The 55,566-nt window shown below is 34.6% G+C and overlaps 2 protein-coding genes across 3 annotated transcripts; both read right to left on the reverse strand.

Annotated features, from left to right (window-relative positions):
• Positions 1 to 649: 649 nt before the first annotated feature.
• On the reverse strand, positions 650 to 2,523 carry LOC141845286 (glyceraldehyde-3-phosphate dehydrogenase A, chloroplastic). Its single transcript, XM_074733347.1, has 5 exons — positions 2,377 to 2,523; positions 2,160 to 2,270; positions 1,755 to 2,059; positions 1,421 to 1,665; positions 650 to 1,345 (listed from the first exon to the last, which is right to left on the reverse strand). Exons 1-5 carry the CDS (start codon positions 2,416 to 2,418, stop codon positions 843 to 845), a joined length of 1,206 nt encoding a protein of 401 aa, XP_074589448.1. The 5' UTR covers positions 2,419 to 2,523; the 3' UTR covers positions 650 to 842.
• An 11,637-nt stretch (positions 2,524 to 14,160) lies between these two features.
• Positions 14,161 to 47,368, reverse strand: LOC141845308 (uncharacterized). 2 transcript variants are annotated; one of them, XM_074733376.1, is made up of 8 exons: positions 47,041 to 47,367; positions 40,976 to 41,089; positions 40,802 to 40,870; positions 40,672 to 40,691; positions 40,542 to 40,594; positions 40,386 to 40,416; positions 40,221 to 40,302; positions 14,161 to 14,557 (listed from the first exon to the last, which is right to left on the reverse strand). In XM_074733376.1, exons 1-8 carry the CDS (start codon positions 47,222 to 47,224, stop codon positions 14,373 to 14,375), a joined length of 738 nt encoding a protein of 245 aa, XP_074589477.1. In that variant the 5' UTR covers positions 47,225 to 47,367; the 3' UTR covers positions 14,161 to 14,372. The 2 variants fall into 2 exon arrangements, with proteins under 2 accessions (XP_074589477.1, XP_074589478.1); XM_074733377.1 differs by lacking the exon at positions 40,386 to 40,416 and having other exon boundaries at positions 40,672 to 40,719; positions 47,041 to 47,368.
• Positions 47,369 to 55,566: the final 8,198 nt, after the last annotated feature.

Below are 55,566 nucleotides of genomic sequence, written 5' to 3' on the forward strand. Positions count from 1 at the left end.
TTGAGTGCCCCATAGCCTTCCCATCTTTTGATGGGCCCCACCTCTAACAAGGTTCATATTGTATTCCCTTTCATGACTCGAAAGGTCAGCCCATGATGGAGTAGAACCTCTAATGGATGCAACTGTCGTATGACATGGTCGGAGCATGCAAGCCATAGCTAGGAAAGGTTGCAGCGGAGAAGGCCATAACAGCATATAGCCTACCTTAGTCGGTGTCATCATTAGATATGTCCCTTCAACTAAGGTTTGTACTATGGGATTTCATTGCCAATGTGGCCTCCAAGAGTCTTATAAAAGAGGTAAACTAGGTAAGAGTAAGGGATTTGGATATTTGAACTAGGAATCTTCTTTTTTTTTTTTTTCCCTCCATTCTTTTCATTATCGGAAACCTACATGCCCTCTAATGCGTCGTGTTAATTGGCAGATCCGCCCCCGTCAATCGGAAGTTATGTCGTAGCATCCACGTAGGAAGTCAATATCTCTTCATCATCCCGCAAAGAAGCTGTTTCTCGAGGCATGAGTAAATAGTGAAAACATTTTTTTTAAAAAAAAATCATATAACGAAAACGCCCTTTAGATAATAGATCCAATCATCTGCTTTGCTTGGGAAACAATATTCTCCACGGGGATTTTTGGCAGGATGCTCACAGATAAAAATACATAGTCCCATTTGAATGATATTTGATATGATACAAATTAAGCTTATAATATGTGGAATTACAGAGTTATGCAGAGAGCAAAAATTAAAGTGATCGATTTCTCATCACAGTATTTAGGATTAGGAATAGAAAGCTTAAAATAATGGCGAAGTCACGACGTACTCATTTTGCATTCAGTGCAGCTCATTTCCACTGGTTGGCTACGATGTCAGCCAAATCCACCACCCGCTGCGAGTAGCCCCACTCATTGTCGTACCAAGCTACCACCTTCACCATGTCGTCGCCCATCACCATGGTCAACGACGAGTCCACCGTCGACGATACATCGGTGCATCGGAAGTCAACGGACACCAGCGGCTCGTCGCAGACGGAGAGGATGCCATCGAGCTCGTTGGCCGCCGCCTCTCGGAAAGCCGCGTTGACCTCCTCGGCCAAGGTCTTTTTCGACACCTGCACCACGAGGTCGACGACGGAGACGTTCGGGGTCGGCACGCGCAGGGCGATGCCGTTGAGCTTGCCCTTGAGGGACGGCAGTACGAGCGCGACGGCCTTGGCGGCGCCGGTGGAAGTAGGCACGATGTTGAGGGCAGCGGCGCGCGCGCGGCGGAGGTCACGGTGGCTCGCATCCAGAAGCCTCTGGTCGCCGGTGTAGGAGTGGGTGGTCGTCATGGTTCCCTTGATGATTCCTATATATATATATTTTTCATAAATTAGTTAATTACATAAAGTAGTAATAATTTGAGATCGACGAATTCACTCACCAAACTTTTGATCGAGGACCTTGACGAACGGTGCGAGGCAGTTGGTGGTGCAGGAGGCGTTGCTGATAATTGCCTCATCGGGGCTGTAAGCGTCAGCATTGACGCCGACGACGTAGGTTGGGATGTCGCCCTTCCCCGGGGCGGTGATCAGCACCTTCTTGGCTCCGGCTTGGATGTGCTTCCCTGCTCCATCCCTGTCCACGAACACTCCCGTCCCCTCGATCACCAAATCTATGCCCATGCTCCTGCCACGGAAATAGAGATCACAAACCATTATGCTCATTCTTCGGAGTTTAATTAATTGAGAGAGGGAGTGATGGACCGGAGGACGCACTTCCACGGGAGGTTGGCGGGGTTCCGGTCGGAGACGACCTTGATGACCTTGCCGTCGACGGAGATGGCGGAGTCGCCCTCGGGTTTGACGTAGGCATCGAAAATTCCGAGAGTGGAGTCGTATTTGAGGAGGTGGGAGGCCTGCTTGACGCCGCCGGTGTCGTTGATGGCGATGACGTCGAGGGGCGAGTCCTTGCGGCCGTGCCAGCACCGCAGGAAGTTGCGCCCGATGCGGCCAAATCCGTTGATGGCCACCTTCAACTTCGCTTCCGTTGCGCCCTTCCGGTATCCGCCGCTGCTGTTCACCTGATTCCCCGCTCCATAACGCCGACAAACAAATCATTCTTTGGTTTCACAACGAATCACTGAAATAATAAAAAAAAAAGCAGCAAAACGGGGAGCTGACCGAAGCGGTTCTAAAGGCGACGACAGAGAGGAAGTCATCGGAGGTGTTGATCTTTCTCAGGGGAAACGAAGAGGAGCTCCGCAGTCCTGAGAATTCCGAGAACCCCTTGCCCTGTGCTCGCGCAGAAACAAAGCAAGAAGAAGAAGAAAATAAAAGAGTCAAATTAACTCTTTCTCAGCACCGTTTGAGAACTTCCTGCTGCTAGTAAAGATTTAACCTGGAGAGCGCTGTTGGCCGCCCAGAGAGTCGCGGAGGCCATGAACAGGTAGACTCAGATCTGTAGGGAAGGGAAGAAGAAATGGGAGACGGCAGCAGCACAAGAGAGACAAGGGAGCTTATAAACGCGGGAACGTGAGAAGGAAAGGAAGATAAGAGAAGGGAGTGAAGGATGTGGTCAGCGGAGGCGTTTGGGAATCGAGAGGAGGGGAAGGGATGAGATTTTGGATAGCCCGGGAGCCAACTTATGGCTGCAAACCAAGCAAATTAAATAATTCCACAATCATTGCTGGTGTTCGTAGTTTGTGCAGTTCTTTTTTTTTTCATTTTTTATTTTTAAAATGTTAAAAAAAAATAAAGTGCTCCCTTTTTCAAAAAATTAGAAAACAATACAACAAAATATATTTAAAAAATTCAAAAGAAAAAAACTAATTAACTAATTCAATAATAAGTGATAAATATTTTAAAAAGAATATGAAAATAGATAAAATTATAAAATGTATCTAGCACCGACCGACTGAGACTCATTTGACATGTGATCAATTTTGATATACCTTAGTATAGTTGGTCGGGACATCAAGCACATGGGAAGTATGCCATCCCAAAAATGAGCTACACGGGCTGCACATGAGGTGCACAATCTAACTGCCTGCACAGGTATATGTTGAAAGGAGGGGGCTCGATAGCATATCACATAGGATCTCAATCATATATTCACTTTGAGAATATCCCTTCTCAAGAACATCTCCGAAAAGATCACACACTCAATTGTGCACTCACTTTAAGAATATCTCTATTCGAGAACATCCTCAAAAAGATCATATACGACCTCAGTCATGCATTCGCTTTCGCAACATTCTTGCTTGAGAAATATCATCGAAAAGATCATATAAGACCTTATTTGTGCACTTATTTTGAGAACATATCCGCTCGGGAATATCCTCAAAAAGATCACACAGGACTTTAGTCGTGCATTCATTTTGAGAACATCCCCGCTCGAAAATATCCCCAAAAAGATCACGCGGGAATTCAGTAGTGCACTAACTTTGGAAATAGATTTGATTGGGAGCATCCCCATAATAGGTTACACTATAGGAGCATCTCCGTCCAGAAATATCTTTAACATAGTTCGTTCAAGTCACGTGAACATCCTTAACCAGGAATATCCCTATTTAGTTGGACCCCTCTGATACGTGCTAACTGTAAGTGCATGGTTGCCGTCAAGTAATAAAAATATTATCCTCTAGGATTGTGTTGTTGACTACTAGTATATATACGAAGTAGACTATCTAGATGAAATCGAAGTGAGGAATTAGCTGTTGGTGCAGGGAGTACCAAATGATCGAACCTGAGTTTTGAAAATAACAAAGAGTTCAAGTTAAGTTTGAGAAGTGATCTAATGAGCTAAATTAAGTGTGAAGGTAGCATAGGGAAATCCTAGTTGTGACTAGGTAAAGGAAGCCCTAGTTGTAGCTAGGCAAAAGAAATTCTGATCTGGAGGATTAAGCGGAAGACTTAGTTTGGAGGACAGGACAAGGAAGTCCTAGTTAGGATGGCTGGGCAAAAAGTCTTGGTAAATCAAAACACCAGGCGGGATATCTAGGTGGATTTGGAGGACCAGATATCTAGCAGTAGAAGACCTGGGGGCCAAGGATCAAGACTGAACAAAAGTCTAACAAGTTTGGAGGATCTGATTGGCAAAAGTTAAATTCTCTCGAGTGGAGTGGATGAGGATGCATTCTCGGTAAGGGGAACAATAGGTGTCGGTCTGACCTAAGATTTCATTGGAAACCTAAAGTCAAAACTAAGCAGTTTGCAAAATTGTTATCCTTCTTGTTATCTTTTGGTTTTAGACTAACTTGTAATGCAGGAAAGGAAGGCCTAGAACTTTATATTTCGGGCGCCCTTATGGGCCAAGCGCCCAGACGGTCCATGCGCCTGGATGGTATTCAGGCGATCGGACATCAGCTGAATGGGCCAGCGAGGTAGATGAGGTGGCAGAGTCCCAGTGATCGAGGCACCTCAGCTTCCAGGTGCCCCAGAGAGGTTCAAAGTGCCAGATCTGGATAAGGGATTGCGGAGTCAAAGTTGATTCAGCAACCTCCATGTCAGCATACAGGCGCCCTGAAGATGCCGAGTCAACGTCGAAAGTGGATCGACGGGATGACGTGGAGGCACCCGGATCAAGCCTTATAAGCAGCTGTGATGGTAAACCCCTAGCATCAATTCAAGACGCTTCTATGACAATCTCCTTCACGTAATCATCGATCCAGAACACCTTCTAACGTTGAGAAGCTGCACCGACTACTACAAGCTATTACTACTCTCGGTCGATAAATTCTGTCTAGTTTTGTACTTAAATTCTTAGGACAGTATAAGTTTATCGATCCTAATTTATTTGTAAAAGCGATAAACTCCTTCTCGTAAGAGGAGAGTTATTATAGTGAATTGCCTGTTGAAAATGATCACTGATGGTGGACCTTGGAGTAGCAATCTGTGCCTGTGAATCAAGTAAAAACAAACATGTTCACATTTATTCTTTTCCGCTGTATTTTCTGATATCGCATAGTCATGTTTTACGCATGCAAGATTTATTAAAAGAGTGAAAATGCAAAACAACGCTATTCACTCTCCTCTAGTGCTCTTACTTGATTCTACAATTGGTATCAGAGCGAAGGGTGCTTGATTTTAGTGTCACCACTAATCGAGCATTTTTTTTAATTTGTTTTGCTCTAATTTTTTGGTTTCTTAATTTTTTTCTGCACTACTAATCCAAGATTAAGTCTTAATATATTTTTTTTATTTTTGTGTGTGCAAGATAAATAGTCTATCAAGAAGGCTACAGCACCACTAGACCTCCACTGTTTTCAGGGGAAGACTTCATCTACTAGAAGGGTAGAATGAAGTACCACCTCAAAACGTAGGTGAAAAATATGAATTATGATCCAGACGAGGTTCACAATTTCTAGAGACAACGACGGCATTTCGCAGTCATGTGATAAATGGGATGTAGCCACAAAGCGAGATATTGAGGCTAATGCTAAGGCAACCCAAACGCTCCAATGTGGCTTAACCAAGGAAAAGCTCAACCGGATTGGTCCATTCATAAGCACGAAAGACTAATGGGACAAACTCATAGAGCTTCATGAAGGGACGCCAGATACTAAAGTGAGCAAACGCGACCTTCTACTCAACAAATTGTACAACATCAAGATGCAAGAAGGCAAATTTGCAAGTGGGTTACATGCACAGAATTAGGACCTGCTCAATGGACTCCATGCCATAGGACAACCGCGGAGAACCAAAACATAATAAGGTACGCACTGAACTCATCTATTATACAATTTCACTCCTCTGAGTAGCAATTTTACTTTTCCTCAGGAACACCTTGTGGACATCAATGGTTGATGTGTATAAGGTCTCCAAAGACCTTTCAAAAATTAAATTAGATAAATTCTTTTCTGAATTCGAGCTGCACAAACAAACTAAGGCCAATCCAATCGAGAAAATGATTGCTCTTATTACAGGACAAATAAAGGAAAGAAAAACTAGATGACAAGATGAAGAAGAATATGAAGATTCATCAGGTTCAAAAAGCAACGATGAAGTTGCTACCGAACTAGTTAATCTAGTTCGGAAGATGCTAAAAAAGAAGTGTGGAGTTCAGAGATTAAAAATGAAGAAGATTGTACAAAAGGCAAGTTCAACTAAAATGCCAATCAACAAGACTGAACTCACCTGCTACGGTTGTAAGGAGAAGGGGCATTTCAAGGTCGATTTCCTGAATCAAAAGAAGGAGCATAAATCAAAGAAGAAAGTACTCAAGGCCACCTGGAATAAGTCTTCCTAAAAAGACTCAGAGGAGGAAGCAAACACAAGCTTCCTAGCTCTCCTAGCAAGAGAAGAAATCACGGAGATCGAGACCAAACTAGACACAGAGTTAGAAGAGGAATCAAATTCAAGCCGTAAATCTGTATCTAGTTCAGAAGGTTCTAATAGCTCTGTAAGTACTAACCTAATAGAAAAATTGTATTCTCAAATTTTTTGCTTGATTAAGAAACTGGTAAAGTCCAGTGCCCAAGTTAACTCTTTTCAAAAGGAGGTAGCACGTCTCAAGGAGACAGTTAACATCAGCTCACCAACTGAAAATGTTCAGGTTGGAATTTCAACTCAAGTCAAACTTGAGGAAGAAAATTCCAATTTGAAACTTCAACAAGTTGGAAAGGTCTTTGGAAAAGTTCACTTCGGGCTCAAAATATCTTGATATGATGCTTGAAACACAAAAGGTTGTATACAATAGATCTGAACTTGCACATAAAGCCAGACATAGGTCTTACTTGTCTTTACTTAATCAACCTAAAAAATTTTAAGTCAAAGCATAAGTTCCTAAGTCCAACCTGTTAGGAAGTATACTAAAAAGACTAGCTCTTTTGTATATAAAAATTTATGAAATAAAGTATCATGTTTTGGTCAAATGATTGCAATAGTATATTTTGTAATAAAGTCCTCTTAATTTATATTGTAGATAACTTGGTGTCTGTGAGACACAGAAGACCATGATTATCGGTCCTTTATGAATTATAAAATAAGGCACACAACCAAGATGACTTTGGATGAATCATCGAGAACGGTTGTAGTGTAATTCGGTGACTGTCTGTCTTGACTGTAGAATTACACTAGTGCACTTTGTGTGTATTTAGGACCGGATTACACTATCCAAATTGAACTCCTTTGTTATTAAAAGCACTCATAGAACCTATACCACAAAGGATCTTTCCGTCAGAAAAATTTTATCCCGCCTATCCGCTCCGGATCAATTGACAAAGTCTACAAAAGACTAAGTCAATCGATCCTTCAGGATCGCCGATTCCTAAATTACTAACTACGGTTTCTAAGACTAGTTCTAAGTAAAATTAAAACTGCGGAAAATAAATTTTACTCGAACCTTGTTGATGACCTCGGAGCCTTCCGCTGTATTCCTATCTTCTTCCTGGACGTTGGGTGGACAACGATCTTCCAGAACTTAAAGGAGTTGCAACCTCCGGATGATAAAGCCTTGGATCGTCTTGCTTCTTCTCGCAGCAGCTTCGCTTCTTCTTATCTCCCACCTTGGATCCGGCCACTTCACCTTGGATGAGGTTCGGCCACCACAATAGAGAAAAGAGAGGAAGCAAAGGAAGAAGAAGAAAAGGAAAAGGAAGGAGGGGAGAAGGCAAGGGGCGGCGGCACTAAGGAGAAAGGAGAGGAGAGTTTTGTTTTCGGAAACCTTTCTCTCTTCTCTTGTCTTGTATCTTTGTGCCGCCCAACCCTCTCCCTTTTATAGCCACCACGCCAACACCAAGTCTTGGCCGCCCCTTCAAAAGATTTATTCCAATTTGGATTGATTCAATGAACCAATTCCAAATTATAGAAACATCTTAAATCTTGGCCCTTGGATTAGCTTGCTTGGTTTCTAGCCGTCGGATCTTTTTGATTTGGTTTTTCCTTTTAAAAAAAAATGAAATCAACCTTATCCTCATCTAGATGTGGCCGGCCACCCTTGGTTCATCCATTGAACCAACTTTATATAAAAAGAGAAAATAAAACCGAACCGAAGAGATCTCATCCGTCGGATGCAACTTAATCTCATCTAACGGTTACGATATAATCTCCTTTAATATAACTTGATCTCTTCGATCCAATGGCCATGATGAACTCCCTTGGGCGTGTGGTTCAATGAACCATGCCTGGTTCACCTCGTGAACCGGTTCTTCCTTCCAAAGAGAATTAAAACCGAACCGGAGAGATCTCGTCCATCGGACGCGACTTAATCTCATCCAACGGTTCTAATCTATTCTCTTTCAATCTTCTTTATTTATTTCGATCCAATGGATGCAACTTGATCTAATCCCACGGATACAAGCTGATCTCATCCATTAACTCATCCTACGGTCGAGAACTAATCTCATCCAACGGTTGAGATTAAATCTCATCCGACGGCTGAGAACTAATCTCATCCGTTTGATTGCATCCTTTTGAAGATGTCTTTAGGCTACAGTGGGGACCTCGAGGAGGTATTGGATCTGGCCTTCTGATGGGTTTCGGATCCCGTATTCAACCCCGAATACACACCTACATCCATCAACAACGATCCATTCCACTAGAGGATCATTGTTGCACTACCAATCCAATCCCCAAATTACGTTATGGGTTCCTTCTTATTATTTTATGCATTGCTCCCCGTGTTTAAGATATCGTATGTCCGTCAATTATCTGAGTTCACTGACAACTCAATAATCGACATCTAAGACCTTGAATAGTACCACTCAACCTTATTGTCAGCCGGACCAAGTCCACTTGCAAGATTTGACTTGACAATCCTTATGAGCTCTCCAAGGGGACATCATCAGCCCTACTGGGACACGGATTCCTTCTATAATTAATGGCACACCGTATAAATAGTAACATCACCCAACTTACCGAGAATATTTGATCTGACGAAAAGATCTCACCCTTTGGTAAATCAAAGCAATAATTACTAAGTATAGGTGCCCATTTATTACATCGGGATTAAGAGTGCATAATTATAATAACAGAGGTCTTGTTCAATTTGCGAGTCAGTGTAAATCGTAATTAATAATTTAAAAACAAATTAATAATAATTTAAATAAACATAATTAAAATCCATGAACTTAAGAAAATACTTATAATAATAAAACTAATTTAAAATATTATCAAATAAAATAAAATTTAATAAAATTTAAAATGTGTCAAAATGGATTGACACATTCGCGGGTCCATACGAAATACATCAAATCAAGAATTTGATACATTATTAGAAATTAAAAATTATGTGATTTGATATACTCTAGGATTGTGTTTACCAAGACAACTACACTGAGTTGACAAAGGAAAGAAAGAGCGGAAATGTCGATAACAGCCTTTGGGGGTATCTTGCACTTGGAAGTAGAAGTAGAAAAAGGAATAAATGCATAACTGTCATGTACATGCATATGTTTTAATTTTTTTTTTTCACATAAATGACATGTCATCATGTTTATTTACTACTTAATCTAAAATGACTAATTAAGGACACATGATTGATTGACACTTATCTAATATAATACCAAGGTGGGACGAGATGAAAATACGTTAAAGAAGTTTGGTCTAGGTAGTCAAGCGGGATAAGGAGTACCTTACTTGGTTTGCTTAGCTAAGTAGAATTAACTGAAACTACCTCGCCATATCCTAGACTAGTTAGACTAGGATTTTTTAAAAAGTTGATTAAGATCATAATTTTTTAAAAATACTTTATAGTCATTGTTATGATATCTAAGAAGACTCCTACCTCACTACAACCTAGAAGTCAATTTTTGAAATGTGAACTTAACTAGTTGAAGGTTAAATCTAAATCTAACACAAGATAAAACACTCATTAGAACTTAACATAAATTAATGAAGATAAAATTGATAAAACATCTTACAAAATCCATAAGGCAACCATTGTATATCATATACTAAGACACTTAGAATAGGTGAGATGTAAAGGACTATTAAATCACAAAGTTTTGAAAAACTTTTTCAAAAACTATTAAAATTATTTTTTTAAAATTATTTTTAAAAATTTAATAATTACTTAAGATTCATATTACTTATATACTAAAGTTTTCAAAACTCTATATCTTTGAAAAATAGTTGACCAACACATAGACACAACTTTTAGGTCAACACTAGGTTTAAAACCCTAAAACACATAGGCAAAAAATCCTTGTGGTTAATAAGAATCTTCTAAAAGAGTGTCTAGTTAAGGGGGAGGTTAGTCTTGAAGATCCAATTTTCAAAAGATCTTTTAAAACTTATTTGAAAAACATTTTTAAAATATCTTTTAAAAACTCATATTTTACAAAATATTTTCAAAATTATTCTTTTGAATTGGAACAACTCCTAAGACACATGGGAAGATTGTCTTATAGTCAATAATGAGCCTTAAAGGAGTATCAGATTTAAGAGGAAGTCCAAATTAAAAGTTCAATCAAAATTCATAGTTTGAAAAATAATTTTAAAAAGCATAAGTTATGTGCTCTGTTACACATAAGGAGGTTCCTTTGTGGTTAACAAAGAGCCTTAAGAACGTGTCAAGTAAAGGAGGAGATTCTGATTTAAAAGAATAATGAATAATTTTTCAAAACCATCTATTTTGAAAATATCTTTTTGAAAAACTATGTTGAAAATCTTATCAAAACTTATTTTAAAAACTTTTCGTGAAAAAACTATTTTAAATCATTATTTGAAATTTATTATGGTCTTTCAAGAATTGTCTAGATTAAGTTGTGACCATAAAAAATACATTAATTGTTGATGCAAAATAAATCTTTTTGATGTATACAAAGGGGGAGAAGGACACTTAAGTTAAAATTTAAAATTCTCCTAGATTGTTAAATCCTGATCGAAATTTAATTTAAGAAATTATCAAACATCAAAAGGGGAAGATTATTGGTGCAAGGAGCACTAGTCTGTCCCTAGAGTTTCGATGTTTGACAATATACCTAGGTCTGGTCAGTTTGACCAAGAGTTAATTTAAACAGGACCTAATGTTTGGATGTGAGTGAAGTCTAGTCAGGTCAAGATTGATCAAAAGACTAGCAAGAAGTCCTAGTTGGTTAGACCGGACAAGGAGAAGTCATAGTTGAGGCTAACTAGGGAAAGTCATAGCTGGAGACTAGGCATAGGAAATCCTAATTAGAAGCTAGATAGTCCAAGTTAGAGGCTAGGAGAAGTCCTGGTGAGTGAATCTGGATAGAAAGTCATAACTGAAGGTTAGGCAAAGAAAAATCCAAACAGATCAAGGGTGATCGGATGCTTGATAGGTGAAAAATCTACCTATGAAAGTGACTAATCCTAACTAAAAGTTAGACACAGGTAAGCCTAGTAGATTAGACCTACAGGGTAAAGTTTAGATAAATCTAGTAGGTTAGATGAACTACAGGTAGGTTTAGACTGTTTGTTTATTTGTATGCTAATATTGGAGGAACCAAGAGCTAGAAACAAGACTGAAGAAGCATAAGAGGAGCAAACCGAAACAGCTGAACCAAGCTCGGGATCAACTTAAGTCAAACCCGAGTTGATTAGCCTAGAGTTTCGATGTTTGACAATATACCTAGGTCTGGTCAATTTGACCAAGGGTTGATTTAAACATGACCTAATGTTTGGATGTGAGTGATATCTAGTCAAGTCAAGATTGACCAGAAGATTAGCAAGAAATCCTAGTCGGTTAGATTGGACAAGGAGAAGTTCTAGTTGAGGCTAAGTAGGGAAAGCCCTAGTTGGAGGATAGGCAAGGAAACTCCTAACTGGAGGTTAGACAAAAGAAATCCTAGTTGGAGGCTAGGAGAAGTCCTGATGTGCAAAGCTAGGCAGAAAGTCATAACTGGAGGTTAGATAAAGAAAAGTCCAAATAAGTCAAGGGTGATTGGATGTTTGATAGGTGGGAAGTCTACCTATGGAAGTGGTTAGTCCTAATTGAAAATTAGGCATGGATAAACGTAGTAGGTTAGACCTATAGGGTAAGGCTTAGATAAGCCTAGTAGGTTAGATGAACTACAGGTAGGCTTAGGCTGTTTGTTTATTTATATGCTAATCTTGAAGGAACCAGGAGCTAGAAGCAAAACTGAAAAAGCATAAGAAGAGCAAACCGAAGCAGCTGAGCCAAGTTTGGGATCAACTCAGGCCAAATCTGAGTTGACTAGATCCGAGCATCCAAATATTACTCTAGGTGCCCGGACGATCCAGGAGTCCCTAGATGGTCCAAGCGCCCGGATCAAGAAGAATCAGCCCCGATAGACCGATGGAACCAGATCAAGATAAGATCAATTCCAGGCACCTAAATCCAACGCCCGAAAGAGTTTATATAAGGGCCTCAATGTGCACCACAAGGGGCAACTCTAATTTCCATCAACCATTCATCCTGTGATGCTGCTGACATGAACAACATCCTACTCGTGCAAACAAGAGTTTTATTTTAAAGTTCCAGAAAGGGTATGACACACTCAAGGGCTTCTAAATCGGCTACACAAGAGTTTTATTTTATTTTCAATCTTACTATTGTACTTTATTTTGTGTTATTATTTGGACTGTAACACGGGTTTCTCCGCCTCCAAAAAAAATTCAAAAAAGAGATCACTGGTGGACGGACATCTCTCGTACATAGGCCTTAGATGTACTAACTCTGAGAAGTCCCCTTGCATTGTTTTCTAATATTCATTATAAATTTTTAATAGAACAAACAAACGATAAGAGCTTATTATTGTTGGTGCCTCGGTTAGTTTTGATGTGATTCAGATTAAGTTAGGTCCTGTGTTATTCTAATCCCTCTGCTCTATCGCGCGTAAGCGCACCCGTCCTACGGAAGAGTACGCCGGTGGAGCAATGTGCGCGGCGTCCGAGGGACGAGAAGCCGGGAGAAAGCACGCTCGAGGGGCGAAAGACCGGAGTCGGGTTCGGGTTTCTTGAAATCACCCAAACGAATACAAAGTTAAACAAAAAACAGCATACAACTTATGCTTATTGAAACGTGGCTAAAGCTTTTATCACGTGTAATTGACCTACTAGACTTGTCTGGTACTTAGTCTAATGACTTACAAAGTCTTCTCACTTGCTCAGAGTTCTCTCCTCTAAGATTTCAATCTACCTAGAGTTTACTCCTCTAAAATTTTTCCTTTACTAAGCATCTAGTCCCCCTTGACCAGCTTAGACTTTTTCCTTGACAAACATCTAATCACCTTTGACCTGTCTAGACTTTTTCATACCTAGGTCTCTCACGGCCTGTCAGGACTTCTCATCTTACCTAGGTCACCCTTAACCTATCAAGACTTCTCTCCTTGTCTAAATCACCATTGATCTATCAGGACTTCTTACCTTGCCTAGATCATCCTTAACCGGTCAAGACTTCTACCAACTTACTTCTTAGCCCTAGACAAGAGCATTGTATCCTTTATGATGAGCAAGCGTACGCCCCCTCAACATTAGAGGTGGGGGTCGAGGAGAAGGGGCTCTGACACGGTCAAGGATGCTCGCAACCAACATGGAACACACTCGGGGTAATATGTCGATCATCCGCTCAATCTCCTAGTCTAACTTAGAACAATCTGAGTGGAATGTCAATACCCTTGGTGAAAATAACATATAGTATCTGACTAAGGTCATCGAGCCTTTCTCAAAACTAGGTGGCCTTCGAATGATTTGATACTCATTATAGATTTGGAGTGTCCATTCCTTAGACACCTTCGCGAGAGTGTAGGACACATAAGGTCGATGTTGCATTAGATGAGGCAGAGGTCGATATTCCAACCGTCTCCCATTGTCGTTCAGCCTAATGGAACTTTGTTGTTCTTGCTTTGCATTCTGGGTTTCCTCAACATTGATGTATCTCTTGGCTTGGCCGAGCAGCTTATTATAATCTTTAGGCGGCTTCTTGGTTAACGAACGAAAAAAAAAATCCCCTTCCTAAAGGCCTTGGAAAAAGGCATTGGTTAGAACCTCCAAGTGGCAAGGATACTTCAAGAGCCACATAATTGAAATGTTAGATGTACTCCCTCAATGACTCGTAACTCTTTTGTTTCAAATTAAATAAACTAAGAGGAGTTTAAGTTACCTCTTAACTAAAGAAATGGAACAAGAACACTATTGAAAAAACTTCGAGAAAGAACAAAGAAAACTTGATGAATAATAATAAAATAGGATAAAATTCATTATAGATGCAAATATACTAGAGGATCGAACATAGAAAGATCTATAAAATCAACCCCATTTAAGCTTAATTGTTATTGTTGTTGTTTAATTTCTTTTGATTCGAACAGAATTTAATTCCTGCAGCTTTATAAGAGAAGGGAAACATCATTTTGATGATTTGAGTGATTACGTTGCCCACAGTATGCTGTCGTCTTCTCTACTCAGACAACCCCAATAAAAAACACCACGAATGTACCTTCAATGTTGATGTGCAGCTAAAAAGAATATGAATTACTCTGGTGTTGTATGAAAAGATTCTGATAGCCCAGGCATCTTCTTACAAACGTATATGTAATGTGAGTCTGGATCCTCGAGAACAAAACCAACGGGAAGCTGACCCTTGTCCGTAAGTTGGATGGGCTCCATGATGGACTTCCTCGAGCTACATCCTCCAGCGCTTTTGAATCCTGGCCTAGCTGGAAAAGGAAAAAAAAAAAAAAACTTTTGTTACAATACAACCTAAATGCATCTGAGCATCGTATTGGATTACATACAACAAATCATCCAATACTATCCATCGCTATATTTCATGAACACTTTTTTTATCAGTCTGAAATATAAGGTACAATATCAAAAAAGATTAGTCTCTGAAAGTTCAGGAAGATTTCAAGGATATATAGACTTTATGAATATACTAAATGATGATGGCAGGGTTCGTCCTACAAACTGCCAAAGAAATTTTGCAGAAAAAGACAAAGGAAGGCATTTGAGCACTAGCATTTGGACAATAACAGAGTTGTATCACTTCCTAGGCGCCTAATCTCTCTCAATTATACCTCATCCAAGTTTGATAAAATGTCTGGAATATTTTATGACCATTTGTCATTTTCTTAATTTTCTGTTGGAAAGGATAAGAATAAAAAAAATGGTTATGTTTAGTACAATCTTCTTGTATGTTCATTAATTAAATTCTAAACAAATTAAGATAAAATCTTTTTAAAAAATGTATTCTCTTTCTTAGCTTCTTAAAAGAAAATAATCAAGCAAAGAATCTTTCTTTAAAAACTCTAGAAGAGCTAGTGTGGTAGTAAAAGAAGAATTTGAAGAACAATACATAAAACGGATCTATATTGATGATGTAAACAAAAAATTATGAAATAGTATCCACCTATAAATTTCAGGGAGTAATATTATGCCGAATATAACATACATTAGGAAATAAGTTGTTTTGGTTAATATAATGTCATTTTTTCTATATCATAATATATCAGAAAAAGATCAACACTTTTTTAAGACAAAGTTTCTAATATAATAATTTGAACCGATTGATGTTCAAAGTATTACCATAAAAGGAGAGAAGGGTTAGAGTTCATCATGAAGCTAATTTAGCCCCAACTATTTAGGGCCAGAGTTTTATATATGAATCATTAGTAATATTCAAATCAATTAACTATCTTGACTGATTTTCTTTGTTCTCCCTTTATCATTTACAAATTCCACACTGGTCAATTGAATATATAGAATTTATTTCTCTCTTAAAGATATCTATATCATCTCAATCTATTTCATTTATTCAACCATCAAAACTATATCTAATGGTTGTCACATATTAGTGTATCTTTACTTTGTCCTTTCTAGTACCTATCAAAACTATTAAATATTTTGTTTTCTAATTGCTCAACACTCAAACCTATACAATATGATACCACAATAAAAGTTTGAAGTTTTCTTTGTTAACCTATGAGACATACTCTCTGCTCCATTTAGACCTACATATTCATATTTTCATTAATATCTTCTTATTAAATAATAGATTAAAATTCACAGTTCATTTGCATCCATGTTAACTATTTTATTATTTTCCTTTTTATTACAAAAACTACTTTACAATGACAACCCAATTTTATCCCATTGGATTGAGTCAATATAAAAATTACATACAATTTATATAATCCCATTTTAGTTTTACTTATTTTAAAACGTTTAATTTAAAAGTATTTTTCCATAGTTCAAATGTGATTTAATTGCACTCTCATCAATTAAACACAATATCTAGGCTAAAGGATTAAATGTGGTTAGTTTGATCCTCTAAAATTACTATAACTATAACAACAACAACAAGCAAACTTTTATCCCGCTAAGTGAGATTGACTATATGAATCCTTCTACGCCATTAGACTTAATTCTACTATATCTTCATCTATGTTTAAATGAATTTTATCCGATTTTATTGTGGTTGACCAAGTCTTCTTTGATCTCCCTCTTTCTCGATTAATGTCATGATCTCATATTGTCTAACTGGACCATTTATTAGTCGCTTAAATATATAATCATACCATCTTAAATCCATCTCTCAAGATTTTTCCTCAATAGGTGTAATCTTCACTTTCTCTTTAATATTCTTATTTTTTATCCTATCCATCCTCGTATATCCGCACATCTACCTTAACATCCTCATTTTTACAACTTTTATCTTTTGATCATGTATTCGATTCATAAATCAAAATTCAACTTCATATAACATAATAAGTAACCACCATTATATAAAACTTTCATTTAAGTTTTAGAAGTACATTATAATCACAAAGAACATGTGACGCTCTCCATTTCAACCATCTTATTTGTATCTTATGTAAAACATCTCTATTAATTATACCATCCTTTTGCAAAAATGATCCTACATACTTAAAGTTCTCAATAGGTTAATTCGTCATTTCTTATTTTAACAATTGTTTTGCTACTTCTACTACTACAACAACAATCAAGCCTTATTCCACTAGTTAGGGTCGGTTATATGGATCCTTCTATATCATTGGACTCTATCCCTTACTATATAATTATCTATACTTAAATAAATTTTATCTTATTTTATTATTGCTAACTAAGTCTTTTTTAATTTTCCTCTTTCTCGTTTGATGTACATATTTGTCATAGTTTCACATCACTTAACTACAGCATTTATTAGTCGTCTAAGTACATGTCTGTACCATCTTAAACGCGTCTCTTAGAGTTTTCTCTCAATATATGCAATTCTGACTTTCTCTCTAATGCTCTCGTTTCTTATTCTATCCATCTTCGCATGTCCACACATCTACTTTAACATCCTCATCTCTGCAACTCTCATCTTCTACTTATGTGCTCGAGTCGTAGCTCAACATTCAGCGTCATATAACATAGCAAGTCTAACTGTCATTTTGTAGAACTTCCCTTTAAATTTTAGAGGTACTTTACGATCATATAAAACATCCGACGCTCCTCCATTTCAACTATCCTGTTTGTATTCTATATAAAAAATCTCTCTCAATTCCTCCATCGTCTTATAAAAATTATTTTAAATATTTAAAGCTCTCATTTCCAGACAACTTATCTCATTATATATAATATTACTAAACTTAAATTCTATATATTTTGTCTTTACTCTAGTACTTTGCTAATATTAAAATCTTGCACTTTTAGTGTTTCTCTCTAAGATTCTATTGGAAGAAAAAGGTTTATGGAAGAATTGCACTTATGTGGAAGAGGAAAACAAAGAAAGCATGAACATCAAAATTCAATCTAATTCATTCATAAACAATTAACATATTTATAGGCTAATAACATAGATCATATAAACCACTAAGTCCACTATTTTATCCCCACTAACTCTATTAATGTCACATGACCATCACTATTACCACTACTCACCACCTCATCAACCCACTAACTCTATATGCTACTCTATTCCATTATCACAAAATTAATTTAATTTTCAACACCCCCTCTTAAACTTAATTTTGCAACTCCAAGCAAACTTCACATCTTAATAAAGTCTTGGTAAAAATATCAATAATTTGATCTTGAAACTTTGTATATTCCACTTACACTTCTTTTCTTATAATGCACACTCTAATATTGTAATAGCATGTATCAATATGCTTACTTCTATCATAAAAAACTGGATTCTTTATTAGTGCAATTGTAGACTTGTTATCAACTCGAATCTTGATTCTCTTCTTGTGGTAAATTTAGCTCCTTCAATAAATTTCTAAGCCAAATAGTATGGCAAACACATGAAATTGCAGCCACATACTCCGTTTCACAGGTAGAGAGTGTGACAATAAGTTATTTCTTTGGCATCCAAGTGAAAATTATCTCCCACAAAGAACACAAATCCTGTAGTATTTTTTCTATTATCCATATCTCCACCGCAATCACTGTCGCTATATCCTTCAAGTTTGAAATTTATTAGATGATGAATAAAGCACTCAAAATCTGTCATACCTTTGATATAGTGTAAAATTCCTTTAGCGATCTTAAAGTGGATAGTAGTTGGAGCCTTCATAGAACGGCGAACAAGTCCAACTACATAAAGAATATCAGACCTTGTACATGTCAAGTATCGTAAGCTTCCAACTAAGCTCTTGAAAAGTGTTGAGCGACTCTTTCTCCTTCATCATGCTTTAATAGCTTGACTCCACATTCTATTAGGGTGTTTATAGGCTTGCTGTTATCCATCTTGAACTTTTTTAATATTTCTCTTACATAACCTTCTTGTGAGATAAAGATTTTATCTTCCCTTTAGTTCACTTCGATGCCCAGATAGTATGTCATGAGCCCAATATCAATCATCTTAAACTCCTTAGTCATTATTTCTTTGAATTCTCTAAACATACTTGGATTGCTTCCAATAAAGATCAAGTCATCGACATACAGGCAAACGATCAAAATATCTTTATCCATATTCAGAATGTATAGTGCATACTCATAAGGGCATTTGATAAAGCATTTTCCTAGCAAGTACTTGTCTATCCAGCTATTCCATGCCCTTAGCGCTTGCGTAAAGAGCCTTATTTAATTTTAGAACTTTGTCTTCTTGTCCTTTGACTTCATAACCTGATGGTTGTTGAATATAGATTTTTTCTTTTAGAATTCCATTTAAGAAAGAAGATTTTACATCCATTTAATGTATTCTCCATTAATTTTGAGCTACTAAAGAGATGATTAATCTGATAGTTTCTAATTGAGTAATGGGAGAAAATACCTCATCATAGTCAATGTCAGCTCTTTGACTATAGCCTTTTACCATCAATCTTCCTTTGTATCTTTCAATTTCTCCTATGGCATTCTTCTTTGTTTTGTACACCCACTTCACGTCAATTTTCTTGTGTCCATCAAAAAGTGAAGTTAGCTCCCATGTATCATTCTTCTTGATTCTCTTGATTTCTTCATCCATAACATCTTTCTACTTCTTGCTCTTTATAGCTTCTTGGAAATCTATAGGCTCGCAATCGACAAAGAGACAAAAGAGAGTAAGATTATCCTGATTCTTAATTACCTCATAAAGGTCCCGTAAGCTTCTAAAACATGGTACTCTTTCACTTGAATTTTCACGTGAAGTTGATACAGATGAATTTCCTTGAATACTTGAAATTGGTGTTACTGGTGTAGTAGGCTCCTCTCTTGTTTGCTCCATCCTTGATTGCTCCTTATCTTCTTCAAAGTATGGAAAAAAGTTATAGTTTTCATTTTGAGATTCCCAATTACATTCTTCGTCTTTATCAAATATGACATCACAACTAATGATTGTCTTCCTAATATCTAGATTGTACAGCTTGTACCCTTTTGAGTTAATGTCGTAACCAATAAAGATGAACTTCTCGCTCTTATCATCCAACTTACTTCTTTCTTCGTCAGGTACATGAACGTGGGCTATACTCCTAAAACTTTCAGATGAAAGATCCCAGACATCCTTCTGCTCCAAGCTTCCTGTGGTGTCTTGCCTCACACTCCTTGTTAGTGTCAATTGACTAAATATACTGCATATGTAACCGCTTCTACCCCAAATTTCTTTGGTAGGTCTTGCTTTTGAGCATGCTCCTTGTTATGTTAAGGATGGTTCAATTCTTTCTTTCCGCCACTCCATTTTGTTAAGGGGATCTTGGAACTGTTAGAGATCATCGTATTCCATTGGCTTCACAGAATTCTGAAAACTCTTTTAAAGTAAATTCTCCTCCTTGATTAGATCGCATGACTTTGATTTCAGGACCACTCTCCTTTTCCACAATAGTCTTAAATTTCTTGAACATGCCTAAATCCTCTAATTTTTACATCAAGAAATACACCTAAGTTTTTTTTAAAAAAAATTATCTATGAAGAGAATGAAGTAGTTACTCTTACCAAGTGAATTTGACTTTATCTAACCACAAACATCCGTGTGTATGAGTTCAAGCGGCTTTTGGGCTCTTAAACTTGATTCCTTTGGTAAGTTTTTCCTGAAATATTTTCCAACTAGACAAGCTTCACATAATTAATTAGGATGTCTAATGCAAGGTAGTCCTCTCACCATCTCCTTTTTTTAGAGCAATTCTAGTCCTCCGAAATTGAGATGCCCAAATCGAAGATGTCATATCCAAGTGGTGTCTTTATAACAAGCTTTGAGACACTTAGCAATATTATTTTGAATATTAAGTAAAAATATTCTATTTCTTGACATTTGTATCTTCACAATTAAGCGACCAATATCATCTTTCAAGATAAGCATATTATCTTTTAGGTGAATATCATATCTTTTGTTCAAAAGTTATCCTAAGTTCAAGATGTTGAGCTTCATATTTTGCACGAAGAAAACATTCGAAATAAATTAATATTTTTCATTTTTTAAGGGGATGAGAATGTACTTTTGCCTTTCACATCAATCTTTGATTCATCTCTAAAAGATACCTTGCCACCAACTGATTCATCAAACTCTACAAACATGCTTCTTTTTTCACAAATATGCTTGCTTGCACTAGTATCGAGATACCACATTGTATTTTTGTCTCTTTTATTATCTTGTATGCTAGCAATAGGGTGTTATCTTCTTCTCTTTCAAATACTTTATTTTTATACGATTTGTATTCTTTAGCATAATGCTCAAATTTGTCACACTTAACTTGAGATTTATCGTCCCTCGAGTTTGTGTGACCTCTTCCACATCCTCTTGTTGAATTTTCTCCTCTTTTATTATTGTTATTGGAATTCCATCCTTGTTCACTAGCGTGACCTCATCCATATCCACGACCTCTTCCACATTGACTTCTATTGTTATAGAAGTTTTCATCATTCTTAGTTGATTAAAAAGACATTTTAAGAAGTTGTTAAGTAATCTCTTCATTTATTTTCTTTTTTTCTTCATGGGCTTGTAATGAATCCAAGAGCTGCTCTATCTCACGGCTTGGAGATTCTTGGTCTCTTCGATGATAGTTGTAATACTATCAAATCTTGAATCCAATAATTGAAGAATTTTCTCAATGATAGTTATTTCTTCTAGTTACTCACCATTTCTCTTTAGTTGTTTGCAAATGATAGAAACTCTAGAAAAATAATCGAATATCAACTCGCCTTTCTTCATATGAAGAGCATCAAATTGACTTCTTAATGTCTGAAGGCGTATCTTTTTCATCTTTTCTTCTCCTTGATATGAGACTAGGAGCTTTTCCCATGCTTGCTTGGCCGAAGTAGCACTTGAGATTTTCTTAAAGTCATCATCATCTAAGGCTTGATAAACAAGGAAGGAAGAGAGTCTTCTTGTCTCCCTTCTTAAATCTTTCAAACTATCCTTTTGAGTCGAAGATAATACCGACTCATCGTTTGGCTCATCGTAGTCTTTCTCCATAACGTCCTAAACATCATAACCTCCAAGGAACGCCTCCATCTTAATACTCTAATTGTCATAGTTACTCATCTTGAGCACCGAAATTTGGAAGGGAACCATACCTCCATTCAACATAGATCTAATACCACTTTGTTGGAAGAAAAAGATTTATGGAAGAAGAATGCACTTGTGAAGAGGAAAAAAAAAACGTGAACATCCAAATTCAATCTACTTTATTCATAAACAATTAACATATTTATTGGCTAATAACATAATCTATATAAACGACTAACTCCACTATTTTATGTAGGATCGGTGGACGCGCTAGAGGGGGTGAATAACGCGTTCAACGTTTTGTTCGTTCGTTCTATCACAGAGACTTAGTAGAGAAAATAGTAAACAATGCAAGGACACGCGGATTTACTTGGTTCCTAACCCATCAGGGTTAGTACATCCAAGGTCTATGTACGGGAGGCGTCCGCCCACTAGTAGTCTCCTTTCCGGACCTTTGTCTAGAGGCGGAGAAACCCGTCTTACAGTCCAATTAATAATATATAAATGCAAACAAATTGTAAGACTAAAAATAAAACAAACACTCGTTTGGGCCGATCTGGAAGTCTTGAGCGCAACATACTCCTCCTGGAACTTCCCTGGTTGCACGAATAGGATGTCATTTGCGTTCAGTAATTCCGCAGGATGAAGAGTGAGGCATAGAATCATTGTGTCTTGGTGTTGATCGTATAGGTCATATAAAGACCTTTTTGGACGCCTGGAACCCTTTTTCGGGCGCCTAGAACATATCCGATCCGATGCAGTTCCATCAGTCTTTATCGGGGTCAATTCCACTTGATCTGGGCGTCTAGATAAGATCAAAGAGTATAGATACAATCAGGGAGCCTGGACCATCCAGGCGCCTGGATAAAATCAGGGAGCCTGGATCTGCCTATTCCAGAGGCCCAGATTCAATAGGGGCGCCCGGAACCAGTCAAACAGTTTTGACCTGAGTTGATTTCTGAGCTTCGTTCAGCTGCTTCTGTTTGCTCCTCTTATGCTTCTTCAATCTTGCTTCCAGCTTTTGGTTCCTGCAAGATTAGCATACAAACAAACAAGCAACCTAAGCTTACTTGTTGTCCGTCTGACCTACTAGGCTTACCCGTGCCTAACTTCTAGTTAGGACTAGTCACTTCCATAGGTAGACTTCCCACCTACCAAACATTCTGTTTGGACTTTTCTTTGTCTAACCTCCAGTTAGGACTAGTCACTTTCATAGGTTCCAGATCAGAACTTCCTTGTCCAGTCCTCCAAACTATGTCTTCCTTGCCCAATCCTCCAGATCAGGACTTCCCTGCCTAGTCTCCAGTTAGAACTTTCCCTGCCTAGTCTCCAACTAGGTCTTTCCTTGCCTAACCTCCAACTAGAACTTTCTTACCTGGTCTAATTGACTAGGACTTCTCGTTAATCTTCTGGTCAACCTTAACCTGGCTAGACTTCACTCACATCCAAACATTAGGTCCTGTTTGGATCAACACTTGGTCAAATTGACCAGTACTAGGTATATTATCAAATATCGAAACTCTAAGGTCAGAGTAGTGCTCCTTTCACCAACATTTTATTCCCACTAACTCCATTAATATCACATGGCCATCACTATTACCACTACTCGCCACCTCAACAACCCACTAACTCCATATGCTACTCTATTCCATTTTCACAAAATCAATTTTAACTTCCAACAAATTCTTGTTTAGCATTTACTCCTTCAAATGTCTAATCTATCAAAACAATATCATTTGCAAACAACATGCACAACAATACTGTGTCTTGAATGTGTCTAGTGAGTTCGTCTATGATTGTGTAAAAAGATAAGAACTTAGAGTTGATCCTTGATGTAACCCTATCTTTATTGGAAATGCTTCAGTAAATCCACTTGAAGTCTTCACTCTGGTCATTACATCCTCATATATATCCTTAATTAGTTCAATATATGCTACGCTAACACCTCTCTTTTCTAAAATTCTTTATATAATTTTCTTTTGGGACTCTATCGTAAACTATTTCTATGTCAACGAATATCATGTGTACATCTTACCTTTTCTCCCGATACCTTTCAATTAGTTGTCTGAGAAAATGTATAACTTTTATTGTCGATCTTCCAAGAATGAACCCAAATTGATTTTCGATCACCATAGTCCTTTTCCTTAATCTTTTTTTTCTATTACTCTTTCCTAAATTTCATGGTATGATTCATTAGTTTAATACCCTTATAGTTTACACAATTTTGTATGTCTCTCTTATTTTTATATAAGGCAACTAGAGCACTTACCCTCCATTGATCAGACATTTTTTTAATACCTCTACTACTACTATACTTAAACTCTATATATTCTGTGTTTATTGTACTAAATCTAGAACTTTCTTACTTCCATTGTTTTTTGCCAAGATTTGAACTTAGCATTCACTCATTTTTGTGTCTCATCGAGTAAAATAATGTCTATCTATAAATAATATGTATTGGATGTATCCAGTGAGTTCATTCATGACAAGTATAAAAAGTTATAGATTTGGAATTAATTCTTGATGTAACTCTATCTTTATAGAAAACTTTTCGATTAATTTGTTTGAAGTTTTCTCTCTTATCATTACATCGTTATACATATGCTTAATTGTTTCAATATACACTATGTTAACATCTTTATTTTTTAGAATTCTCTATACAATTTTGCTCGAGACTCTATTATAAGCTTTTTTAAGATTAATAAATAATCATATATAAGTTTTGTTCTTTTCTTAATACTTATTGACCTTTAAAACATGAATTCAAGTTGATTTTTGGTCACCTTGGCCTTTTTCCTCTCATTAACTTAATGCCCCATAATTCACATAATCTTATTTGTCTTTTTTGTTTTTATACAGGAGAACTAGAGCACTTTCCTTCCACGGATCAAATATTTTTTCGTTTTAAATATTAGATTGAATAACTTTCTAAGTCATTTAATACTTTACTTTCCTAGCCACTTTCATACCTCTATTGAAATATTATTCGATCCAACCATTTTCTTATTTTGCATCCTATTTAACGTATGATCTACTTTTGAAATTTAATTTCTTTGAAAAATTAAAATTTTTATACTCCTCTAACCTACTTAAATTTTCTAAATTAAGTTGGTCACCTAAACACATTTATTAAAAAGTTAACAAAAATAGCACTTTTATCACTCCTATATTTCATTATCCTTTACTAGTGCGGTTAGGTATTAGATTTTTTAAACAATAAAATATAATAATAATAAATGAACGACTAAATAATCAAACACGAAGTGAGAACATTGAATTAAAATTGGATCGGATTCAAACTAGACCCAACGGGTAGGCACGGAGACAAGGATTACATTGGTTCAAATCGGGATTAATTTAGAGTTGATTTGGCTAAGTTATAGCCGAACCAAATTTAAGGTTTAAGCCAGTTCGATCGGTTTAAAATGAATTAAGATATTTTTGAGGAAATTTTCTCTTTCCTCTCGTTTGTTTTCCCATTTCTTCTCGCGCAAGCAACAAAACGCCACCCCCATACCCAAGCACCAAGCCCACCTCTTTTTCTTCTTCCTTTTTCTTCTTCCCTAGTTTTTATTTTTCCACATCTCCAACAAAAGCAGCCCACTCCCTCTCCTTCTTCTTCTCCAGCAAAGCAGCTACTACTACTGCTGTCTTTTTCTCTTCCAACAGCTAACAGTCGTCTTTCCTTTCTCTGCTGTCCTTGCCTCTTAGCAGCACTGTCGAAGCTCATCGGAGCTCGTCGGAGTTTGCCGGAGCTCACCGGACCGCCAACGAAGAGGGGAAAAGAAACCCTAGTTGCTGCCCTCTTTTCTAGCAAACCCTCAACAACCGCCGAAGCTAGTCAGGCCGTCGTCAGAGCTAACCAAGGTTAATGGCCAAGAGAGAAAGGTTCCCCTTTCCCCTTCACTATTCAACAGCTTTTTCGTTTTTGTTTTCAGCCTTCCCCATTTGACATTGTAGTCTCTTTCGGCAGAAGCAAAAAAACGCAGCTCAAACTCTAAACTCTAATTGCTGCCCTCCTTTCCAGCCGACCACGATCAGTCCACGAATAGCCAACTCTAACTCTCCTCTTTTGATTTGTCAGCAACAAACCAACAACCCTTGTTTGGTGTCCTCTTCCACCTACAAGTAATATTGCTGTTGTTTCTTGCAACAAGTACTTAATCTGTTCAAGTGCTTCGTATTGATGAAATGCCTCTGAGGATTCATCGATCAAAAAGGGTTATTTTAAGGTATATGTTATTATAATCAATTTCTATTTAGATTGGTTAAATAAGGTTGTGATTACATAATAGTGAACGCCTCTTATAGGAAATAAGGATATATTGATGTAGAAGTTATGATTCGATTCGTTTCGTGTTATTATGTTTATCTTGAGTTTTGAGTTATTGTTGTATTATATTTGTAGATACAAGTTTGACCGAAGCTCGGTGATCTGTCGGAACTCGAATCTTTTGGTGTACATAAAAATAGGTATATTCTATCCTTTGACTTGTATATTTCCTTATGCATGAATAAATAGATTAAATGGATTATATATACTTGTATAATTATTTTCAAAAGAGGATTAAAATGATATTTAAAATGGTGACATAGGGTTGAAATAATTAAACCATTGGAGGATAAATAATTGATATTATTTCTTGTTCACATATGGGTTCATATGGGGATTAAGATGAGAAAGGGTGTTTAAAATTAAATAGATATTCTAACTCACTTTTCTGTTGATACCTATCTTTAAATTGCTTGATCTTTTATATTCCATATTATTGATATTGCATCTTCTTGATACTTGCTCTTTACTTGCAAACCTTATGGTGATACCTTAATAAATGAATAAAATTTATATAAAAAGTTAACTTGATACGAATTGAGAATGTAACAATTGTAATAAATGATAAACAAAAGTAAAGTGAAATAATAAAGGTGAGAATGGAAAATACAAAAAGGTAAAAACTATGAGTCTAGTTTTATACCAAAGTTTTATACTAGAGTATCGGGCCGCCCACATGTTATGATAACGCGGTTGCCAACGGTCCAGAGCCTAACCGCCCACATGTTGTGGTAGCGCAGTCGTCCGCGGTCAGTGTTTATCATGTCTTTCACCGGTGAGGGCTTTTAGCCCGTACGTCAGATAACGTATGTAACGATATACTCTGATGAGGCTACTAGCTTATATATATATATATATATATATATATGTGACATTATTACACTCTGATGATATTAGCTCTGATGTTCACTTTTTTTTAGTTGATTTATCAAATTTATACCATTGATATAAATATACATGTTGATACTCACATGATTATAATATTTATCCAAGTTGAGACTCTAAATTTCAATATAAAAATATTATATGATTCCATATAATGATAACTGAAGATAATAATACATTGATATATATAACTGGAAAACTTTAAGAAAAACTTAAAGTTGTTATAAAAAATTGTGATTTACTCTACTCTCTTGGCTTCTTAAATAAGATTAAATTCATGCACATCTTTTCTGATTACCCACTTAGTCATTAGCTAACTGTCTGCATTTTTTAACCTCCAGTTTTGCAAGCACAGGCACACTTTTAATATTATATTTGGCTCAGCTTTACTTAGAATTGCTCAGAAATCTCGACGTGTTGATTTCTACTTTGTTTTATTTTCGTTTTGTTGTATTTATATTTTGTTGCATCTGTCATTTTATATATATCGCTTTGTTGTCCATGAAACATATGATATATATATAGTTGATGAATTTTTATTATTCTATTTATATAGTATAGATGGTTTCTTTTATTATATTGTCACAGAGTGGGGTACCTCCCAGTGTGTGCGGGAATGACACCCCCAGAGCGTGATAAGTGCCCTATTTAATTCATCATTAATACATCTTATTTGGATAAGATCTTTTATTTTTCTCTTTCTTACTTAAGTTATTCTATATATGTCTCTTTTCCCTTCTTCTGTATCAAGCTATCAATACAAGTATTCGAAAGCTTTATTTTTAGCTCGTACTTTTTTGACCTCTTTCTGGGCTACTACATATATTTTTAAGTTTTCTTCGTTCTTACAAGGGTACTCTAACTAATAAGTTGTTCGTTTTTCTATACTTCCTTATTCCACCACCAATATTTTTCTACTACTTTTTTGACCTCTTTTTGGGCTACTACATATACTTTTAAGTTTTCTTCATTCTTACAAGTGTACTCTAACTAATAAGTTGCTCGTTTTTCTATACTTCCTTATTCCACTATCAAAATTCTTTATTTGATAATGTTCATCCTTTAGACTCATCAAGTACGCTCTTGGCCACCATTATCAATTGATGTCATCTTATCCAAGTCATATTCAAGTTGTCATGTATTTCTCCTAATATTTATATTAAAGTATTGTAAGAAAATCAACCCCTTACTTATTTTAGTGAGAAGTTTGCAAAGCAACTTTGAACGATCCAATTATGACAAAGGGATATATATATTTTGCATTTAAAAGGCCTTGTAAGTTAAATAAATGTTATAGTGAGAAGGTATCGTACGTAGGTAGATAAAATATAGATCTTTACCTAATGGATTGTATAAAGTTTTACTCACTCCTAGTGAACTTAGGATTGATATTCCAATAGAATTTATTACAAGATTACCTTGGTCCAACAAGATGTGGATTCCATTTTTATAGTTCTAAACAAGGTTTACAATTTTGAGTTGTGTCGGAGTTTCGGTTTATAACTGATACCGTATCGTATCATGTAGATATAATTTTGATATTTTTTTAAGAAAGAACAGCTCAGTGCACAAAACTCCCATCAATCCAGGGTCCCGAGAAAAGGTCAGACCACATTGGATTTATTATACAGTCTTACCCTGTATTGCAAGAGGTTATTTCCGTGACTCAAGCTTGTGGCAACAAGATCACATAGCAGCAACTTTGTCGTTTCGCCAATGCTCCTCTTCTTAGTTTTGGTTTGGACTTTTTGTTTAGTAAGCATGCAATAAGAACAAAAGCTATTTTTTAAAATAAAAATTTTATTAATTAAGAAATATTGTTATAGAGGTTACTATTGAGTTATATTTAAGATCTGGAATGTAGAATTTAAGTTTTAATGTTATCTCATGAAATATTTAATACTTATTCAGTAAAAGTCAATTTAGGATTAACTAAAGTTCAACAAACAGACATCTCAAATAGCTTTAAATTAGATTTATTTTGATTAAATTAAAATAAAATCAAATTTGTATATAAAATAATTTATTTCATTAATAGTAGTATATTTTATACAACAAAAATAACTAAGCCTTATCCCACTAGATGAGCTTGACTATATGAATCTTTTTACGTCATCAAGTTATATCCCCTACTATTTATTATCTATATTTAAACAAATTTTATCTTTTTTTATTATTGCTAAATAAGTCTTTTTTGTCTTCTTTTTCCTCGTTTGATTTGCATATTTCTCATAGTTTCACATAGCCTAAATAAGCATATATTAGTCATATAAGTACATATTCGTACCATCTTAAACATATTCAAAAAATTTTCCTCAATAAGTGCAATCCCAACTCTCTCTAATGTTCTCATTTCTTATCTTATCTACTTCGATGTCCGCACATTCACCTTAATATCCTCATCTCTGCAACTCTCATCTTCTACTTATGTACTCAAGTACTAATCGAACATTCAGCTACATATAACATAAAAAATCTAACCATTGTTTTATAGAACTTCCCTTTTAAGTTTTAAAAGTATTTTACTATCATAAAGAACGTCTGATACTCTCTTGCATTTTAACCCTCCTGCTTTATTCTATGTAAAATATCTCTCTCAGTTCATCTTTATGGAAAAATAATTTTAAATACATAAAGCTCTCTTTTCTTATCTTAATAATTGTCTCATTACGTCTAATATTACTAAATTTAAATTTCATATATTATATCTTTACTCTACTAAACTTAAAACTTTTTACTTTTAATATTTTCCGCCAAGATTCAAATTAGCATTTCTCCTTCAAATGTCTCATTTATTAAAACGATATCTATAAATAATATACACTAAGATATCGTGTCTTAGATATGTCTAGTGAATTCATCAAAAATTAGTGTTAAAAGATAGGGACTTAGAGTTGATCCTTGATATAACTCTATCTTTTTAAGAAATATTTCGATTACTCCGCCTAAAGACTTTATACTTATTATTATATCCTCATACATATCCTTAATTAGTTTAATATATATTATGTTAATACTTCTCCTTTTTTTTTGAAATTCTATATATAATTTCTCTTGGGATTCTAGCATAAAATTTTTCTTGATCGACGAATATCATATGTAAGTCTTGTTCTTTATTCTCGACATTTTTAATTAGTTGTCTGAGAAAATGTATAACTTCTATTGTCAACTTTCCAAGTATGAATACAAATTAATTTTTTATCATTGTGGTCTCCTTCTTTAATTTTTTTTATTACTCTTTATTAAAGTTTCATCATATGATTCATTAGTTTAATATCTCTATAATTTGTATAATTTTATATGTCTCTTTTGTTCTTATATAAGGGAACTAAAATACTTACCCTCTATTGATTGGATATTTTCTTTGTTTTCAATATCAGGTTGAAAAACTTTATAATCATTCAATACCTTATTTCCCTAGACAATTTCATACCTCTATTGGAATATCATCTGCCCAACTACTTTTCTATTTTGTATTCCATTTAAAACTAATTTTACTTCTAAAATTTAAATTCTATGATAAAAATTTGAATTTGAAAATTTTTTAACCTATTTAAATTACCTAAGTTAAATTAATTACCTAAATCTTCATTAAAAAGTTGATCTATATATCTCTTCCATCACTCTTTTATTTCCTCATCATTCAATAGTATTTTATTGCATTCATCTTTAATGCATCTTATTTGGATAAAATCTCTTGTCTTCCACTTTATCGCTTTAGCTATTCTATAAATGTCATTTTCCCTTATTTTATATCTAGCTATCGATATGAGCATTCAAAAGTTTCATTATTGACTTTCATTCTCTACTTTTTTAGCCTCTTTCTTAATTATTATATATTTTTTTTATTGTTCTCATTTTTACAAGTGTAAAATACTTTATAGGGTATTTATTTTCCTTTCACTTCTTCTTATACTTTTCTTATTCCATCACCAAGATTCTTTACTTAGTGATGCACATCTCTATGAACCACCGAGTATACTCTTGGTTATAATTTTTAACTTTAATGTCGTCTTATCCTATCTCGTATTCGAGTTCCTATGTATTTCTCCTAATACTTATACTATTGATCTCTCCTTAAATATGCTTTATTTCTCATCCTTTAACATGGTTGTCGGTCAGCATTAAACTAAGACAAATGTTCAATAAATGTTTAATAAATGGATCCATTAAACTATTATGCTAATATTAAATTGTTCCCCGGAATGAATGCATTGTAAGATCCGACTATAACGTCTCGACAAGGGCCACTACATCTTCAGAACTCGGGTGTAGTGATAAATATATAAGAGTTTATATTGCGGGGTCCAACTGTAACATATCGACAAGGACCACTACATCTCTATGAGAACTTGGGTATAATGTTAAATAGGCAAGAATTCTCACACCATAAATTAAATAAGAACAAATACTATAGAAAAACTAGTAGTCTAAGATTTGAAACATAAAACATAAGAACTCTCAATATAACGAAGGTAGTAGATACGATGATTAGGAGAACAATAAATATTTTGTATACAAGATACAAAATAGATAGGCAAGAAACCAAAGATGATAGAGAACTTGGATTTTAAGTTATGATAATACACAAGAAAGAGTAAAACAAGAAATAGAGTATTATTATGGATAGTTCGTTAAAAAATAAGGTTGTAGAAGTAGTTAGAAAGCATGATAGAATTATAGCTCTCAAGATAGTAGTGGAGAAAAAAACTATTAACGTAATTAATATATATGGACCTCAAGTAGGATTAAATGAAGATACTAAATCAAGATTTTGGAATGACCTAGATAAAGTATTATAAATATTCCACCAAATGAAATGATTTTAATAGGAGGACGATCTAAATGGATATATCAGAGTGAAAAATGAGAAATATGAGAAGGTGCATGAGGTTATGGGTTTAGAACAAAAAATAAAGAAGAGAAAACTATATTGGATTTTGTGATAGCATATGATCTTATACTAGCTAATACGTTTTTTTAAGAACAGAGAAGAATATTTGGTCATGTTCAAATACGAGAATAATAAATCGCAAATTGACTTTCCCATAGTTAGGAAGAGAAATAGAAAGATTTGTAAAGATTACAAGGTCATCTCTAGAGAAAACTTAATTACCCAATGTAGGTTAATAATATTGGATATATGCTTTAAACATAATATCAATAGAAGAAAAATATATACGACTCCTAGAACTAAGTGGTGGAAGTTAAAGGATGAGAAACAAAATATATTTAAGGAAAAATATGAGTACAAGCATTAAATGAAATGTACAGTGACTTTAATACGATATGGGATAAGATAGTATCAAAATTAAAAATAATAGTCAAAAATATACTTAATGAGTTAAAAGGAAATGCACCTCTAAGTAAAAAATCTTGATGGTGGAATAAGAAAGTACAAGAGAAAATGAAAGAAAAACAAATAGGCTATAAAGAATTATATATTTGTAAGAACGAAGAAAACTTTAAAAAATATATAATAGCAAAAAAAAGACTAAAAAAGTAGTAAATGAAACTAAGAATGAAACTTTTAAACGGTTATATCAAAAATTGAATACAAAAGAAAGGGCATAAAACATTTATAGAATAGCTACAGTAAAAGTGAGAGGAAGACAAAACATCTTATCAAATAAAATTTATTAAAGATAAATGCAATAGGGTATTAGTAATGATGGAGAAATAAAAGAGCGATGGAAGAGATATTTTCATAAACTTTTTAATGAAGTGTGACCAACTTAACTTAGGTAGTTTAAATAGATCGAGTATAGAAATTTAAATTTTTTTGTAGAATTCAAACTTTAAAAGTACAACAAACTTGAAATGGGATGCAAAATGGAAAAATCATTGGACTAGATTATATTCCGATAGAGATATGAAAGTGCCTAGGGAAACAAAGTATTAAATAATTTGCAAAATTATTTAACATGATATTGAAAATGAAAAAAATATCTGACCAATGGAGGGTAAGTACTCTAATTCCCTTATATAAAAATAAAGGAAATATATAAAATTGTGCAAACTACAGAGGTATTAAACTAATGAGTCATAGTATAAAACTTTGATAAAAAGTAATAAAAAAAGATTGAGATCACAGTGATCGAAAACCAATTTGGGTTCATGCTTGGAAAATCGCCAATAAAAATTATACATCTTCTTAAACAACTAATTGAAAAGTATCAAGAACAAAAACAAAATCCACACATGATATTCATTGACTTAGAAAAAGCTTATGATAGAAGCCCAAGAGAAATTATACGAAGAATTAGAGAAAAGAGAGATGTTAGCGTACCATATATTGAACTAATTAAGGATATATATAAGGATATAACGACTAAGTAAAGACTTCAAGTGGATTAACTGAAATATTTTTAATAAATATATAGTTACATCAAAGATTAGCTCTAAATCTCTATCTTTTTACACTAATCATAAACAAACTCACTTGACACATTCAAGACCCAGTATCGTGGTGTATATTGTTTGTAAATGATATTATTTTGATAGATGAGACATGTTAAAGAGTAAATGCTAAACTATAATCTTAGCAGGAAATACTATAAGTGAAAGATTTTAGATTTAATAGAGTAAAGATAGAATATAGAATTTAAATTTAATAATATTAAACGCAACAAGATAATTATTAGGATAAGAGATTATAAGTTATCTGAAACTAAGAGCTTTATGTATTTTAGGATAATTTTTTTAAGATGATAGATGAATTGAAAGAGATTTCTTATATAGAATACAAGTAGGATGATTGAAATGGAGGAGAGCATCAAGTGTTTTATATGATCGTAAAGTACTTTTAAAACTTAAAGAGAAATTTTACAAAACAGCGATTAAACATGTTATATTATATGATGCTGAATATTGGGCTATAACTCGAGTACATAAACAGAAAATAAGAGTTGCAAAGATGAAGATGTTAAAGTGAATATGTGGGCATACGAGGATAGAATAAATGAGAACATTAGAGAGAAAATCGAAATTGCATATATTGAGGAAAAACTCCAAAAGACACATTTAAGATGGTATAGACATATACTTAGACGACCAATAAATGCTCCAATTAGGTGATGTGAAATTATAACAAAAATGTACATCAAACATGGGAAAGAAAGATAAAAAAAAACTTAGTTAGCAATAATAAAATAAGATAAAATTTATTTAAGTATAGATGATGATATAGTAGATGATAGAGTCCAATGGCATAGAAGAATCTATATAGGCGACCCCACCTAGTGGGATAAGGTTTGGTTGTTGTTGTTATCACATCTTTTAACTTCCACCATTTAATTCTAGAAGTCATGTATATTTTCTTTCTATTACATTATACTGGAGGCACATATTCAACACTACTAACTAGTTAAGTTTTCTCCAAGGATGACCTAACAATCTTTACAAATCTTTCTATCCTTCTTCCTAACCATAAGAAAGTTAATTTACGACTTATTATTTTCACTTTTAAAAGTAGTCAAGTGTTCTCTTTTCTTAAAAAATATATTAGCTAATATAAGATCATATACTATTACAAAATCCAATATAATTTTCTCTACTTCATTTCTTATTCCAAACCCCTAACCCTTATGCACCCTATCATATTTCTCATTTTTCACTCCTACATGTATATTTAGATCTCCTATTAAAATCATTTCGTTTGGCGGAATATTTTGTAATATTATCTAGGTCGTCTAAAAATCTAGATCTGGTGTCTTCATATAATCTACATTAATAGTTTTTTTCGCCACCACTATCTTAAGAGTTATAATCATATCCTTTAGTGAACTATCTATAACTCATTCCTGTGTACCATAACTTAAAAAATAAAATTTTCTATCATCTTTGCCTTCTCTTCTACTCATTGTCTCTTGTACACATAAAATATTAATTCTTCAACAAATCATCATATCTACTACCTATATTACTTTACCAGTAATTGTTCCTAATATTCCAAATATTAAACAATTAATTTTTTTATAATATTTGTTCTTATCTAACTTGTTGTACGGGAATTTTTATATATTTAACACTACACCTAAGTTTTCGTAGAGATATAGCAATCATTGCCATGACGTTATAGTCAGACCCTACAACGTGTTCCTTCGAAGAAACAACATAGCATTAGCACAATAGTTTGATGGAACCATTCATTAAATATTTATCTAAATTCAACGTTGACTGACAACCTAACCAACCCTCATCCTTTTCATCCGAGCTTGAAATCAGCATCAACGGATTTGTAATAGTACATTTTATAAAGTTAGAAATTATATTACATTAATTTTTTTACCTTTCTTAATACTTTGTCTCCTACATGCTTAAAAGTTTTTTCCTCTATGTTTACCTTGTGGATGAATGAAGAAGGAAAAAAGATAATCATCCTTAAAGAGGTTAAGAGGTTTTTTTCCTCTATTTACCTTATGAAAAGATGAAGGAGAGAAAAATGAATTTTTAAAGAGGTTAAAGAAGTGTTTTTTTTTCCTATTTACCTTCGTGGACGGATGGAGGGAAAAAAATTAATGGAGGAAAAAATTAAAGAATGGGAAAAATTAACAGGAGAAAAGAATTACCTATTTAAAAAATAAAAAATTTTATCTAAAATTAAAACTTAAAGAAAAAGAAGTAAAATAAAAAATAAAAAAAATGTGAGAGCATGATAGCCTAGCAGTGTTGGTTAGTGAGTGAAATGGTAAATTCTGCCTGTACGGACTAGCATGGCTCGAAACTTAAATTCATGGTTCTAAAATAAATCATTTCATTCCTTTGAACAAAACAAATAATACTAACCATCTTGCTTATTATATCCTTACAGAGATCGTGTAGCTTCATGGAGCATTGAGAAGAATATTTTCTGATCTTGATGCTAAGTGTCTAAAGAAAACATTATAGAGAAAGTTTGACACAAAGCTTTTATTTTATACAACTTGTGATCCATTAAAATGATGGTCAAACTAAGGTAGTAAATCGAACTTTGTTGAAAATATTTTTTGCTATATGTTGAATTTGCTAATAATAGGTGCATTCTACTATTAACTTTTCACCTTTTAAAATGATCTATGGGTTCAACTCTTTACCTTCTTTGGATTGGTCACTCTTTCTTATCTTTGAGCACGCTAGTTTAGATAGTACAAGAAAGCTAGAGTTGGTGAGACAAATGTATAAGAAAGTTTAGTTATCAATCAACAAGCGTCCTAAACATTATGCTAAGCAAGCAATAAGGAATGGAAGAAAGTAATCTTTGAATGTGGGAATTGGGTTTAGGTCCGTATAAGGATAGGTTCTCAACTAAATGTCGTACTAAGTTGCATCCTCAAGCAAATGGCAAATTATTGCTCGAGTTAATGATAATGCTTACAATCTTGATAAGTTAGTATAACTTGAGTGCTACATTCAATGTTTTTGATATTTATCCTTTTAATGTAGATGATGAAGATTCAAGAACAAATCCTTTCGAGGAGTCGGTGAATGATGGAGATAAAGGTGGAGACTAGTTGCGGCTAAGGTCATGGAATAGGAGCATCCAATTCTAGAATTTCTTGATGACCTATTAGACATTGATGGAGAACCAATTACAAGTCTTAGAGCTAAAAAAACCGTTAGACATAGATGATCACCAATTACAAATCTTAGAGGTAAAAAAACAAAGGAAGCACTTAATAGGCTAATTGAAGATGTCTAAGGCAAAGTTGTAGTTGAAGCGAATTTAGACAAAGTCATGCAGCTCAATCAACCTAATTCAAGTCTCAGATGTTTCATTAGTTACTCAAGTCTCATTTGTATAATGATAACTTAAGCTCAGAGCTAAGTAGTCTACTTACAACTTTTCTAAATCGGCTTACTTTAGGCCTTTTAGATCTTTTATATCACGCTAAAAAGCTATAAATAGGGGGCAACAGCCACACATGTATCTAATGTTTATTTTCAATCAAAAAAAGATGGTGAGACTCACTTATTAGGTCTTCTTTGGACTAGAAGTTATCAAGGCCACTAGGTTGAAGTGTCTTATCCCAAGTGGTAAGCATGGAGACACCTGTTGCTTGAGGTTTCGAGTTCGAATCCTCTTAGCAACATATATTTGTTGACTGAGGTGTTGTGCGATTCATGTGTTAGCTCGGCTAAAGTGATGTTTCGGCAGTATGCTCTTATCAACCTAGTGGTATCGTGCCTCCAAAAAATCCCTTAGGGGGTTTTCTGATATGAGGCCGTTTCGGCAGTGGGGTCGGTCACTATAAAAAGTTTACCCACTACAGTTTTTTTGTTGAAGTGTCTTATCCCAAGTGGTAAGCATGGAGACACCTGTTGCTTGAGGTTTCGAGTTCGAATCCTCTTAGCAACACATATTTGTTGACTGAGGTGTTGTGCGATTCATGTGTTAGCTCGGCTAAAGTGTTGTTTCGGCAGTATGCTCTTATCAACCTAGTGGTACCGTGCCTCCAAAAAATCCCTTAGGGGGTTTTCTGATATGGGGCCGTTTCGGCGGTGGAGTCGGTCACTATAAAAAGTTTACCCACTATAGTTTTTTTGTTGAAGTGTCTTATCCCAAGTGGTAAGCATGGAGACACCTGTTGCTTGAGGTTTCGAGTTCGAATCCTCTTAGCAACATATATTTGTTGACTGAGGTGTTGTGCGATTCATGTGTTAGCTCGGCTAAAGTGCTGTTTCGGCAGTATGCTCTTATCAACCTAGTGGTACCATGCCTCCAAAAAATCCCTTAGGGGGTTTTCTAATATGGGGTCGTTTCGGCGGTGGGGTCGGTCACTATAAAAAGTTTACCCACTACAGTTTTTTTGTTGAAGTGTCTTATCCCAAGTGGTAAGCATGGAGACACCTGTTGCTTGAGGTTTCGAGTTCGAATCCTCTTAGCAACATATATTTGTTGACTGAGGTGCTGTGCGATTCATGTGTTAGCTCGGCTAAAGTGCTGTTTCGGCAGTATGCTCTTATCAACCTAGTGGTACCGTGCCTCCAAAAAATCCCTTAGGGGGTTTTCTGATATGGGGCCGTTTCGGCGGTGGGGTCGGTCACTATAAAAAGTTTACCCACTACAGTTTTGTCCCCAGGGCAATGGTGCAACGGTAGGACATCCGGATTGTAACTCAGGGACCCGCGGTTCGATCCCTAACTATGGCGTATTTGTAGGAATTTTCCTCCAAATGGGGAACGCAATCAAAGGATGCTGGGCATCTGGATTGGCCGCCGTATGCGCTTCCCGATTTACCCTGGTGGTCGGTGGGAAACTTCCGTGGGACCGGGCCAACCACCCCCAGAGATGTGGCTACTGGGATTATCATTTTTTTTTTATCAAGGCAATCCTTGTAACATTCATCTGAATTATCAACCTAAATCCCTTAGGTTAAGGCATCTTTTATCTCATATACTTCAGATTCATGCTTTGCTAAACACTAAGTTTAGGTTTTATCTTCCATATGATCAATTTAGACTTCTTTTATTTTTCATTTTCAATTTGTTATGGGTTCATGAGATGTTATTATCATTAAGTTCACATCAATTGGTACCAGAACATAGTTGCTTCCATCTAAATGGATTTAGTTATGGTTTTTTCATTAAGTTTGAATCTTTGTTGTCTTTTCTTGCAAATCATCGCTTCTATTTTGTTCATCGGTTGTTTATTGTTGTTTGCCTTGTTTGCTATAAAAAATGGTGAAAAAAGATAACTTTGTGGTTTCAAAAAAAAAAGAAAAGAAAATAAGGTAAGGTAGAAAGTTTTTTAAAAAGAGTGATTTGAGTAGAAATGGATTACTCTAATAGCAACAAGTGGAGAAAGATAGGAAACTTACTATAATAGAGCACTTTAAGGCAACACCTAGAGTGCATGGAAAACAAATTTGATTAGATCCTAGACTAACTGAAGAGAAAAGATGTCGTCATTGCTAGATTGAAACACATCCCCTATGTTATGTGACATAAGCTCTCGTTATAGTATAAAGATGGTAGCATCTCTTGGTGAAAAAGGGGATCAGTGAGTTGTCGAGGCTCATCATGGGGTGTCGAGACCCACATCACATGGGTGTTGGTATCAACTAGAGAGAGAAGTTAACGACTAAGGTTTTAATCTAATTAGAATTATCTCCTTTACCTAGTAGAGATTAATTATGATAAAATCCTACTTATTCTTAACTAATTAAGTAACTAATTTTAGAGATTCTAAAACATTATAATAATTAATAAATTATTTTTTCAAATTAATTAAAGATCGTTTATCTCAAATTAAAATTTAATTTTTTTCTCAATTAATTGTTAATTTGATTACCTAGATTATAATTTCGTCAACAAACTTTTAATCATGTAATTTCACAATTGCAGTTTTTAATTTAATTTACATCTCAAATTTTCAATCATGGGCATAATTAACATTTAATTTATCTAATTAATTAATTAGATTAATTATTAATTATTCCCAAAAGCTTGAACATTATGCATGTGATTTTATAGACTTCCAAATTCAATAGCAATGTATGATAGAACTCTTTGATCTAGTTGGATGTGTTTATGTTTATAGGTGTAAATCACTTTTTCATGTTCTCGATGTGCTCTAAAGATCTTTCAAAAACATTTGTGTTTTAAAATCATCTTAAAAGGGCAGTCCGGTGCACGAAGCTTCCATCAATACAAAGTCCTGAGAAAATGTTTATTGTACGCGGTCTTACCCTGCTTTGCAAAAAACTATTTCTGAAACTCGAACCCGTGAATTCTAAGTCACATGGCAACACCTTTATCATTGCGCCAAGGCTCCCTTTCTTTTAAAATCATCTTACATCTCTCTTAATCTATTTCTAAAGTAATGATTTATTACACCTTTCTATTGCAATCTATCAATGTAATAAACTTAACAAGATAATAAATAAAAGAATAATTCTATTTAGAAAATGTGAAATTATATTTTAAAGTGATTTCCTTTTACAATCTGTTTCTTTATAGGTCACTCACTAATAAATTAAATATCTTATCCTCCCTGTACATAATCGTAACTATATATTGACTTATAAGACTCATAAATTGATTGAGGATATGTAGCTAAAGTTCACTCAAGTTTAGTGAGTTTATCATTAGAAAACGCAAGTTTCAAAAGGTGATTCAAGTTGGATAAATTAGTAGTTTATCCTTGCAAGCTCTGCCAACAAACCAAGCTTTACAAGGCCAGAAAGGATGGGTTGTTTGTTTGATAATAAGCTTAAAATTCAGCACAAAAGAGAAATTAAAAAGACCATTCATTAGTGAAATGGGAGGCCCATACCTATAATGTACAGTGTTGTTTCCCAATTGCATCCTGGTTGATTTATATGGGGAAAACGAACTGATGGATCGCCATAAGTTATCTACCAAGAAAGAAAGAACACAGACATCAGTAGTGTTTTAACATTAAATAACATTGTAGAAATACTGAAGATCCAGCATTTACCAACATATAGATCCCTCCAGGTCTTAGAAGCCTGATTTTGACAAAAATTAAAAATGACCATGTGAAAAAATTCAAAACAGTTTCTTCTAGATTTGACATCATACAATTTCTAAGCAATAGAAAAAAATTTGAAATTCTAGCTGCTGGATCCCTAACCTGTTGATTTCTTCTAGCATCCTGGAGGCACTGAGTGGAGCATCCACACCACACTAATTCAAACAATCAAGGTAACCAAAAGATGTCTGCTTTTATTTGATCATTAAAAGCTTAGCCTAAGAATACTTACCATTAAAGAATCCAAAGTCCCTAAAATGATCAACATTCTGATTAATGACTGAAAGAACCGACAAGGAAAAAAAATTGCACTCAAATATATCTACAACAATAACAATAGGACAAAAAACATAATTCATTACCTTTGTCGATGACACAGTCAAATGACTCATCATTAAAGAAGGTCATGTCCCTTGCATCCATTAGCATGTCTGTGTAGATCATAAGGATGTCGAAACTAGTTCCTCCTTGGTGAGCAAAAAAAATATTTGTCGAAGAACTTGCAAAACTAATAATAGGTACAAAGAATAGGATACATTCTAATTGTGGGATATGTTCATACTTCTTCATCATCATTTCTATCACAACCGATGAAATGTCGATGTTTGATATGCTGACATAACCATCCATCACCATATCCTCTGACATAACTGTAAGATTAGACAGTCTCGATCAATTCATCCACAAAGGTAACAAGTTCTCAATATTTCTTTTTGTCTTATCAAACATTAAATAGTTTAACAACTAATAAATCAAACAATAGGTGTCAGATATTACTGCACAAAGGTAAAAAAAATAAAACAAGTACTAAAATATGCTTTCCTAGTCATGATTTGCAAATAAGAATTCCACACGGGCATTGCTGATGTGGCATGTGATGTATGTGATTCATACACATATTTTCAGTCCTATTTTACATGCATATATTTTCAGTCCTATTTTACATGCATTTACATGAGATGATATAGCTCTTACAATAACTCAAAATGACAAGGAAAGACAAAAAGGCATTAGTCTTCACCACCAGAATAGTTATCTAAGTCATTTTCCATAGTCTAAAACAAAGAAGCCTACTTGATAAGAAAAATAGGTAAGACCTTTAGAAGTTTGAATTTTGACATGAAGAATATCAAGAGAATGTTGAGGAAGAAAAGAAACAAAAGGAAGGTAAGGTGTTTCAACTACATTGAAGAAAGGCACATGAAGTAACAATGCCCACTTCTAAAGGAAAAAAAAAGCTAAAAACTCCAAAAAAAAAAAAAGAATCTAAAAGCCATGTGGGATGACACAACTTCCTCATTGGAAGAAGGCAATTATAGGGCTAGCATTGCTTTTATGGCAATAGATAATAAAGTCAGTACCTCATCTGAAGATGAAAGTAATGTGTGTCCAAGTGAAAGGGGAGTTATATCCAATGAATCAGACGACATTATAAGTGAGGTAAAGCATTTATCTTTTGAAGAATTCTTTGATGTGTTTAGATAAACTAAGCAGGAAAGCATTACATTTAAATGAATTAGTAGGTGTCTTAGAATGTAGACTAGATAACTCATCTCCTAATGATGATTTGCAAAAGTTTGAGTGAAAACAAAGAGCTAAGGGAAAAAGTGCAAACTTATAGGTTGGCACTAGAGAAATTTATAATTGCAATTTGGAGGAGTATATTCTAGTAATAAGGGATTAGGATACGAGGAATCTAAAAATGAGAAACAATACCATTATCAAATTGGTAAGGGTAAATTAAAACAAAGAGAGTAGGGAGAAACTTCATTCCTAAGAAATACTTAATTAACTTAATTGATCCTTGTTAGTGTTAGTCCTACAGTCAATTATGAGATGATTGATAAGGAAACTTTTGTATTATATTTCATTAATAAAAGACAAAGTTTATTATTATTATATTTACTTCAAATCTGTGTCAGATGAATAAGTATAATAATATCCTAGGGTAATAGGTTATAGTTACAGAGTATCAATTGGTTGAATTGATAGTGGGAGACTGTAGGCATATATATAGAACACTACTCTAAACTATTCCTAATCAAGCTTTAATATACAAGAGCAATATTAATGTGTTGAGACTAGTATGTAGGTCAACTGATGACTTAATCTCACAAGTTATGGATATAAGATATAAAATTGACACATGGATATATATTAGAGAATATATACTGAATTGACTTGCCATGAGAATGTTTCATAGATCATTATATGAATGTCATAAACATTATCATAATGACTATTAGTATAAATAGTCTTTAGACCTAAAGTCACTACGGTTCCCTACATAAGGAGTTATGTATTTTAGTATCGACAAACATCACCTGTACCAAGGTAGACTATAAAGTCAATCATTGGGTATGCAATAAATTATGCGGAAGGATGTAATGTAGATAGGATATATCCCTTTCATATGACAGAAGTGATATCTGTGGGTCCCTTAATTAAGTAGGACTACTAAAATACATGATCATGCTCAAATAAGTCAATATGAGATATTGAACTCTTTTAGTTAAGTCTACTTGAGATCAAAAAACACAAAGATTAATAAGGGGATGACACGGTCTATGTCTCATAGATCAATTTAGATATCGAGGGTAGAAGGGCCAAGTTAGACAAGATAATAAATACAAAAAGATTAGGTCAAATCTCGATATTCTCATCACTTGGGTAGCAATGATGCATTGTTAGATGTCACGCATTGCTTATGTATCTATTGGGTCACACACAAAGAACATGTTGATTTGGAGATGGATATATTTTAATTTGACTAAAATATGATGGACTCTAAGATTATAGTGTTGAGTCTAATCCAAGTTAGACTCAAATGAATCCAACTATTGGATTATTGGATTGAGTCTAATCCGAATTAGACTCATTGGATTAGATTCAACTACTAAAGAGGATTAATATTCATTAATAAAGATTAATGAAGTATTAATGAAAAGGAGAGCAAAAGGAAAAAACCTTTTGTATTCATTGGATGACTCTTTGTATTCATTGGATGACCCTTTGTATTCATTGGATAACCTTTTATATTCATTAGATGAGTATAAAAGGTCAATTTTATGTATTTGGTGGATGATCACTTCTAATCTCCTCTTCTTCTACTCTTGGCAAAATCATCTAAGTTGCTAGCACAACAAAGATGGCTCTTCTCCGAATGATAAGTTCGTGCGATGAACGAAGGACGTGTTCGTGTGGATACCGAAAAGACGCGCCCATTTTGATCGTGCTGAGATCTACCAAATCAAGTTGTTGCTAAGATTGTTCCGTTCACGCAACAAAGGTGACAACTCGATCAAACATGTATACTATATTCGCATGGATCTCTAGATGGATCAATTTTATTCCGCTGTGTTTATTTATTATTTTTCGCAATAGATCCCTACAACCCTAACCTATTTTGGGTGCCAAAATCCATTTTTACCCATTAGAGTATCCTAGACTTGTCAACCATGATGAATTACACTCAAGATCCATTTTACGGTTGACATGGTATTTAGCTTTGGGTAGAATTGCATGATCAATACATTATTTTACGGGTCACATAAATCTTTAGGAGTAACTTTATTTTTTTTATTGAGAAACCTAGATATAGAGTGAGATGTGACATGTTAGAATGACACTTGTTCATTGATCATGATTATATATTTTGAAAATTAACTATACATTTTTGAGTCAGTTTCAAACTTAAAGAATTTAAAAGAAATGTTTTAAGTTACATGATTGATTCTTATTTCAAATTTTGATAATATGGTTATTTTAAAAAAGAAAAATGATACGCTACATGAAAAATGTAGTATGAAACTCAACATGACACACTCAACTGCATGGATGTGGGCCCCACTGCATGGATGTGGGACCCACTGTATGGAGTGTGTCATGTTGAATTTCATGCTACATTTTTCATGTAGTGTATCATTGCTCTTTAAAAAATTATGATGATTTTTTAAGAAAATTAATTTTCAAAGTTAAAATGACACATAAAAATGTGTTTCTAAATTTTTCTAAATTACTTGGGATTTTCTGGTGTATTTCTGAGTCAACCTACTTAATGGGATAAGACTTGGTTATTGGTTGTTAGTTGTTGGTTGTTGGTTGTTGGTTGTTGGTTGTTGTTGTTTTCTAGTGAATTTCTAAAATTGGCACAAAGGTATTGTTTCAAAAATACAATCAATTATTTCAAGTACACAGTCAATTGAAGAAATGATCAATTGCTACACTAAAATGGAGTGGATCGGATCATCTAGAAGTTGAATTTTTCAACATGTTTGCATCGGTTAAATTTAGGATTTTCATTTATGTTTAGTTGAAAACATGGAACAAAGAATTTATATAAAGGATGTGGTTATAGTGCAATCTTTTTTATTTTATTAAAGGGGAGAAGATGTTTACATCTGTTAAATTTAGGATTTTCATTTATATTTAGGTTATAGTGCAATCTTTGTGGCGGAGATAATTGTATGGTGGAAGTGCAATTGTATCTAACTAGTGGCACGACTTATGTGGACTCAGCCATTAGAGTGGTCATAGTCGACAAACCAATCAATTGAAGGAAATCAATTGGGTAGTTGACTTAAGCTGTATTACACACAAATAGAATTTCTATTCGGGAAATCAAGTAGTCAAGTTAATCAAATTAGTCGGCTGACCAATCAATTGATGTTGATGATCAGTCAACTAATATTATACTAAACAACTTCAACAAAGTTGTAATAGAAGGATCAGATAACTAGTACTATAAATCAATCCACACAACAAGACCGTGTTAACGATTCAATTTAAGGAAGATATTAGAAGGATTATAGGGTTGCAAAAAATATAGACAACTAAACACATACACGATAATATTCAGAGATATTCTTGAGTTTGAGTTTTCCAATAATCCATAATTTTTTGTTATAAGTCTCTTGAGTAAATCTTAAATGTCTTGTGAGAGGTTTCTCCATAACTGGTGCTGCTAAGGAGAAAATTTAGAAGCATTCCAGAGTGATGCACCTCTTCTGCAAATCTTAAACGTCTTGTAAAAGATTTCTCCACCTTTGGTGTAGTTGAGAAGGAGAAAATTTAGAGGTATTTAGGAGTAATTATTAAAGGATCATAGGCAGTAGAGTAAGAGCCTTAGGGATTGTTGAATCACATAAAAGCTTATGTTAGCAATTGTGGTCTATGTTTTGCTTATCTTATGATTAACTTTCATTGTGCTAATTTTGTGTGATCTTTCTAAGAATTAGTAAAAGTAGATTGAGTTTTCATTGATAGGTATACGATCACTACTCACCCCCTCCTCTAGTATCTGGTTATCTCATCTACATACCTAATGGTTCCAACACATTTGAGAATTGCTACAAATTGTGATTTGTGTTAATATGAGTTTCTGTAAAATCTATGCTTGTATTCTTTGTTAATGATATTGAGTTGAGAGATTTTTATGCTTTCATGAGGCTATTCCATTATAGAATGGAGTCTCCTTTGTGTGCACTCATTTATGTAATATTGGTCATGTGCACCAAAAAAGATTTCCCCTTCTATAGGATCATGCAACAAAGGCGACAGCTCAAGTGTTTGCATTATGTGCAAGAACGATGTAGCAATGCAAATTTCAAATCTGAGAATAAATTAGATAAATCATGCCTATAATTAAAAATCCAATCATGTTATTGAAAGGAAATGGTTGAGGCACCAATGTTCATATCAATTGGAGGACATAGAATACTTTGTTATACTTGTGTTGATGCTTACCAGCAGAGAAAGTTATATCAGAATAATGTTGAGCATAAACTTGGTTTCTTCCCCCATTCCAAAAGAGAGTATAATGACACGTGTACAACTGATGTCACTCCAAGAATCTTTATACAGCAATGATCAGTACGAGCCTCAGGAGCACTAAGATTTTGAGGCTAGACTGATGCACAAGCCTAATTCAACTCTTACATCGCAAGTTATAATTTTTCCATTACAAATTTAATGTTAACATGTGATTCCAAAAATTCCAAATGATTTGAAATCATTAGTGAATCCTGACATTGATTTTTAAAAAACACTGTTCATACCCTCTCCTTCTTCCATGATAAAAATTGTATTCAATCTACTTTCATATTCAAGTCAGAAATCAATTAGCCAACCTTGTTATGAAGTTTACTCCTAAACTTGATTCAATGCAGAAGTGCACAAGACCAAGTTGTATGTCCCAAACAGAATTATGATTTCAGCGACTAAATTAAAAACCACAGTATCACTATTACACATATCTTTTTCTATTTTCCACATTTCAAAATTTTGATGGAAAGAGACTTATACAAGAAATCAAACTTATATTTATTTAGCGATAAGTAAAGTGCATACTGAACAATAAGATATTCTCGTTTCGTAGAAATGGAAAGTCGTTTTAGTTCTCATTTCATGGAGATTTAGAATAAAGCTAAATAAATAAGTCTTAGCACTAGCTTTACCGATTCAAAAAGAAATAATTGCTCAAGGCCACAGCTTTGCTGAGATAAAAACGTTTAAATCCTAGCTTAAATCAGCACTAGGTCAATTCAAGGAACATGATCCAACCAGGCAAAAACTTCAAACTGAAAGAAAATAAACAACTCACGGGCGTTGCCGCAGCCGACCACGAGGACGCGGGCGGAAACGGGTACGTATTTTCTGATGAAGGGGCGGAGAGCGGAGTAGCGCTGGTACCAATCGAAGGAAGCGGTGCCGTCCGCCAGGTAACGAGCGTCCCAGTAGAGGGCGTCCCCGTAGCTGCACGCGCTAAGATGCGACGACGAAGACATCGTGACCGTCTTCCAAGACAGGCGACGGTGCCGGCTCTTATCTGCTTCGTCGCTCTCCTCCGTACCTTTGCTGCTGGCATCGATGCGTACAATCTATTTATGCATCTATCCGTTCATCTCACACGGGTGCATCGGCCGTAGCCGCCGCCGTAACCAGTCGCCATCAGCTCTCCACGCTATCTCCATTTTACTTTACTCTCCCTAGCCGTCTTCGCTGGCTTCGGAAACGACTCCAAGAAAAGAAATGGAAGTTCCGGTTGTCGAATACCCGATCTGCGTACCCACATCATCATTGGAGACAAAGGGGCATTGTCCGTTGGAGACGAAGTTAATTGGACAAAAATTAAAGGCGTCCGAGGTTTTAAAAAATATTAAAATAATATTTTTTTAATTCAAAAATATAGTTGTTCAAATATTATTAAAGTAAACTTTAACTAAAACTAAACTTGCTATTAGTTTATCAAAATTATTACAAATGCAGTATTGTTATATTATTTTTTTAACTGGGCCGAATTAAAAAAATTTAACTTTATTAAAATTATTCTAATATAGTAAAATTTACTTTAATACTGTTGTAAGTAATTTTGTTCAAAAATATATAGAATGTATAATAGTTTTACCTACAATTATTATGATAATTACTACGTCTTATGTAACCTTAGCCAAAGTTGTTGCAATTAATTTTTATAAATTTATCCTTTGTTATAGCAATTTTGAATAAAATATAAATATTATAACAATTTTGAATAAATTTTTTACACATCAGTTTTGAATAACGTTACTGTAATAGTGTTAGTGTTGGAATAAAAGAATTTTCAAGATGAATATTATTTTGATATTTTTTTAAAATTGGATAACTCCTTTTAAAAAATGATAACAGAGCCACATTATTATCATTTTTGTATAAAGGATGTCCTTTTTAGAAAATATAAAAACAACACCTATCCTATTAAAAAAATTAAAAAATATCTTTATTTCATTGCTATTATAACTATGACTATAATCGTTACAAGATGGAGCAAAATTGCTCTAATTTAAAACAATGGACTGAGTGGTTTAGAGAGAGAGAGAGAGAGAGAGAGAGATAATAGACAGAGTCGTTTAGAGAGAGACAATTCGTTTAGAGAGAGAGAGATAATAGCCTACAATGACTCTTTCAACTATATGATTGATATCATATTCCGATGGAATTTTATTGACCTTCGCTGACAAGATGGTGGTTCTCTCACATCGGTGGTGAGGTTTCTTGGCGACGACAAATTGTGGTATACTCCTGGCTACAAGCGTTTGTAGTAGTAGCAATAGGAATTGTAGGCTACGAAGGATCGATTTGCTTTGAACGGTGCCAATAGATTGTGCTTTAAATGATGTTGATGCGGTGAGATCACACGAAGAGCGAAGGTTGTTGGTGGCAGGCGACCCGTGCAGTGGGATCACACATGAGAGGCGACCACTAGTGGTAGATGATGCAACTGCAAGCAAACGTTAGGACTATATAGTTGATTGGGGATGTCAGCCACATCAACTATGTGATAGGACTAATGCTAGATAGGGTTACATGGCAGTGTAAGGTGGGTCATTGCAACACACGTTGCATCATTTGCTATGTGGCAGGTGAGAAGGTTAAAGTGAGCGGGGTTGGATTAGAATTTGATAGTAGCGCATTAGTTTTACGAGTGTCGTTGCTTGTTGGATCTTACCGAGGTTTGCCAACTTATATCACGTGATGCCAAAGCCGAACAATCTGTTAGGCATGAGAAGGTGGCGGTCACCGATGCCGACTGGAGGAGGAGAAAAGGGTAAATATTGAACTTGGCAACTAAGTAATCAGGGAGGCGGAAATGAGCACATGACATAGGGAGTCTGAAAACCTCGGTCAACAATTGGCTCCCAAATAGGAGACAAGACGACAACAAGTAGACAAGGATATCCAAACTACTAATGCAGGAACGGGAAATAGGAGAAAGTGGGCGGATTTATTTTCGTCTAAGAGGTTATTTACTGAAAAAATAACCCTCCATTTCATCCCATTTGAGACAGTGAAGGTAGTATTGGGATCGTTGTAATGTGTATGTTTATACATATTTCGGTCAATACATCATGGATGATTCCAATACTTATTTAAGGATTGCCGATTTGCAAGCTCCCGGGATGAAGTTGCGGAAGGAGAAGAAGAAAGAAGAGACAGTGAAGGTAGTGTTAGGATCGTCTCAGTGCAATACGCATGTTTATACGTGTTCCGACCAATACATCGTGGATGGTTCCAACACTGGTTCAAAGATTGCCGACGTGCACACTCCCGGGATGAAGTTGTGGAAGGAGAAGAAAAAATCTGCCAAGCACTCAAAAAGAGGGTTAGAATGACACTGGGGATGGATCCCGGGAAGTCATTCCGACGCTCAAGTTAGGATTCTGCGCGAGAAAGGAGTTTAATGACCTGAAAAAATTAGGGTAGATGTGTGTGTACCTGTACCATGGGTATGAGTTACCTTTTTTATATGCAGAAGAAAATGGGTTATCTTTTTATAGTAGTCGATCTCAAAAAATCAGCATCTGTTGGAGAAATATTCGGATATACCTCTTCCCCTCCAAAAAGATTCCGTCAATTTACATACATATATATTTTAAGAGTACGTTCCTATTTCTTCAAGAGAAGTGGCTCTGGACTCCCCGGACTGGGTAGGACGATCATCTCTCCGAATAAGAATGGTATATCAAAGGTCGACCTCGAGACCGAGTCATGAGGTTGGCACGTGATGCAAGAAGCGTACCGAGACCGAGTCATGAGGTCGACACGTGATGCATGGAGCATGACGAGATCGAGTCATGAGGTCGGCATGTGATGCAAGAAGTGTGCCGAGACCGAGTCATGATGTTGCCAAGTGATGCAAGGAGCGTGTCGAGACCGAATCATGAGCTTGGCACATGATGTAGGAAGCATGCCGAGACTGAATCATTAGGTCGGCACATGATACAGGAAGCGTGCCGAGACTGAGTCATGAGGTCAACACATGATGTAGGGAGCGTGTCAAGACCGAGTCATGAGGTCGGCCACAAGCTAGAGAGCGGGTAGAGATCGAAGTAGGAGATTGACACATGCTTTAAGAAACAAACTAAGTCCGAAATTTAGAGATCGGAGTTTCTTAAATTAATGAATGTTTATTTTTACTTTTTTTTCTCTTACATCCCCTAGTACTCGGCATCCACGTAATCAAATAATCCTATCAGAATTTTATCAATTTGATCTATCTTATCTTTTTTATTTTCATATTTTATGATACTTTTAAATTTATATTTAAAAATTATGTATTTTTAAATTTATAATTTAAATTTTAAAAATTTATGGTAGTATATTGTTTAAAATTTATAATTCATATAATAGTTTACACCAAAAAAATATTTGGGGTACATATAGATCAATTAAGATGACGATCAATTGATGATATTTTAACATATAAAAGAAATAATTCAGCAAAAAAATATATTGGGCAACGTGCTCTCTGGATGTTATTTGATGATAAATTTAAAAGAGAGTCATTTCATATTTTTTTTAGTAATCCATTCCAATTCTTCAAATCGACTAAGGTTAGGCCAACAATCAATCTACACGATCAATTCATCACTGTAGAGCACCATGCTCTATTTTGATATTAGAATGGTCAACCATAATAGATTGCTCCATCAGATTGTAGCACAATCTACCCAAATAATCATATATCAGACTATTTTTCATAGTTTTTTTTATTAAATAAAAAATATACATGTTCTAGTCGAGAATTGAACTGTGACATTCTAGAAATAATATGATCTCAGATAGATTTATTCAAATAACTGCTTAAAAATATTATTCTTTTAGAATTATTAGATTTATTATTAATTTGGATAGTCATTAGATTTATTAATATTTATCCTTTAAATAAATTATTAAAGTTATTAATAATTTTTATATTGATTTAGTATTATTGTATAGTTATCGTTGAGTCTATATGTAATCTTTTAGGAAAGAAGTAAGGAAGTAATTTAATTAAGTAATCAATTTATTCCGGTTATTAGAGGATAATCCATTCGAAGTGATCATCTCATCCCCTTTCTTTTATCCTTTTCTTTATTTCCCTATGCATGAGATAGGATACGAGTTTCTATCAATTTGGTATCAAAGTAAGATTAATTTCATATTATGATAAATTGTAGATCATATGAAGATGAATTCCCTTATTAATAAAGTAGAGATCATATTGGATTTATTTCTTAAGCAAAAATATATTTTATTCTACATGACACATCAAATGATTTGAAGGTGGAGATAACTTCTTTACATCTGGATGGAGAGACTCTTCGATGTTATCAATTATTTATGTCATATCATGGATCTGTAACATGGGAGGAGTTTGTAGATATGGTCTTCTCACTTGTTTCACACCTCAAGAGTTTGATAATGCAGATGAGAAGTTATCCAAAATTAAACAGTAGACAAACGGTAGTAAAATATCATGGTCGCTTTCTTCAACTCTTTAACCAAACTCGTGATTGGTAGAATCAAAATTGTTGAATACTTTTATTGAGGGACTTCATCTTAACATCCAAAAAAGATGAAGACGTATTATCCTCATATTGTAACAATTGAATTGTCCTTTGCACGATTGCAAGAGGAGAAAGTCAATAAGAAAGCACGAAAAAATAATAAGTGACATCGAAGTCATCAATGTACACAAAAGAGATTATTGATAGATGAACCAATAGAAAACTCAACAGAAAAAGATGATACCTATGAAGAAAAAAAATACAAGAATGTGTCGATGAAATACAAGATGTCGCTATAACAAAATTAATTCATGCCTTAGAAGGATTATAACCTTCACAAATAATACAGGTAAAAGGATTCATTGAACAACAATAAGATAGTTAAAGAGATAATATACATGAGGAGCTAAAACTTTATGATACCCGTAATTGAAGTCATTGGATTTACACCAATTTCTACTTTCATCACTCAAGTGAATGAAACAATAATGCTTTATCATCTCCAATAACATCCAACAAATCATAGAGTATTTTTTCATCATAACTCTATAAGGACCCAAAGCAAAGCTAAGCGAAGGGAAAAAAAAATATTGGCATGATCATAAATTTTCGATGAAGACCCAAAGGAAATTTTTAAATTTAAGAAAAAATTATAAAAGATTTTTCATCAAAAGGAGATTTCAATTAGTGCATAATAATTATTTTAGGCAAATCATTGAAAGCAAAGGAAGAAAAACAAGATCAACTTTAAAAAGACGGAGATGGATACAATATATTAAAAAGATTTATTCAAATAAATCTTTTAAAATATTATCCTTTAGAATATACTATTAAATTTTTTATTAATCTGAATAAGATCATTAAATTTTTTAATATTTATCTATTGAATAAGTTATTAGATTTATTAATAATTTTTATATTATTTAATATTTTTATATGATTATATATAAAGTCTAATCTTTAAGGAAAGAAATAAAATAGTGATTCAAAATAATCAATTTATTCTGATTATCTCATCTCTTTTCTTCTATTTTTTTTTATTTCCCAGTAAGATAAGGCACTTTGCTACTATCTGGTTTTCTATGAGATACGAAAAGGAGTTTCTATCAGAGAATTTTCTATTCTTGCAGGGTGTCCCGTGGGACAGAAGCCCTTTCATAATGATCACATGCGACAGGCAACCACCATGTAGTGAGTAATGAATGGCGGTGGTTGGAAGAATCCCGATTGGGACTGTGGGGTGGGGGGCAAATGACGACAGGCAACCACCACGTAGCATTCATGTGTACAGATTGTTACGTGAGTATTCATGACGCTCTAGTGAGAGGCCAACTAACCAAATAATTCAAAGATTTTGTCCAAAAAAAAAATAGTCGACGACCAATTAGAAGCATTGTGGACAGAGAAAATTTATTATTAGAATAAAGGACTTTTAGTTATGCTACTATGTTTTTTCAAGAAATGTTTTTCTCACAAAATATCTACCACTAAATAGAAAATTTTTCACTGATAAAATATTATTTTACTTTAGTTTTTCCTATTGTACTAAACGTTAGACAATCTAATTAAAGAGTATTTTTGTAAAAAAAAATATGTATTCTATAAATAAATGGAACCTAAATGGACTTTTATATCATATTTGAAGTCGAGATTTATTTTTAATCTTATTTTCAGTTTGAAAATATTTTAGTCTATTAAATAATTTTGACCGAATAAAAATAAGACTATATCTAGTTCTTGAGGGCATGCTGAGTTTAATTCTACTTTTTTTTTCAAATATTTTAATCAGTTCATCCCACAATTTTAACATATATATATTTTTTAAAAACTAGGTTCAGATAAAGAATCCAATGATATCTTTGTTTGCCAAACATGTAACGTTTCAACCCTTCAAACAAATTTAAGATCAACGAAATTATAAATTTCATATAAAAATAGAATTTTCATAGCTTATAAATTACAAAATAACGCCAAATATATGTTGTTAAGAACGCAATAAATTTGTGCCTTGGTGGGTCAAGCTATTATCATCAAAAATATATCAATGGGCCCCAGATAATAATATTTATTTATTTCAATGATGCCTATTTGTAAAGTTTCAATTTATTAACATAATTTTATGGTCCAATGACTCTGAATGATGTATATTCTTGGTACAGGAAAAAAAATAAAAGAGTATATAAAATAAAAAATTATAATTTATTTCAATACGCTTTATATGTTTATGGTGTTGGAAAATTAATTTTCATAATAAATTGATAGGATGATTATTTTGTGAGTAAATCATTAATTTATCAAGTGAATATAAAATTAATATTTAAGATTATTCAAATAATGTAGGATTAATCGATCAAACGAAAGTAAAGACTCACACATGTTCACATATACGAGTATATGAATGCAAACACAAATATGCATGATCCGATAAGGATATTTAGCAATGACGTGGACGGCGAGTATGAGGGGAAATATGGCAAAAAATATGTAAAAATAAGCATTCATCAAGTTGGGAAGCTTCCGATCTTTCCTCGACAGTGGGTAGAGCTCTTTCCAAGTCTCGAAATGCGATCTTAAGTATTGAATTGAACTCTCTCAGTACTTGGTGTGCTTTTGTAAGTCCATGTTGAACTCTCTCTATCCTCAATTGGCCTACTTGAACTAAAGAAGCTCCTACCACAACCTTCCATGTCTCAGCCTTACGAGCCGACCCTCATGACTTGGTCTCTGCCTCACAAGTCGACATCATGACTAGGTTTCAGTATTAACCGCTAACAACATGTCTTGGTCCCGACCTCACACGCCGACCTCATGACTGGGTCCCGGCCCCACGTGCCGATCTCAGGATTTGGCCTCGGTATTGCACGACCTAAGCTCAGCTATATGCCGACCTCATGCCTTGGTCAGCTCATCTACACATACACTTAAGCTCGAACACGCCTTTAGGAGAGATCGACTACATGAGCAGTTCAGTCCGGCAACATATCATACGCTCAGGACAGCTCAGCCCATACATGAGAGCTCAGTCACACGCTCAGGTCAAGCTCAGGCATACATAGGAGAGCTCAGACGCATACTTAGTTCAGTTCAACGATTCATAATTCATAATAAGCTCGGTCACATGCTCGCACAGCTCGACCACTCATATAGATCGACCACATATCTTCCGACCTCAAACATCAGGTCAGTCATCAACGGACAATTCCATCCCATTCCTTCGCCTTGGATTAGATTTATCAACTTATCCAAAAGGATAAGGACAGTGACCAAGTCCCTAGACTTGGTCCTCGAGAATATCCTGCACACTTATGCGCACAACCGTCGATTGAAGATAATCAACACTGCTGAGCTGTTGGATGTGCTAATACCATCAGAGATTCGGATGCGTGGATAGCGCTGTAACAGCTAATCACACGCCGTAAGATCCGAAGATCATGTCCCCTCTGCTGCTATATAAACCCCACAGGTATGAAGAAAAGGGATCTTGAATTCTCTACGCATACGTACCACTTCTATTTCTTCTCTTCTGACTTGAGCGTCGGAGTGGCCTCGCCGGGAATCTCCGGCGCCCTGCTAATCCGTTCGTTCAGTTCTTTCTTCCTCAGGTTCTTCTCATTGGCGGGATTCACAAAGGTTGAGATGGTCGATTATTGACTAGTGGCTTGGCCGTTATCAACATCAAGCCGGAACAATGCATAAAATGTTAATCCATGTAAAATCATTAAAGGGTAAAGAAATCATAATTAATTTTTAAAATTTAACTACAAAGGATTGAATTTAATCAATTAATTATTAATTAACTAATTAATTGATTAATTAAAGAT

Source organism: Curcuma longa, chromosome 14 (assembly GCF_044706935.1).
Source record: "Curcuma longa cultivar G26 ecotype Majalengka, Jawa Barat chromosome 14, ITB_CL_G26_1.1, whole genome shotgun sequence".
Classification (NCBI taxonomy): Eukaryota; Viridiplantae; Streptophyta; class Magnoliopsida; order Zingiberales; family Zingiberaceae; genus Curcuma; species Curcuma longa.

What these genes read in the sequence shown, in the direction of transcription:
- LOC141845286 (XM_074733347.1), bottom strand. Translation starts at nt 2,418, where the DNA reads ATGGCCTCCGCGACTCTCTGGGCGGCCAACAGCGCTCTCCAG. An exon ending in CCCGCCAACCTCCCGTGGAA is followed by an intron (nt 1,666 to 1,754) that starts GTGCGTCCTCCG and finishes TTTCCGTGGCAG; the next exon opens with GAGCATGGGCATAGATTTGG. An exon ending in GGTCCTCGATCAAAAGTTTG is followed by an intron (nt 1,346 to 1,420) that starts GTGAGTGAATTC and finishes ATATATATATAG; the next exon opens with GAATCATCAAGGGAACCATG.
- LOC141845308 (XM_074733376.1), bottom strand. Translation starts at nt 47,224, where the DNA reads ATGTCTTCGTCGTCGCATCTTAGCGCGTGCAGCTACGGGGACGCCCTC. An exon ending in GGACTTTGGATTCTTTAATG is followed by an intron (nt 40,595 to 40,671) that starts GTAAGTATTCTT and finishes TGTTTGAATTAG; the next exon opens with TGTGGTGTGGATGCTCCACT. An exon ending in CTGGAGGGATCTATATGTTG is followed by an intron (nt 40,303 to 40,385) that starts GTAAATGCTGGA and finishes CTTTCTTGGTAG; the next exon opens with ATAACTTATGGCGATCCATC.